General features: G+C 43.0%; 1 protein-coding gene and 1 pseudogene across 2 annotated transcripts; one reads left to right on the top strand and one right to left on the bottom strand.

Annotated features, from left to right (window-relative positions):
- The first annotated feature begins 15,111 nt into the window (after nucleotides 1–15,111).
- LOC131808626 (U4 spliceosomal RNA) lies at nucleotides 15,112–15,183 on the top strand (annotated as a pseudogene).
- A 19,000-nt stretch (nucleotides 15,184–34,183) lies between these two features.
- CREG2 (cellular repressor of E1A stimulated genes 2) lies at nucleotides 34,184–71,762 on the bottom strand. 2 transcript variants are annotated; one of them, XM_059134471.1, is made up of 5 exons: nucleotides 71,091–71,762; nucleotides 68,798–68,967; nucleotides 45,234–45,347; nucleotides 42,628–42,779; nucleotides 34,184–34,642 (listed from the first exon to the last, which is right to left on the bottom strand). In XM_059134471.1, the coding sequence occupies exons 1-4, from the start codon at nucleotides 71,505–71,507 to the stop codon at nucleotides 42,632–42,634; spliced, it is 849 nt and encodes a 282-aa protein (XP_058990454.1). In that variant the 5' UTR covers nucleotides 71,508–71,762; the 3' UTR covers nucleotides 34,184–34,642; nucleotides 42,628–42,631. The 2 variants fall into 2 exon arrangements, with proteins under 2 accessions (XP_058990454.1, XP_058990453.1); XM_059134470.1 differs by lacking the exon at nucleotides 34,184–34,642 and adding an exon at nucleotides 42,007–42,508 and having other exon boundaries at nucleotides 71,091–71,760.
- Between the last annotated feature and the right edge of the window lie 327 nt (nucleotides 71,763–72,089).

The following is a 72,089-nucleotide window of genomic DNA, read 5'->3' as shown; positions in this document are numbered from 1 at the left end:
TATCTGATAAAGGGTTAATATCCAAAATATATAATTATGCAACTCAACAGCAAAAATAAAAAATATGATTTTAAAATGGGCAGAATATCTGAATAGTCATTTTTCCAAAGAAGACAGATGGCCAATAGGTACATAAACGGATGCTCAACATCACTAGTGATCAGGGAAATGCAAATCAAACCACAATGAGATACCAGCTCACCCCTGTTAGAATGTCTGCTATCAAAAAAGCAAAAAATAGCAAGTATTGGGAGGATGCAGAGAAAGGGAACCCTCATGCACTGTTGGTGGGAATGTAAACTGGTACAGCCACTCCGGAAAACAGTATGAAGGTTCCTCAAAAAATTAAAAATAGAACTACCACACGATCCAGCAGTTCCATTTCTGGGTATTTATGTGAAGAAAACAAAACACACATTTGAAAAGATGTGTGTATTCTCCATGTTCACTGCAGCATTATTTACAATAGGCAGGATATGGAAACAACCTAAGTGTCCATTAATGGATGAATGGATAAAGAAATTATAGCGCACGCGCGCGCACACACACACACACACACACACACACGAATATTATTCAACCATAAAAAAAGAAAATTTATCATTCATGACAACATGGATGGACCTCAAAGCCATTATACTAAATGAACTTAGGTTATGTGATGGGAGAAATGGGTGAAGGGATTAAAAGTTCTAAAAAATTTAAAAATTAAGAAAATACATAAGGTTAACTACTCAGCATTTCTACTTCTAGGTAGTTATCCCATAGATAAAATTCCATATGGGTGAGTGGCAAAAAAAAAAAACAAACCCAAAACCAAAAAACACATCTCAAGGTTTGCTTGCAGGTAAGCAACCTAAGGCATACGTTTTCTCTGCACACCCAAGTTATGATATGACTTAACACTTTTAAGTGTTACTTGGGGCACATCATTAATTTGGCTGTCACTGAAAGTATCTGAGTCCTCCATGCTATTTGTTATGCTCCACAAATAAGTGAAATCATATGATAATTGACTCTCTCTGCTTGACTTATTTCACTCAGCATAATCTCTTCCAGTCCTGTCCATGTTGCTACAAAAGTTGAGTATTCATCCTTTCTGATGGAGGCATAATATTCCATAGTGTATATGGACCACATCTTCCTTATCCATTCATCCGTTGAAGGGCATCTTGGTTCTTTCCACAGTTTGGAAACCGTGGCCATTGCTGCTATAAACATTGGGGTACAGATGGCCCTTCTTTTCACTACATCTGTATCTTTGGGGTAAATACCCAGGAGTGCAATTGCAGGGTCATAGGGAAGCTTTATTTTTAATTTCTTGAGGAATCTCCACACTGTTCTCCAAGGAGGCTGCACCAACTTGCATTCCCACCAACAGTGGAAGAGGGTTCCCCTTTCTCCACATCCCCTCCAACACATGTTGTTTCCTGTCTTGCTAATTTTGGCCATTCTAACTGGTGTAAGGTGATATCTCAATGTGGTTTTAATTTGAATCTCCCTGGTGGCTAGTGATGATGAACATTTTTTCATGTGTCTGATAGCCATTTGTATGTCTTTATTGGAGAAGTGTCTGTCCATATCTTCTGCCCATTTTTTGATATGATTGTCAATTATCATATGGTTTCACTTATTTGTGGAGCATAACAAATAGCATGGAGGACATGGGGAGTTAGAGAGGAGAAGGGAGTTGGGGGAAATTGGAAGGGGAGGTGAACCATGAGAGACTATGGACTCTGAAAAACAATCTGAGGGTTTTGAAGGGGCGGGGTGGGAGGTCAGGGCACCAGGTGGTAGGTATTATAGAGGGCACAGATTGCATGGAGCACTGGGTGTGGTGCAAAAATAATGAATACTGTTATGCTGAAAATAAAAAATAAATTAATTAAAAAAAGAAAGTATCTGAGTCTGCCGCCCCTTTTCTAGGCATTCTGTCTTGCTTATAGGAAGCCCTGTGCCAGGTGTGTGGGAGGAGGTTGGTAGAGAGGGAGATTTTGAGCAAGATCCCAGAGGTCGACCCCTACTCCTTCCTCTTCATTGTAGCCACACCCACTCCAAACTCCAATTCTGCATCTCTGTGTTGGATTCTAGGCAGCTATAATGGCTGCAGCGGTCCAAGTCTAGTTTTCCAAAGTGAGTCATAGCAGGGCCTGACCTTAAAAAAATGAAGATTAAAAAAATAATAAAATGAAATAAATAAATAAGATGCGACTTCATTTGGCCCTATATTACGATGAGTATCTCAGTCAGCATAAGGGCTTTCGGAGTGCAGTAGGCTCCGACAGGATCCAGCCCCTGTGGACATGTGAAGCCCTCACTGTCAAGGTCTCTGGTGGTGCCATGAATTCTGTTTCCATACTGTTTCCCCACCTATCATCAGGGGCAGGAGAAGGCTTTGCAGGGCTAGACCCACAGGGAACCTCACCTGAGATCTCAACACCTTCCTGGTAGAGCTTTGAAGGCTTGTGTTTCCTAGGGACTGGCTCTCTGTCTTCCTCCTTACTCTTAAGAGCGTGAGGCACACTATTCTGCCCTGGAATCCTTCCCCTAATCCCTAACCCAGCTTCTCTCAGTTAGTGTGTACACTCATTACCCAAGAACTTGTTGAAAGAGTGTCTGGGCTTTACCCTTAGAAATTCTGTTTCCAGAGGCGGGGTGGGGCCCATGAACTCACTTTCTGATTTCAAAAGGTGAAAGTGCTTGAGAACAACTTCTCCTGTCTGCTTGGCAAAACCTCCCCGGGCAAAGAGACATCCAGCTCTGCGCCTGCTTGGACTGGGGAGAGGTGTTGGGGGATGTGGGCATAGAGAGGAGAATAAACAAATTCGTATTTTGAAATAAATATTACCAACTAGAAACCATGAAATTAGGTTCTGCTACTAAAACATCACTTCTTTGATTTATATGTGACTACATGCATACTGAGACTCTTTTGAGATTGAAAAAAAAAAGTTTCAAAAGAAGCTTAAAATCCCTTTTTCCTAGAAAAAGGACCTTTATGATGGCAGGGACTGTGTATATCCAGATAAGCACAGTGCTGAATGAATGAATGAATAATCACTTGATAAAAATATAAAATATAAAAATATAAAACACACATATTCACCTTTATGCAAGTTTATCCAAAGAAGGACCAGAATGGATATTATGTAATTGTTAATAGGGTTGTTTTTGGTGTTGGTACTACTCTGGGTGAATAAGTATGTTCTTAATTTAGTTTTATTTCTCTATGAATTAAAAAAATATTTTCTCTATTTTATTTTTTATTTGTATTTATTTTATTTTATTTTTTAAGAGAGTGAGAGAGAGTGCATGTGAGAGGAGGGGCCGGGGGCAGAGGACAAGGGCAAGACTCACAAGCAGACTCCATGCTCAGCAGAGAGTCCAACGCAGGCTTGATCTCACAACCCTAAGACCATGACCTGAGCCCAAATCAAGAGTCAGACACTTAACCAACTAAGCCACCAGGTACTCCTCTTTTCTCTATTTTAGATATTTTCTTCAATGCACTTGAATGGTTTTATTTGTAAAACAATAATATTATAAGCTTGAATAAAATCAGGGTTACCAAGTCTACACAATCTTCCTAATTCTGCCTGGGGTTTGTAAGTGCATGTTGGGTGAGTATAGGGCAGAGGGCACCTAGAGGTACAAAGAACAAAACTTTGCTAGTTTCCCTGGTGACTGTGTCAAAGGTAGTGCCCATTTGATCTTCCAGGTGGATCACAGAGTCCCTGGAGTACCTGCCCCAGGGTGAACTTCTACTGGACTCCACTCAAACCAGAAAACTCAGGGAAGCTCCTGAGAAGAAATCTCCCTAGGCTCATCTTAGTCTAAATCTAGGCAATGATGGCTCCAGAATATGGGTCTAAGATGGGTCAGGGATGCTAAAGTCCTCTCTTAACTTTTCAGTCACTAAAAGAACTCGTAAATATAGCACCAAGGCACAGAAGGGGTAATTTAGTAATGTTGGTCATTAGGCCGTAAACTGGAACACTATCAAACATACTTTCCAGGAGTTGAATCAGACTATAATCACACCCAGACTTGGGCGCTCCTTTACACAATAGCCTATTTGTTTGTTTGGTTTTTGTTTTTTAACCATTTACTTACCTCTTTGGTCTTCTGAACATTGCCAGCTTTAAGAAATGATGGAAAAACCTGAATCCGTTTTCCTAAAATTCTCTATAATGAATTTTCAGGAAGAAAATTTCTGCAGGCCTTTCTAGCATTCCTGCTTATTTGTGATGCCAAATCCAGCATCCTCCCTTTGGACAGGTCAAGTTATCCATAATACACCAGATTATCACTGTCCAAGAGAAGTACAATAGGAGCTACATATATGTAAACTTAAATTATTTAGTAACCACATTAAAAAGGTAAAAAGAAAAAAAGTAAAAAGAAACAGGTGAAATTAATTTTAATAATGTTTGACTCAGTTGAATATACTCAAAATATTTCAATATATACTCAGTATAAAATAATTGAGGTTGTTTTTTTTTTTTTTTGTACTGTCTTTGGAGTATAGGGTGTTTTACATTTCCAATACATCTTAATTAGGACTAGCCACATTTCAAGTGCTCAGTAGCCAAATGTGGCTAGCACTATTTTACTGGACAGTGCAGGACCAGGTGAATACAGGTAGATTCCCTGAGACATTGCTGTGCGTCTAGCAAGAACATATTACTTATTAATGGACTCAAAATACAACTGTGTTTTGATGTCACCTACAGGTTCTTAAAATATCTGCCAAACAATTCACTCAATCTGGCTTCTTTCTCAAGTACCAAAGATCTTTTCGTTTCTAGGATTTTTATGCGCCTAGTATCTCCTGTTTTCAAAAATATGATTCTCTAACAAATATTTCTAAATAGATCAATGGAAACTTTGTCTTACTGCCATTTGCAAATTTAACTCCAGTATCTGAAATAACTAATTCAATCGCTTCTTGGCCTTTTGGCTAAGATCAAGTGTGAAATAACTAATTCTCCAGATGATGAAAATTATGAGGTTGGGTACTTACCCAAACACTTGTATAAAACTTTTATTCTTGTGAAATAAGCAGGCTATGATTTCCTACAAACTCCATAAATATATAGAGTTGTAAATGATTGCTAAAAGCCCATAAACAAGAGGTGGGTAAGGCTGCAAGGTGCTGGCTGTGATTTGTAAGTTCCTAAGTGCATCCCTGGGACTGGGTCACCCCAGTGATTATGGCTTGTGTTAGCAGAGCCGGTTAGACAAAGTAATAGTTCACCATGGCGAGAAAGTCTTCCATTTCCCCCAGTTTGTGGATTTCACTGTTCTTTTGGAAATAAGTGAAACACTTACTCCTTTATACCCATAAAATGAGCTAGTCTTCTGAGTACATTTATGAGAAAAGTCAAGGTTCTTCATTAATCTTATTTAGATAATCAGAGAGGAACCTAACAACAAAATAAATGAAAGAAGGCATGTGACCGTCTCATCTGCCTACAGGCAAATGCACTATTTCCTTCCTGAATTTTTGGTTAGTCTTCAGAAATATTTGTTTATAGTAAGAAAACATAACTCCATTTTGTAGATAACTGTTATATTTGTTTTTAAGGGAATTTTTCTGTTTCTTCTAGGTCCTTTTTATTGCCGTAAGGTCAGTTGAAATGTCCCAACTTTCATTCCCAATTTACTAATTTGAGCTCTTTTTTCTTTGTCAGTTTAACTAAAGGACTATCCGTTTTGTATTTTGTTTGTATTTTCAAGGAGCCAGCTTTTGGTTGCATTGACTTTTCTCTATTTTTTTCCCCCCTGTTCTCTATTTTATTTATTTCTAACATAAGCTTTACTAAATTATTTCTTTTACTTGCTTTGGGTGACATTTGCTTGTCTTTTCCTAGATTCTTTTTTTAAAAAAGATTTTATTTATTGACAGAGAGAGAGGTCGATCACAAGCAGGCAGAGAGGCAAGCAGAGAGAGAGGGGGAAGCAGGCTCTCTGCTGAACAGAGAGCTCCATGGGGGGCTGGATCCCAGGACCTGGGATCATGACCTGAGCTAAAGGCAGAGGCTTAACCCACGGAGCCATCTACGGGCCCCCTTTTCTTAGTTTCTTAAGGGGAAAGTTTAGGTTATTGATTTTAGACCTTTCTTCTTTTTCACTAAAAGCATTTACAGCTGTAAATTTCCCTTTCAGCATTGCATTAGCTCCATCCCATAAATTGGCATATGTTTCTCATTTTCATTCATTTCAAAATATTTTTGAATTTTTCCTTGTTTTATTCTTTGACTCATAGGTTACTTATGAGTGAGTTGTCTAATTTCTACGTATTTGTGTATTTCCCACATTTCTGTTGCAATTTTTAATTTAATTCCACGGTGGCTAGAGAATATACTTTACACTAATTTAATCATTTAACATTTCCTGGGAATTGTTTTGTGGGCCAAGGTATGGTCTGTTTTGGGGAATGTTGTATGTGTACCTGACAGGAATATATATTCTGTTGTTGTCGAATATAGTCTTCTATAGCTGTCTCTTAGTTGACTTACAGTGTTACTCAGATCTTCATTTCCTTGTTCATCTTTTGTCTAGTTTTTCCATTCATTATTTGAAGTAGGGTAATGAAGTCCATAATTATTACGGTTGAACTCTTTGTTTCTCCCATTAGCTCGGTCAGATTTTGCTAAGTGTATTTTAGGGCTCTCTTGTGAGGTGCATGTATGTTTATAATTGTTATGCCTTTTTGATCGATTGATCTTTTTATTATTATAAAATGTCCTTTGTTTCTGGTAACAATTTTTGCCTTAGAGTCTATAATGTCTGATATTACCACAGCCACTCCAGCTTTCTTTGGTTACTGTTTGCATGGTATAGATTCTTCCATTCTTTTAATTTCAACTTATTTGTGTCTTTGGCTCAAAAGTATGTATCTTGTAGAAGTACATAGTTGGATCTGATTGCTTGTTTAAGAAATGCCTTCTGCCATTCTCTGCCTTCTAAATGGGATGCTAATTTAATTTATATTTAATGTAATTATTGATAAAGTAATAACATTACTTTAATGAAGTACAATTTACATCTGCCAATTTACTATTTGTTTTTTATATATCTTAAATCTTTTCTGTTTTCCATTTCATTAATCCTATTTAGATAATCAGCCTATGTGTTATGACCAGCTTTTGTGTTAAATAGACATTTTTCTAGTTTACCATTTTAATTCACCTGTCATTTATTTTAGAATATTTTATAAGTGATTTTCTTACTGGCTGCCCTATGGATGAAAATAAACATCTTGTAACAATCTAATTATGATTAATACTAACTAAATTTCAAAAGAATATAAAAACCTTGCTCCAGTATAGCTTTGTTCTCTCCTCCCTCCTTTTTTGCAGTTATTCTCCTACAAATTATATCTCTGTAATTATAAGCCATCAACAGAGTTTTATAATTATTGCTTTATGCACTTGTGCTTTGGATCATGGAGAAGAAAAAATGTAATAAACAAAGAGCATAATTAAACTGTCTTTTTATATCTATCTCTGTAGTTACCTTTACCAGGGTTTTTTATTTCTCTTTTTTTTTAAATTTATTTTTTATTTATTTTCAGCATAACAGTATTCATTATTTTTGCACCACACCCAGTGCTCCATGCAATCTGTGCCCTCTATAATACCCACCACCTCATACCCCAACCTCCCACCCCCACCCCTTCAAAACCCTTAGATTGTTTTTCAGAGTCCATAGTCTCTCATGGTTCACCTCTCCTTCCAATCTCCCCCAACTCCCTTCTCCTCTCTAACTCCCCATGTCCTCCATGCTATTTGTTATGCTCCACAAATAAGTGAAATCATATGATAATTGACTCTCTCTGCTTGACTTATTTCACTCAGCATAATCTCTTCCAGTCCCGTCCATGTTGCTACAAAAGTTGGGTATTTGTCCTTTCTGATGGAGGCATAATACTCCACAGTGTATATGGACCACATCTTCCTTATCCATTCGTCCGTTGGGCATCTTGGTTCTTTCCACAGTTTGGTGACTGTGGCCATTGCTGCTATAAACATTGGGGTACAGATGGCCCTTCTTTTCACTACATCTGTATCTTTGGGGTAAATACCCAGGAGTGCAATTGCAGGGTCATAGGGAAGCTTTATTTTTAATTTCTTGAGGAATCTCCACACTGTTCTCCAAGGAGGCTGCACCAACTTGCATTCCCACCAACAGTGGAAGAGGGTTCCCCTTTCTCCATATCCCCTCCAACACATGTTGTTTCCTGTCTTGCTAATTTTGGCCATTCTAACTGGTGTAAGGTGATATCTCAATGTGGTTTTAATTTGAATCTCCCTGGTGGCTAGTGATGATGAACATTTTTTCATGTGTCTGATAGCCATTTGTATGTCTTCATTGGAGAAGTGTCTGTTCATATCTTCTGCCCATTTTTTTATATGATTGTCTGTTTTGTGTGTGTGTTGAGTTTGAGGAGTTCTTTATAGATCCTGGATATCAACCTTTTGTCTGTACTGTCATTTGCAAATATCTTCTCCCATTCCGTGGGTTGCCTCTTTGTTTTCTTGACTGTTTCCTTTGCTGTGCAGAAGTTTTTGATTTTGATGAGGTCCCAAAAGCTTATTTTCACTTTTGTTTCCTTTGTCTTTGGAGACATATCTTGAAAGAAGTTGCTGTGGCTGATATCGAAGAGATTACTGCCTATGTTCTCCTCTAGGATTCTGATGGATTCCTGTCTCACGTTGAAGTCTTTTATCCATTTTGAGTTGATCTTTGTGTAGAGTGTAAGAGAATGGTCGAGTTTCATTCTTCTACATATAGCTGCCCAGTTATCCAACAGCACATTAAAAAGATTATCCACCATGACTAGGTGGGCTTCATCCCTGGGCTACAAGGATGGTTCAACATTCGCAAATCAATCAATGTGATAGAACAAATTAATACAAGAAGAGAGAAGAACCACATGGTCCTCTCAATCGATGCAGAAAAAGCATTTGACAAAATCCAGTGTCTGTTCCTGATTAAAATGCTTCAAAGTATAGGGATAGTGGGAACACTCCTGAACTTCATAAAATATATCTATGAAAGACCCACAGCAAATATCATCCTCAATGGGAAAAAGCTTGCAGCCTTCCCGTTGAGATCAGGAACACGACAAGGATGCCCACTCTCACCACTCTTGTTCAACATAGTATTAGAAGTCCTAGCAACAGCAATCTGACAACAAAGAGAAATAAAAGGTATCCAAATTGGCAATGAAGAAGTCAAACCCTCTCTCTTCGCAGATGACATAATTCTTTATATGGAAAACCCAAAAGACTCCACCCCCAAACTACTAGAACTCATACAGCAATTCAGCAATGTGGCAGGATACAAAGTCAATGTACAGAAATCAGTGGCTTTCTTATACACTAACAATGAAAATACAGAAAGGGAAATTAGAGAATCAATTCCATTTACTATAGCACCAAGAACCATAAGATACCTGGGGATAAACCTAACCAAAGAGGTAAAGGATCTGTATTTGAGGAACTACAGAACACTCATGAAAGAAATTGAAGAAGACACAAAAAGAATGCTCTTGGATCAGAAGAATAAACATTGTTAAAATGTCTATACTGCCTAGAGCAATCTATACTTTTTAATGCCATTCCAATCAAAATTCCACCAGTATTCTTCAAAGAGCTGGAGCAAATAATCCAAAAATTTGTATGGGACCAGAAGAGACCCCGAATTGCTAAGGAAATGTTGAAAAACAAAAATAAAACTGGGGACATCACATTACCTGATTTCAAGTTTTACTACAAAGCTGTGATCACCAAGACAGCATGGTACTGGCATAAAAACAGACACATAGACCAGTGGAACAGAGTAGAGAGCCAGATATGGACCCTCAACTCTATGGGCAAATAATCTTTGACAAAGTAGGAAAAAATAGACAGTGGAAAAAAGACAGTCTCTTCAATAAATGGTGCTGGGAAAATTGGGCAGCTATATGTAAAAGAATGAAACTCAACCATTCTCTTATACCGCACACAAAGATAAACTCAAAATGGATAAAAGACCTCAACGTGAGACAGGAATCCATCAGAATCCTAGAGGAGAACATAGGCAGTAATCTCTTCGATATCAGCCACAGCAACTTCCTCCAAGGGTTTTTTTTATTTCTTTGTGTGGATTTAAGTTACTGTCTAGAGCTCTTTCATTTCAGTCTGAAGAACCTCCTTGAATATTTCTTGTAGTGCAGGTTTGCTAGCAGTGTGGGTTATCCTAATTTTTTGTTTATCTGGGAATGTCTTGATTTCTTCCACATTTTTGGAAGTGTAGTTTTTGCAGGTATAGAATCCATGGTTGATAGTATTTTAATTTTAGCATTTTAAATATGTCATCACACTGCCTTCAGGCCTTTGTGGTTGCTGATTAGAAATAAGCTGTTGGGGCGCCTGGGTGGTTCAGTGGATTAAGGTCTCTGCCTCTGGCTCAGGTCATGATCTTAGGGTCCTGAGATGGAGCACAGCATCGGGCGCTCTGCTCGGCGGGAAGCCTGCTTCCCTTCCTCCCTCTCTCTGCCTGCCTCTCTGCCTACTTGTGATCTCTGTCGGATGAATGGAATCTTTAAAAAAAAGAGAGAAAAAAAAGAAAGAAGCTGTTAATATTATTGAGGATCACTTTGATAGAATGAGTCACTTCTCTCTTATTGCTTTTAAGATTCATTCTGTCTTTCGACAGTTCGATTATGAAATGTCTAAATGTAAATCTCTTTGAGTTTGTCTTACTTGGAATTTGTCGAGCTTCTTGCAGACATGCAGAAAAATATTTTTAACCAAAGTGAGCAGTTTTTAGCCATTATTATTATTATTATTATTATTATTTTCAAGCATTCTTCTTTCTTATCTTCTCTGGGATTCCCATTATGTGCACACTGGAATGCTGGTGGTGTCCCAGTTGTTTTGTTTCTTGTTTTTTTATTAGTTTCAGAGGTAGAATTTAGTGACTCATCGGCTGCACATAACACCCAGTGCTCATTACATCAAGTGCCCTCCTTAATGCCCATCACACAATTATACCACCCACCTACCCACCTCCTCTCCAGCAACCCTCAGTTTGTTTCCTAGAGTTTGGTCTATCTCATGGTTTGCCTCCCTCTCAGTTTTCATCTTATTTTATTTTTCCTTTCTTTTCCTTTTGTTCATTTGTTTTGTTTCTTAAATTCTGCATATGAGTGAAATCATATGGTATTTGTCCTTCTCTAACTTATTTCACTTAGCATACTACCCTCTAATTCCATCCACATCATTGCAAATGGAAAGATTTTATTCTTTTTTTTTTTAAGATTTTATTTATTTATTTGAGGGAGAGAGGATGAGTGATGGGGAGGGGAAGAAGGAGAAGGAGCAGACTCCCCGCTGAGCAGGGAGCCCAACATGGGGCTTGATCCCAGGACCCTGAGATTATGACCTGAGCCAAAAGCAGATGCTTAACCGACTGAGACATCCAGGTGCCCCAAGATTTCATTCTTTCTGGTGGCTAAGTAATATTTCATTTTATACACATGCACACACACACACACACACACACACACATATATAATATACAAATATAATATATATATGTATGTATGGGTATATATACCTATACATACATACATACCACATCTTCTTTATCCATTCATCTGCTGATGGACATGTAGGTTCCTTCCATATTTCGGCCATTGGAGACATTGCTGCTATAAACAAAGGGGAGCATGTGCCCTTTCAAATCACTATGTTTGTATCCTTTGGATAAATACTGAGTAGTGTAATTTCTGGGTTGTAGGGTAACTCTATTTTTAACTTTTTGAGGAACCTCCACACTGTTTCCCAGAGTGGTTGCAACAGCTTGCATTCCCACCAACAGTATAATAGGGCTTGCCTTTCTCTGCATCCTTGCCAATATCTGTTCCCTGAGTTGTTAATTTTAGCCATTCTGACCAGTGTGAGGTGGTATCTCACTGTGATTTTGATTTGTATGCCCCTGTGCCGAGTGATGTTGAGCATTTTTTCACGTGTCTGTTGGCCATCTGTATGTCTTTGCAGAAATGTCTGTTTATGTCTTCTGCCCATTTCTTGACTGGAGTATTTGTTTTTTGGATGTTGAGTTTGATAAGTTCTCTATAGATTTTGGATACTAGCCCTTTATCTGATAAGATATTTGCAAATATCTTCTCCCATTCTGTAGGTTGCCTTTTGGTTTTTGTTGACTTTCCTTTGCTGTGCAAAAGCTTTTTATTTTGATGAGGTTGCCCCACAGTTTCTGAGGCTTTTTCATTTTGCCCTATTCTTTTTATCTTCTGTTTCTCAAACTAGACAGTCTAAAAACAAATTATCTTCAAGTTTTCTGATGGTTTTTTCAGCCATCTCAAATCTGGTGAGCACTTCTAGGGGATTTTCCATTTCAGTGGTTATACTTTCAACACCCAAATTTCTGGGGTGCAACACCCAAATTTCAGCTGGTTAAGTATCTGACTCTTGGTTTCAGCTCGGGTCATGATCTCAGGTGATGGGATTGAGCCCTGTGTCAGGCACTGTGTTCAGTGTGGAGTCGGCTTGGGATTCTCTCTCTTCCTCTCCCTCTGTCCTTTCCGCTCATGTTTTCTTTCTCTCTCTCAAATAAAGAAATCTTAAAAAAAAAAAAAAAAAGAAAGAAAACCACCCAAATTTCTGTTTTTTCTTTTTAAAATAATTTCTATTTATTGATATTATCTATTTGGTGAGGCATCATTCACAAACTTTCCTTTTTCTCTGTAGATATAGTTCCCTTTAGTTCTTTGAACATATTTATAATAGCTAATTGAAAGCCCTTGTCTATGAAGTCCAAAGTCTGGGTTTCTTCAGAGGCAGTTTCTATTGACTTCTTTCTCCATGTCTGTATACGGGCCATACTTTTTTGCTTGTCTCATGTATTTTGGTTGAAAACTGGAAATTAGATTCTCCCCCATTCAGCATTTATTGCCATTTCTGTTTGTTTAGCAACTTTACTAAACAGATTCTATAAAGTGAGTATTCTTTGTCATCCGTGGCCACTGAATATTCTGTCCAGTTAGCTTCCTGGTCTGTTGATGATGGGTCTGAGATTTTCTGAAATGCCTCAAACCGGCAAGTCTCCTAGCTTTTGCTAAAGGGCTCTGAGCTAACGTGGGGGCATGTTCCCAGTGTTTTAGAATGCAGTTTACAATTCTGCCCTAGGTTTCTCTTCTGGACTGTGCAGAGCATCAAGGTTATCTAGGAGTGAGGGACCCGGGCCTTCTCAGTCTTTCCTCAGTACGCACACACTCCACATAGGCACGCCTTCTAGATTCCCAAGAATATGCAGGAGGTTTTCAAAGTCTCTGTGGGCATTTTACTCTCTGGCTTTTCAAGGGTTTTCTCATTTGCCCCAGGCAACTGAGAAGTTGAAAAAATAGCTGATTATCTTTAATAAAGGCCCCTGGGAAAAGGCTGCTCCCACTGAATAAGCTCTGAATGAGGTAATGACTTTTAATGGAGGAGGGTAAGACTGTCCAACAGCCAATATTTTTAACTTATTCACCTAAAATATGTACTGGAAAGATACTGTGTCCTAGGGCAGTACCCGAAGTGTGGACTATGTCTGGTGCCAGTCAGTGAACTGTTAATGGTCCGACATGAGATAAAGAGCTTGTACCAGAGTGTAAATCAATCTACTGTTTCCTTTACAGTGAAAGTCTTGATACAAAAAAAAAAAAAAATTCAGCTGAACCGGGTAATGTGCTTAACGATGTGGACCATACTTTGACACTGTGAGGCACTGGACAAGGGAATGCAAAAAGAAAGATGGCATTAACTTGTTTATGATAGAGTAGTAGAGATAAGATGTTCCTATTTCTATGCATTCCTAGGTAAGTTGTAGTAATTACCATAAAAATCTCCAATCAGTAGTGAAAGAGCTTCCAAGGAGAAAAATCTCGCAATGCTTTACTGAAGCTGTGAATCTGAACTAAACTTTGAATGATGGTTAAGATTTTCTTAGAGATGAAAATAATTTTTTCCAGTTTTATTGATGTATAACTGGCAAATAAAAATTGTGTATGTTTAAGGAATACAATAGGACAATTCTATACACTTATACACTGTGAAATAATTACACAGTCAGGTTAACACATCAATCCCTCACATAATTTTGTGTGTGTGTGTGGTGAGAACTCCCAAGATTTATGCTCTTAGCAAGTTTCAAGTATACCATACAGCATTACTGCATGTTAGATCCCCAGAACTTGTTCCTGTTATAACTGAAAGCTTGTGCTCTTTGACTAACATCTTCCCATTTTCCCCAGCCCCTAGCAACTATCATTCTACTCTGCTTGTATGAGTTCAACTGTTTTAGATTTCAAAGATAAGTGATATCATATAGTACTTATCTTTTGGTGTCTGGCTTGTTTCACTTAGCATAATGTCTTCCAGATTCAGCCATGTTGTCACAAATGGCTGGCTTTACTTTTTTTAATGGCTGAATTTTATCTCTCTCTCTCTCTCTCCATATCTCTCTATATAACTCACATATATGATTGATATACACGATATATGTACATAATATGTGTAATATTTTCTTTATCCATTCATTCATTAACACTTAGGTTGTTTCCATATCCTATATTTCCATATATAACTAGAAATGGGATTGCTGGGTGATATGGTAGTTCTAGTTTTAATTTTTGAGGAAGTTCCATATCATTTCCTACAGTGGTTAGTTTATACTCCCACCAACAGGGTTTCCTTTTCTCCACATCCCTACCAATGCTTGTTATCTCTTGTCCTTGGGGTATTAGCTATTCCAACAGATGTGTGGTGATCTCATTGTGGTTTTGATTTGCGTTTCCCTGATGATTAGCAACACCAACATCTTCTCAAGTACCCTTTGACCATTTTATACGTCTTCCTGGAAAAATGTCTATCTAGGTCCTTGGTCCATTGCTTTACTGGGCTGTGAAAGATGGTTATGAATGGAGTACCGGGTAGGGGGAAAAGATAAGGCATTTGAGGTAGGACACAGTAAAAGAAAAAGTTTAGAAATGGGAAAAAAGAGGGTTGTGTTTGAAGACTAGTGAGTAGTGAATTTTGAATAGAAAATAAGGTATAAAGCTTTGCGCAGTGGCAGTATCGTAGCCAATGAGGTTTATCCGAGGCGCGATTATTGCTAATTGAAAATAAGGTATAGAAGTTTGAGTGAGGTAGGGCCAGAAAGTATTTGAGGCCACATTAGAAAGGACTTGGATTCCACACCATGGGGTTTGTTCTCTGCTCAGTGGACAATAGAGACCCGTTGACATTTTGTGAACCAGGAAGTACCATGGTTCTACTTGATTTAAATAATAGCCTCATAGGGGCACCTGGGTGGCTCAGTTGGTTAAGTGACTGCCTTTGGCTCAGGTCATGACCCCGGAGTCCTGGGATCAAGTCCCACATCAGGCTCCCAGCTCTGTGGGGAGTCTGCTTTTCCCTCTGACCTTCTTCCCTCTCATGCTCTTTCTCACTTTCTTTCTTGAAAAGTATCGAAAGAGTAAAAGACTAGAGTGACAGAAACTAATTAAGATGCTGTTTAAATAATAAGAGACCAATAATGAGGGCCTGAAGCAGAGTGGTGGTAGTGGGATCTGTCAGGGCTATTATTGAGGCAGCATTTACAGGTCTTAAAACTGCTCAAATATGAACAACATGGGAAAGAAAGGGTGCTTGAATGGATGATGGTGCCAAACCAAGGTAGAGAGAGAGCAGGTAGAACTGGTTCGGTGGGAAGATAATGAATTGGCTTGGATTGAGTTTGAGGTTCCTGGCAAGCTATCCAAGTAGAAATACACAGGGACAATGTAGGTCAGCAGCTTGAGAGAAAGGTGAGGCCTAGCAATCCTAACTTGAGAGGCAACAGCACTGAGATGATTAGGGAGCTATGAGGATTGAGATGCTCACAAAGAAAACTACTTGCAGACAGAGGGGAGAGAACCTTGGAGGTAGCTTCTCTCCCTTTAGCCAAGCAAGAACCTTAGGGGAAGAAGGAATGGTGGTTGGCAAGGGTAAGGGAATGAGGAAGAGACATTGAAAACGGCAGATAAATGTTTGGGGAGGAAGACCCCAAGGATTACCTAGGCTGTAAGTGTAACCACCAAATGCATTAAGTTGTTTGAGGACAAGCAAGATTGGTAATTCCAAGCAGTAGTAGGATTGAGGGGAGCATTTTCTCTCTTGGAGTGGGAGAGATGGAAATATTTGTAGGCTGATGAGAAGGAACAGGGATAAGGTGAGATTGTGGGTAGAGGTTAGGCGAAGTGCTTGATGGATGAAGTCTACAAAGTTACTAAAAGGGTGGGATTGAGCTAGAGGGAACAACCTTAAAAGGAAGCAAGGATGTATTTTTCTTGGACATGGGGGAGAAGGATGAAAATGTGAGTGTGGACACATAGACATTTTGATGTGTGAAGGCAGGAAGCTGAAGGCTTTCTTATTGGCTGCCTCACTCTTCTCAAGAGAATAGAAAGTGAGGTCACCAGAGACTGGCATGGGCCAGGTGTTGGGTTTTGAGACTAAGGGAAAGGATTGAAGCAGCTGTTGGGGAATGAGATTGAGTCTACTAGAAATGGGCAAGCAGATTTCTGAAGATCACTGGGAGCCTGAGTCTAAATCGAAGAATTAGCAGAAGTAAGTGGCATGATCACCCATGTAGGGTCCCTGGAGGGCAAAGTGAAGAAAACAGTGAGATCTTCCAGATATATGTTCTGGTCAGTTATCTACATATTTAACATTATCAATGCAAGTGCAGAGCAGGTTCACACTTTACTTGGCATTGTAGTCCCAATACCCAGTACCATAACCACGTTCAATTTTAATGGTTTATTGTTCATGTTCATGTTCATATAAGGGTTTACTGAATGAATAAACAGATTATGCAGCAAGATTAAGATTTTCATTAACTGACTACCATCGAGCAGAAGAAGAGGATGGAAGTTGATAAACAGTGTTATTAAGGCTGAGTCAGTGCCCCATCAGCAGCTGCCCATCTCCACATGCCAGGGAGAAGATGCCAGAACCTTGGAACCCTCTTTCATGTAGAAGCTCAACATGCCTACCAGTGGTGTGAAAGAGATTCATAAAGCCTCCCCCACCCCCTCCTTTCCTTGGTCACCAGGCTTACCTTGCAGCCTCGATCTCTAATTCTGCTTCCTAAGATCTATGAGGTCTAATATCAAAGCCACAGTTGTGGCTTACTACAAAGATTTTATCCTCTTTTAACATTAATAAATTAGCATGATGGCTTATAAACCATTTGATTCATGAGAGGCATATTAATTTATGGGTGAGTTAATAGGACAAGTTCAAAAGTTGCAAAGCTGGGCATTAGTATCAGGATCAGAGGCAATTTTCTTGTAATTATACTCTTATATTGCCAAGATTGAAGTCAAGAAATTCAGAATTTAGTGCTCTCTTCAATTAGGAGTATCTAATATTTTAGCCAAGGACATGGGCTTTTCTTAAAAAAAAAAAAAAATCAGAGACCTCATGAGGAAGGTATAAGACAAAATGAATAATCATTTAGATATTACATGAACATTTGCAGCCTACAGACCTATACTCTCAGAATTTCATATATTGGGGCAGAACATTCCTTTAGGCCCAGATGACTGTGAACCTGCTGTGGCCCTACAGTGAATCTCATTGACCTCAAACAGCAGGGGTGTAAGTGACCGCTGCTGCTGGCATGCTTCTGGCCAATGATGGGGTGCTTCAGCCAGAGAAGTGGAGGCATCTGCATTCTTGAAAGACATGGATTTCTTCTGATGGCCAACTTTGGCTGGAATCTCTCCTTTGGCAGAACCTTCCTCACGTCACACAGAGGTCTAGGACACCTCCAGCCAGTCTTTCTTCTCTGTCTTTTTCACTCAGGGTCAAGTTTGCATGGGTGTTAATGCTGCTTCCAAACTTTCCCAGTTCCCTCCCCATTATCTCTCACATAATAAAATGTTTGCACCATTCATCACATCTTGTAGTTGGCTTCTTGGAGGACCTGGACTGATGCAGAACTTTGCATCAGGAGCCAGAGGCCAAGAGGGACTAATGGCTAGCATTACTCTAGCCACCAAAGGGGCTGATGGTATTGGATTTTGGTTTTTGTCCTTGGAAGCTGAGGGTCCCAATCTGAGTTCAAAAGCCAGAGGATCAGGGGGATGACAGTATTAAGTCCCAGTCTGAGTCAAAGGCCTGAGAACCAGGAGCACCAATGCTCAAGGACAGGAGAAAATGGAATGTCCTAGATCAACCAAAAGAAAAAATTCACTCTTCCTCTTCTTTTGTTCTATTCAGATTTTGAATGGACTGGGGGAATGTCACTTGTGTTGGTAAGGCAATGCAAGTGGACATTTACTTAGTCTAGTGATTCAAATGCTAATTTCTTGGGAAACATTCTCACAGACACACTCAGAAATGATGTATGAGCAGCTATCTGGGCATCCCCTAACCCAGTCAAATCAACATGAAATTAACCACTGCATGTAGGTTTCCTCTACACCATTTAACAGGTAAGGAGACAAAGGGACAGTGTTGGTGGATTAAGATTTGACGGGGGAACATATTTCTGTGACCAACCACTGAGCTAAGTGTGGTGGACATCTGTTGGGAGTGCTTGCCCAGGGCCCACTTCCTGTTCCTCTACTAGCAGCACCATTGCTTTGTTTTGTGTAAATAGCTTTCTACGCTGGATACAGTCTTGCTAGGAGTATCACTCAAGATGCTCTCCCTCTCTCACTCAAGTATTGGCAAGTAACTCAAAGAGGGGCTCTCTCCCAGGACCTGAATTAGAGCAGCACAAAACCAGAGAAAGCTGGAGAACATTCGTTCAGAGGCCAGGACTCTGGAGCGCATTCCCTGGGCTCCTGAACCAGACCTCTAGGAGCCAGGAACTGTGGCTCTCTTTCAAGTCTGTGGCCATCCCTAAAGCATCCCGAGACTTTCCTTTGGTTAAATTTAGGCAGAGATGGTTCTCACTGGATGTATTATATTCCATTTTTCAAGAAAATCCTTTCAAGACAAAATCAGAAAAGACTAGGAAGGAAACACTGAAGTTTCTCCTCTCACAATTAGGATCACCTTTCTCTGTAAAGACACCATCATATTCAGGGTCTCAGAGAAATCTCTCACGATCCTCCTCCTTTTCCTCATGGATAAGAGGAGCCTGCCTAGAGTTCTATAATTATGGACTGATGGGGCCTGGCACATATATTTAGTTGTCTGACTCAATGATGGGATCTCTCAAATCACACCTGGGAGTATCCACCTTGGTCTCATGTTGTGATGGGGGCCCCACCAGTGGTAGCCTGAGGGGCCTCTTCTGGGTCTCCATTTCTGTATCTCTAATGTGAAGATTGGATTGTCTGCCCTATAAGGCTCCTTTCTCACTCTTAAGTTTTCTCTCTTTCTATGTGACATTATGGGTAGAAAAAGGAATGTAAAAAAAAAACATTTCCTCTGTCAGGCCCTATTCTATGTACTATGTATGTATTAACTCACCTAATTGTTGCATAGCCTGCCTCTGTGATAGAGGCTCTGTGAGGGCGTGGGCTTTGTTTTGTTCACTGTTGTAGCCTCTCTGTGCTTGGCATGAAGTAGATGATCAATGAATGTTACAACAGATGAATAAACAAGTTGAAAAATAAGAAAAAAAAAATCAATGGATGAATGAGTAGAAAGGGAAAGAGACCAGTCGTTTTTTTGTTTTGTTTTCCCCAAATCTAGTTCTGTGGTCTTTTGGCTTTCTTGAAGCTCAGTTTGGGTTTTCATTATTTCTCCAGTAGACAATTTTTCCTGAAATAGTTCTTTATTTAGCTGCTGTGAAGATATGATTTCTGCATCTGCTTCATTTCTCTTTTTCCTCTCTCAAGCAGAACCAATAACTGAGCCCAGTGATGCAAGCATTTAGCTGAAGAATGGGCATCGTTTATTTTACCAGGATCTAGGTAAGAATTGGTCTTCTGGTTCTGAGATGGCAGGTTACAGCCCACATAACCTAGTTCCAAAGGGGAGTTTTCTATGACCAGATCACTGTGGAAAAACTTAAGCTTAGCATTTTTTAATCACTTATTTATTTTGAGAGAGAGAGAGAGAGTGTGTGTGTGTGTGTGTGCTCCGAGTGGGATGGAGGTATGGGGGAAGGGACAGAGGGATAGGGAAAGGGAATCTTAAGCAGACTCCCCACTCAGATTGAGTTGAATGCAGGGCTTGATCCCATGACCTTGAGATCACGACCCGAGCTGAAATCAAGAGTCCAATGTTGAACTGATTGAGCCACCCATGCGCCCCTTAAGCTCAGTTTATGATTCAGTCACCCAGAAGTGGACAGCTGCAACGTTGTGTCTTCACCCAGGAGGCCATCTAAAGGTGACATGGAAGACAAATCCTGGGCAGGACTGCCCAGATGAAGAGACAACCAAAGAGATGGTCTATATCGCTAATGGTTTGGCTAGATAGCCAGGGACCTGGCAAACAAAAGACTGTGGAAGAGGAGGCCTGAGAAGGGGGAATGTGCATTGACAGCTTGGAATGCGCCAAAGCTGGGAAAACATTTAACACCCCATGTGAATGTGCACCAGGGAGCAGAGGAGGACCCTCACAATCAGAAGAACAACACACCCTGTTCTGTGGATGTCACTTAGCCTCTTTTTCCTGCCAGCCCTGCCTTCACCCCATGCAGGTGAGGATGTGGACAATGTGTGGACTCGACAACCTATGCTTGCTTTCACAAGAATGGTCTTGCTACTGTGGCCACTACACGTTGGCTCTGCCACCAACAGATGTCAGTGCTTGGCCTCCAATATGGCACCATTTCCAAAGGGATCCACCTGGTGGCAGGTTCACTGCAGGGACTGGCATTTGACCATGGGGGTTCTTCATGCCCTTGAACCAACAGGCAGGTTGTCTGGGTGACTGATCCTATTTACCAAGAGGAAAGTCTCCTGATACACAAAGGGAATATGATGTGTGGGAAACCTCTTAGTAAAATGTAAAAGAAGGCTACAGCAACCAGTAAAGAGAGGACTGCTAAAGAACCAGTCCTTTCAGCAAAGAAGGTTGGGGTCAATCCTCTGGGGGAAGAAACTTACCTGAGCTGCTACCAGAGATGAAAACGAACATGGAATGGATAGTGGGAGAAGAAAGTGGGGCTTATCAACCATGGCCTTGTGACCAGTTATATAATAAGGACTTTAATGGCTGGTATATTTTCTTTCTTGTTGTTTATATTTTCATCTGTAAAAATTTCCCTCCTCCTTTTCTCTGTCCTTTTATATGAGGAGTGAGGGTGATGATTAACTTTCTAATTTGGTTCTTGGATTATAGAACATGTGAACAGGAATTAATATCACCCAGGGTGAGATACAATGGAGGAAGGGCCTTTAAATCTCCCCTTTTCAGGGAGAGAGAGAGAATCTTTATTTGTATAATGTGTACTTGGGTCTTTTGAGGTGGAAGCATGAGGTTTCTTGGTGATGGTGAATGGACATTTAAACAATAATTGAAGAGGTAGACTGTGCTAACTATTGGCCAATTGTCTCTTATAACTGAAATGCCCCCTTTCTAGTTGGTTCTGTAATGTGAAAGCTGGGAGTCTGCAAACCCTCTTGGAGTGTGGAATCTTGGAAGACCCCAGCAGTCTTGCTGGCTAACTTCCTGTCACCTTCTGCCAAAAGGAAGTGGCAATGGCAGATTCAAAGGTGTAAGAAGGGGAGAAACTGTTCCTTCAGTAGGTGAAATCCCATGAGTATTCAAGAGTGTCTATGTTCAAATTAACTGGAGAATAAAAAATCATTTTATCAGCTTTTCCAAATATTTGGGCCTTGTATATGAAGTTGCTAAGTGGCTAAAAAATTATAAGACCAAATTACATTGTACTAAAAATTACAAACATCAGCATGGGGTCATTATGGCTAATTGTCACAAATACCTATCAAATTCACCCTGGCCATTGTGACTGTTCTCTCTTGAAAAGCCTGTGAAACATTATCCACCCAGTAGGTCACTGGGCATGACTGATTTATTAAAATGTGTAAAGACAGCATACATTTTTTCTCAGCAGTAACATTAGGAGCCTCTTTGATCTCTGTTCACTTTTTAGCTGATGGGATTTGGACATCTTTGCTGGCATCAGAAAGGACAGAGTTGTCACTGTTTGACAGCTATTTGATACTTGACCTCTTTTAAGCTGAGATGATTAGAGTCTTTGTAGAAATTATATATTAACACTTGGTGAATAATTCTGTGTCTTAAAGGTCTGTGCAAATACATATAAAACATATTTTTTTGGTTGCACAATATTGTGAATGTACTAAATGTCACCAAACTGTACATTTGTAAAAAAATATTTTATTTCTTTATTTGACAGAGAGAGATCACAAGTAGACAGAGAGGCAGGTAGAGAGAGGGGAAAGTAGGTTCCCCACCAAGCAGAGAGCCCGACGTGGGGCTCGATCTCAGGACCCTGAGATCATGACCTGAATTGAAGGCAGAGGCTTAACCCACTGAGCCATCCAGGCACCTCACCAAATTGTACATTTTAAAATGGCTAATTCTAGGGCCCCTGAATGGCTCAGTCAGTTAAGCGTCCGACTCTTGATTTTGGCTCAGGCTATAATCTCAGGGTTGTGGGATTGAGCTCTATGTTGGGCTGGGTGTGGAGCCTGCTTAAGATTTTCTCTCTCCCCCATCCCTCATGCCCCAACCTCCTAAAAAAAAAAAAAAAAAAAAAAAAAAAAAAAAAAAAAAAAAAAGCTGATTCTATATTATGTGAATTTTGCTTAAATAAAACACTTTTCTTAATGTATCTTTTTCATGCTGAAAAACTTATTTGCCTATCATTTCACCTAGATTCAAGGACATTTTAAAAGTTTCTCATTGAAAAAAAAAATGCTTCTCATTGTCTACTTCAGCTTATCCTTAATCTGAGAGCTATTTCACAGGTCTCAGATCTTGGATCATTTTTGTTTTTGGGGGAACTCATGATTTTCCATCACTTAATAGATGGAAAAAGATATGGAGGACTTGTTGCACTGGCTATTGAACCCTGTGATTTCAAAAGGCTCAAAATAATCAATTGTGAAAAATACACAGAAATCCCAGGATACTTTCTTAGGCATGCTCAGAAAAATCACCAATTTTAAATTTCTATGAGTTTGCAGGAAATCATTAAAAAGGAATTTTGGGGGGAGGAATTAAATTGTGGGAATGTAAGATGATTATAGTGAAATATTATGACATGAATGCAAATACTTCTGAAGCTTGGTATTTACTAATTTTATTTTTCACAGTTTCTGTCTCTATACATAGTAGCTTGGCTTTTTTTTTCCCCCAAAATAAAGCTATCTAGAGGCTCTGCAGGAAAATCAAGTCAAGTGGAACTGTCATGGGTCTGCTTTATATATTGCTGAGGATTTTTCTAATATCAAATTATGAGGACCATCATTTGTCTGGGAATTTTAACCTTACATGTGCGGGCAGATAGATCCTTTCTTTGTTTATTATATTTTATCTTTATTCTAGATTCCAAATTTCAAAATCTACTGGACTCCAATTTTTTACAAAAATCCTATATTCTTAATAGTTATGCCCATTTATATTAAGAAAACCTTTTATTGTATATGCGTAGGGGCTACATCAGACTCTTTCATTTCTCCCAATTTTTATGACTTGGGTCTCTGGCATAATGAATAAAAAGTGATTAGCATTATTATTACTTTTTTAAGTAAGGAGAAGCCCTAATTTAACCTCATTAAACAGAGCAAGATCCAATTCATTCATGTAAACTGAGTTTTGTATTCAATTGGGTCTTATCCTTCACGTGTTATTCCTTTTTTATAGGAGCTAATTTTCTTTTTTAAGATTTCATTTATTTATTTGACAGAGAGAGAGACAGCAAGAGAGGGAACATAAGCAGGGGGAGTGGGAGAGGGAGAAGCAGGCTTCCCTCTGAGCAGGGAGCCCGATGTGGGGCTCGATGATAGAACCCTGGGATCATGACCTGAGCCGAAGGCAGCTGCCTAATGACTGATCCACCCAGGTGCCCCTATAGGAGCTAATTTGTCAAAAATATATACTGTGTAAGTTTCCTATGGCTGCTGTAACAAATTATCCCAAACTTAGTGGCTTAAAACAATACTAATTGGGGTGCCTTCAGCTCAGGTCATGATCCCAGGGTCCTGGGATGGAGCACCATATCGGGCTCCTTGCTCAGCAGGGAGTCTGCTTCTATCTCTCTTTCTCCCAACTGTTCCCCCTGCTTGTGCTCTCTCACTCTCTCTGTCAAATAAATAAAATCTTAAAAACAAAACCATACATTTATTGTCCTAAAGTTTTGGAGGTTAGAAGTCTAAAATGGGGGCGCCTGGGTGGCTCAGTGGGTTAAGCCGCTGCCTTCGGCTCAGGTCATGATCTCAGGGTCCTGGGATCGAGTCCCGCATTGGGCTCTCTGCTCAGCAGGGAGCCTGCTTCCTCCTCTCTCTCTGCCTGCCTCTCTGCCTACTTGTGATCTCTCTCTGTCAAATAAATAAATAAAATCTTTAAAAAAAAAAAAAAAAAAGAAGTCTAAAATGGTTCTCAATGAACTTAAATCAAGGTGTCAGCATAGCTACATTCCTTCGGGGAGGCTCTAGGGGAGAATTAATTTTCCTTGCCTTTTCCAGCTTCTAGAAGCTGCCTGTATTTCTTGGCTCATGGACCCGTCTCCAAAGCCCGCAGTAGCCAACCGAGTCTTTCTCACATTACATCAATTCGACTCAGACTCTCTTGCCTCCCTCATTTACTTAAAAGACTTGTGATTACATTAGCTGTACCCAGATATTCCAGAATAATCTCCTCATCTCAAGATCTTTAACTTAATCACAAAGACAAAGTCCCTTTTGCCAACCCATTCACAGATTCTGGGGATTAGATACAGAAACCATTGGCAGGCCATTAGTCTGCCTACCACATGTACCATAAAATAAAGCATAAACACACAATGCTACAGAAAGATACTGGCAAAAGATTCCAATTATATCAATTTTTAAAGAACATAAAACAGTACGATATACTGTGTGGGGGAACACATGGTTCATGAAAATAAATGTGGGATGATATGCCGGCCATCTGTTGCATAGCAGTGACCCTGGGGAAAGGAAGAAAGGAGAGGAAAGGGTTAAGGGCATCAATTTATTTCTTTAGGAAATCTGAAGCAAAATGTTAACATCTTGTAAACCTAGGGGGCTGTTAACATGAATGGAAGTCTGTTACATTCTCTTACAAGTAGTATTACTTCATACTTGTTAACTAAGAAACATTAAGTTAGTATCCAGCAGCATCTCAGTGTTGAATAACCTGAACTCACTTCAATGTGAGTTTGCTGTCATAAAGAAACCAGTTTTCCATAAGTTGTTTTTTTTTTTTTTAAGTTTTCCAAAGCATATTGCAAAGTGAGTAAAAGTTTGTTTTGCTTCTATGACATTCGTTGTATGGTCTGCTTCTCCACACAATATTCTACCAGGTTGCTGGTTAGAACTCACGTGGGTTAGCATTTAGCAGTCAAATTGCTATTTTAATTCAAAGTGTTGATCTTTTCTGATTCAAGCACATAACTATCTAGTTACTTGTGGGATTTGAGTATTAATTTGATGACTGACCAGAATGGCAAGAAGAAATGAGAAAAGACCTATTCACTGAATGTGCTCACTGGGTACTGGAGAAATTACCCCAGAGATGTCCGTTCTGAGATACTGCCTAATAAAACTATTAGATTTCAAAAAGTAGATAAAGTCTTAAAGGCCTCCAGGCAAAAATATCAAATAAGTTGCAAAAGAAAGAAGAATTAGTCTGGCAGCAAACTTTTCAGTCTATATACCAAGAAAGCAACAATGGACAGCATTTAAAAAAACAAAACAAAACACCAAAAAAACCTCTAAGAAAACCCAAGGGTTTTATCCAACCAAGTTGTTCTTCAAATATCAAGGCTAAAGAAAAATAGTTTTAGACATAACAACATAGGGAAATCTGCATCCAACAATCCTCCTTGAGATTTACTACAGGATGAGTATTATTTAACCAAATGATGACTGCAAAAACTTCAGGAAACATGATGGTGAGTATTTTGAAGCATATAAAGGTGCCTCTAAGATTAAATCAAAAATTGGGGGCGCCTGGGTGGCTCAGTGGGTTAAGCCGCTGCCTTCGGCTCAGGTCATGATCTCAGGATCCTGGGATCGAGTCCCGCATCGGGCTCTCTGCTCAGCAGGGAGCCTGCTTCCCTGTCTCTCTCTCTCTGCCTGCCTCTCCGTCTACTTGTGATTTCTCTCTGTCAAATAAATAAATAAAATCTAAAAAAAAAAAAAAAAATTGGGACAAAGGTAGAAGACCAGTGTACAGAAGTTATATATTGTAACAAAACTGAAATAGAGAAACTAAATATCAGAGAAGGGAACAAGGAAGTAGAAAATAGAATGAGTTTACTAGTTATTGTAGATAATAGGTGGGCTTTAAAGGATACTGATTAAAAAAATGAACTAGATGATAAAAATTAAATAAGAAAATAAAGGAGAGACCTAAACATGAGACTGAAGCCAGAAAGTTCCTAAAAGAAAATATAGGCAGTAATCTCTTGGACATCAACCATAGCAAATTTTTCTGGATAGTTCTCTTCAGGCAATGGTAACAAAAGCAAGAATAAACTACTGGGACTACACCAAAATAAAAGGATTTTGCACAGCAATGGAAACTGTGGACAAAACAAAAAGACAGCTATTGAATGGGACAAAATATCTGTAAATGATGCAACCAGTAAGAGGTTAATATCCAAAATATATCAAGAATATTTACGACTCAAAAAACACCAAATAATCCAATTAAGAAATGGGAAGAGGACTGGAATTGACATTTTTCCAAAGAAGACATCCTGAGGGCCGACAGACACATGAAAGGATGCTCAGCATCACTCATCATCAGGGAAATGCAAATCAACACCATAATGAGGTACCACCTCCCACCTGTCAGGACGGCTAGTATCGAAGGACAAGAAATAGCAAGTGTTGACGACACTGTGGAGGAAAAGGAACCCCATGCACTATGGGTGGGAATGCAAACTGGTACATGAGCCACTGTGGAAAACAGTATGGAAGTACATTAAAACATTAGGAATAGGAATAGGAAACAACAGGAATACCACACAATCCAGGAATTCCACTGTTGGGTATTTACTTGAAGAAAATGAAAACATGAATCCAAAAAGGTACATGCAGGCCTATGCCCATTGCAGGATTACTTATACAACAGCCAAGTTATAGAAGCAACACAAGTGTCCATCGAGAGATAAATGAATAAAAAAAGATGTGATATGTGGTACACACATAGGAATATTACTTAGCCATAAAAAAGAGTGAGATTTTGCCATTTGTAACAACATGGATGGACCTGGAGGGCATCATGCTAAGTCAGTCAGTTGGAGAAAGACAAATACCATGTGATTTCACTTATATGTGGAATCTAAAAAAACAAAAAAACCACCCCAAATAATAAAAGACTCTTAAATACAGAGAACAAACTGGTGGTTACCAGAGAGAAGCTGGGTGGGGGGTGCGGAGAGTGAGATAGATGAAAGGGATTGAGGTGTACAAAATTCCGGTTATAAAATAAAAACCAAAAAGGGGGAAAAAGAAGAAAAGAAAACAGGAGAGCAAGGGCATTAAAAACTTACAAAGGACTCTGCCTCTAGCAAGATAGAGTAACAGGGACTGGATTCACTCTCCCCTCCTAACATGACTAAAAAAAAAAGACAAAAGCTGTGACACAATGGTTTTCAGTTCTCTCGTACGGAAGAACAAGGATTCCTGAGAGAGGAAACATACAAGGAGAGGAGAGCGAGTGCCGACCTTGCTGTTTGGAGACTATCTCCAGGTTGTGGGGGAGCGAAGTAGAGCCCAGCAGTTTCCCTGAGTTGAGGAAATGGGATCAGAAGTTCTGGAAGGCCCAAATGGCTATCGTGTGCAGGGTAAGGTGTCAGGAGACAGCTGTGTGTGTACACACACACACACACACACACACGCACACACACATGCACACAGCGCCAGAGATTGGCAGAGGGTCTTTTTCTAGTCTCCTCAGTGCATGTTTACTAGGAAAGTACTCAAGGCTGTAGAAAGAACGAGCCTTTCAGATTAAAGGGAACAATCCTGAGAGGTCACAAGGGGCTAGGAATTGTTCTAGGGCTCACCAGCCCGAGGGGGAAGCCTCACAACTCATGGTGAGCCAGTAGAGTACTCAGAAAGTCACCGCCTCAGTAATGGAGTCGTAATAGTCACAGATGGAATGGCTGTTCTGATCCCACCTAACCAACCCAAAAAGCAAAATGGAAAGGATCAAACTGTTTTTAAATAGCTTAACTTCATCCCAGAACAAAGCTTAATGATATTTCTAGGAATACAAAAACATCTAGTACTCAAAACAAGATACAATATTCAGTCAAAAAAAAATTCTGGTGTTCTGGTATTCAGTCAAAAATTTCTGAGCACACAGGGGCATGTGGCTGGCTTAGGCGGTAGAGCACACGACTTTTGATCTTGGGTTGTGAGTTCAAGTCCAACATTGAACCTAAAGATTACTTAAAAATAAATCTTAAAAAAAAATTCTAAGCACGTGAAGGAGCAGAAAAATACAACCCACAGTGAGGAGAAAAGCAAATCTACAGAAACAGACCTAGAAGTGATAAGATGATTAGGTCAGTAGGCAAAGCAAACAGTTAATATAACTGTTAATTATGCTCAACAAGGAAGAGCTTGAATGTGTTTAAATAGAGACAAGAAATATGTAAAAAAGACACAAATGAAAGCTCTAGAGATGAGAAAGCTCTAGGAATTAGTAGCCAATTAGACACTGCAGAAGAAACAAGGCCTAAGTACAGAGGTAACCACCAGAAGAAAATATGAACTTTCCTAAATACCAAGAATCTTTTAATAAATAGTAGTAAAGAATGCACACTTTTTTTTTTCTTAAGAGAGTGTACGTGTGTGGGGGTGGAGAGAGGGAGGGGCAGAAAGAGAGAGAGAATCTGAAGCAGGCTCTGGGCTTGATCTCATGACTCTGAAATCATGACCTGAGCGAAACCAAGAGTTGGACACTTACCTGAGCCACCCAGGCACCCCAAGAATGCACATCTTTTAGAAAGGGAAGTACAGTAAATAAAATAGATATCACTATAAAATTGGCCAGAGACCAAACATACCAGTTACATCAATAAATGTGAACAGGTATAACTCATCTACTAAAAGAGTAAGATTTTCACTTTGAGGCATAAAACTAGACCCAACAATATGCTGCAAGCAAGACACATACCCCAAACAAAATGATGCAGAAGGACTATGCATAAAGGTATGGGTGGAGGTATATTAGACTAACAGAAAAATAAAAGGAGACAAAACATAGAAATTATCACAAAAGAGCTTTATGCTTACCCGTATACATTCTGTAGTATTTATTAACAGAATTTTAACTTTTCAAATTGACCAATGGACACTGAAAATGGCTCTATATTTGTACCTGGTTTCACTGCCTTTTTTATGTGGGACCGACTATAATTACAGCTGCCACTCAAAGAAAGACTGACATGCCAGGCACAGCACCCAGAGGTACTTACACTTCTCATTTAATCTTCAGAACAATTCTTATGGTATTTATGTATTATTACTCCCAGTTTACTATGGAGAAAATAGAAGGTCAGAGAGGTCAAGTATTTTGTCCAAGGTCATGCAGTAGTAAGTGGTGTAGCCAGTACTCAGCCTCAGGTCTGTCTGAGTCCCTTGCCCTGGACCCAGCTGGTACTCTATCTGCCTCATCTTTTGTGAAGTCCTGATGAGATGTTTCAAATATGGACAGATTGCCAGACTGCATGTTAAATACGATGTCACCTATAAAAATATGCCACGTAGAATAAATACGTATTATAATCTGCATCAGGGTGGGTTGGAGCTCCACATTGGGCATTTTGGTGGAGCTCTAACCCATAACCCAGTGATCAGAAGCTACACGCTCCACCAACTGAGCCATTCAGGCACTCCATACCTTTTCTATTTTTAATACAAATAGGAGGACAGGAAAAAAAATAAATAAAGGAGGACAGTGCTGATTTACTTTAAATGGCCATTGCAACATGGGTTATTGTATAAAGCAAAAGTTTACTTCAGGATCCTAATTAATTATACTAATATATAGATATACATATATATATGATCTCCCATGTAGTTTTTCTTTGGGCACAATCATATGAACAGAATCATTAATTAATTGTCATTTTGCTTTCCTAAAATATTTTGATATTATCATAAACATGCTCTTATTTTTCAGATTTTATTTTCATGTAATCTCCACACCCAACATGCGTTGCAGCTCAAACTCACAACCCCAAGATCACAAGTCCTGTGCTCCACCGACTGAGCCAGCCAGGTGCCCCTGACTTGCTCAACTTTTGAACTGTGCCATTTCCATGGGTTATGGATCCTAACACAAACCATATTTGTATTCCCGACCTGAGAAATGTGAAAATGCAGGCTGTATACACAAATACAATGACAAAGGCTTTCATAAAGTTGCATTTATATGAATGTAATTTACATATATAGTATCTCCATTCAATTAGGAGCAGTAGCAACTTTATTTTTTTTTTAAAGATTTTATTTATTTATTTGACAGAGAGAGATCACAAGTAGGCAGAGAGGCAGGCAGAGAGAGAGAGAGAGAGAGAGGGAAGCAGGCTCCCTGCCGTGCAGAGAGCCCGATGCGGGACTCGATCCCAGGACCCTGAGATCATGACCTGAGCTGAAGGCAGCGGCTTAACCCACTGAGCCACCCAGGCGCCCTATCTGGATTTAAATTCTGTAAGAATTCTAGCAATGTGCATAATGAGAATTCCCGGCCTCAGAAACTGTGTGACATGATAAATGTTCATCATGTTCAGCTGCTGAGTGTGGGGGTAATTTGTTACACAGCAATAGATAACCAAAACATGATATAGTTGAACTCCACTAAATCAGTGATATGGAAGTTACTGGTTATCATGGTGAAAGACCCCTCCCCCAGAAAGCCCCCTCCCCTAGAAGATAGATAGGATAACTAACCGCTTGTTTGCTTTTCTGTGAACCGCTGGCTTTTAGGTGTAGATTAGGTTATTAATTGCGTGATTAATCGCTCTCTTGCCCTTCTGTAACTGCTTGGCTTATAGAAATAATGGAGACGCCATGATGGCGTTCCTCCCTTCCCCCTTCTTGTTCCCCTCTCCCGCCTCTCCCTTCGCGCGCGCAGGCCCTCATAACCAATCAGCTTGTTCCCCCTTCCCGCCGCTCTCTTCCCGCGTGCGGGTCCCCAGAGCCAATCAGCAAACTCCACTAAGGCCTTTTTCAAAAGTTCTGTCAACCAATCAGTTGCGCCCCACCCAAAACTTGTTTGTACCTGTCTATAAAAACCCGGCACCACCCCAGCTGGGTGTGCTCAGCTAGCAGGAGCTGCTGACCACCCGCAGGTGCCTGCGTAACAATAAAGAACCTCTTGCTGATTGCATCCAGTGGCAGTGTTGGATTCTTGGGTAAGGGGATCCGTGGGTCTTTCAATGGCAGGACATCTCAAAAGTAGTTCTAATTAAGCCAATACTTAATAAATTGTTGGAGACAGAATGTCTCATGGATTACAGAAAGGGGCCTTCCAATACAGCTTTGATAGTGATATTAAGCGTTTACTAATCACCATCTTCTAGGGAGCGAATCACTAAATGTGGATTATAAGAATAATTTGGCCGCATCCTCTGTTGGGGAATAAAGATGATCTTGTTTGCTTGTCTCTGAATTTAGATGAATAACCCCTTCAAACCCATTCTATTCTTTTGATCTATTTTAAGCCTGTCAAAGAACTCTGAATAAGAATTCAGCTTTCCTGATGGCTGGGAAGGGAGGGGGCGGTCATCAATATGAGGCAGAACATGTGGATCTGTGGATGCTGTCCTAGCCTGCTCGGCTCAGCCAAAGGCCATCTGGACAAACCCCAAGTCCGACAAAGTCAGGTTTATTGGTTCAAGGAAATAGAGCCTGCATACCAGCAGAGCCCTGGGGCATTTGACCAAAGAAAGAAAGAGATAAGGTTATTATGTAATTTGGGGGAAGGGAGTTTAGGTAAAATTTAAATGAAGTAATGTTTGGATAGCCTCAAGCAAAAGGGCTGTGTGTTAGAGGTCAGTTCTGGGTGTTAACTGCAAATCAGACTCACGGCTTTGCTTCTTGGAAATTAGCAAATGAAGATAGCTATAGAAATGTCTTGGCTAGAAAACCCTTATCTGGACACTGCATTTGGGTTGAAACTGTGCCTGTTTTTCTATGTTAAAGACATAGATCTTCCGGCAAAAGTGGGATCTTTCATTCTCACCGACTGGATTTTAAAGAGCCAAGTTTCCGACAGCCAGTGATTTTAGAGCACAGTTTCTCACCAAAAAACAGAAGTCACTCAAAATGGCGGTTTCTGACCTTGGGAGTAACACTGTTTTTAGTTAACTTTGCAGCTGGCTTTGTGTGTGCTCTGCCAGCCAGATTTCAGGGTAGGGCAGTTTTTCCTTTCTCAGTAGAGTGTCTGAAGAGGGAATTGTTTGAATCTTTATTTAAAAAAAAAAAAAATCGGGGCGCCTGTGTGGCTTAGTGGGTTAAAGCCTCTGCTTTCGGCTCAGGTCATGATCCCAGAGTCTTGGGATTGAGCCCCACATCGGGCTCTGCTCAGCAGGAATCCTGCTTCCCCCTCTTTCTCTCTCTGCCTGCCTCTCTGCTTACTTATGGTCTCTGTCAAATAAATAAATAAAATCTTTAAAAAAAAAATCACCAGCTACTTTGCTGAATGTACACCACAGATGAATACAATAAAAAATAATTGCTATGTTTCAGAACCAACCAACTCCCAACAGTCATACTGTTTCACTGTTCCCAAATACTTTTAGGTCAACTACATCATTCTTCCACAATTACCTATAAAAAAAGTGGTGTTCACGTCAGAAAGGTCCAGAGCATGATCTTAAAAGTAATTAAAACATTGTATGACTCAGGAAATGTAAGTTAATGCAGGAACAAATGTTTTTTTATTCCATGAGAGCCTAAGAGATCGATGCCAAGAATGTTTCTTCCTTGTTAGAAGGTGTTAATCGGTGTCCAATCAGAAAAACACTCAAGATTAAAAATTCCAGTAAACAGGGATTTAATGTAGGGGCTTGGCTACAAAGACATTGGAAGGGCTGGAAGAGCCCAGTAGTGGGGGCTGGGAAAGAGATGGGGACCTACTGCCTGGCTGGGGGACTGGGTCTGCATTAACATTCTTATATTACCAAATCAAGATAAAAATCTGAATCACAATTTAATACTGAAAAATCCCCAGAGTACCCTGAGTGGTGGTTCAGAGCATGGACGTAAGGTACCAGCGATTCCTAGCCCCGAGACTCCAGGCAGGTTTTCTCACTTGGCAATTAGAGGAGCACCTCCCTCCCAGGGTTGGGGCAGGGGCTAACGAGGGCACACCTGGTGAACAGCTCATAGCAGGCCTGGACCACACATCAGCAGTCCTTCAATTTGCTGGAAGCGGCACCTGCTTTTAAACCTGAGGCCATGCCAAGTACGGCCACTCATGCTGGTGGAGAATGGAAGGAAAATTACATGGAAAGAACCAGGATCTTCCTGAAACCCCTACAAGTGTTGAGAGCGGGGAGGGGCGGTTGGAGTAGGACAGTCTTGAGTCAGTCCTGTTTTTTTTAAAGATTTTCTTTATTTATTTGTCAGAGAGAAGGAGAGCACAAGCAGAAAGAGCAGTAGAGGCAGAGGGAGAAGCAGGCTCCCTGCTGAGCAAGGAACCCAATGTGGGGCTCCATCCCAGAACTCCCAGATCATGACCTGAGCTGAAGGCAGGTGCTTAACCAAACTGAGCCACCCAGGCATCCCTTCCTAGGTTTAGTACCTGTTGGGCTGCCTACCTAGACCTGCGTCCTGGGAGTGCAGGTCTGAAGAGCTTGCTGAGCTGCAGGTTTCCCACGTGGAAAACAGAAGCATTTTCTTCCTTGCAAGGCAGATGTAAAAACTAAATGAGGTTTGTTTTTTTTTTTAAGTATGTGAAAAACCTAGCTTATAGCAGTTCAACGACAGGAACTGTCACAATTAAATAATTTTTTAATAAACAATTAACATATAAATAATTACAAATAATTGAAATAATTAGACATTTAATTAAAAATCACTATCAAAATGCCATATTGTATCTGTCCTGTCATCATGTGCCGGAAAACACTTATCTGCGTATGTTCTCAAAGGGAGAGCGTGGTGTGCATTCATGTCCACCACGGATACTTCATTAAAGGTGGCTCGGGGCCGCACTTCCTCTCTGGCCTGGATCCTGCCTTTTGGATTCCGGATTCTTTGTCCCTGGCTTCCTGGTTCTGAAAAGGGTGAAGTTCCCGGGTATCGCCAGCAGGTGGCGCAGCGATCCTTTGCCAGGCTCTCCTGAAAAATCCGCCAGGTTGGGAAGCCTGGGAAGTCAGAAGCTCTGTCAGGGTCAGCAGTTTATCTGGAAGTGTCCAGGAGGACGCACGATCTCAGTGAGGGGCATGAAGGCTAGGGATGAGAGTCACAGCAGGAGAAGGAGTTAAAAAAAAAAAAAATGTCCGTGAAAGGTACCCATGGGACTTGGGGAGGCGCTCTGGCCCAAAGCCCACATTCTTGCCAAAACGTTAGCCAAGTGCTTACCTTGAGAGCCATGAACAGCGCGCATTGGGAAATCAGCCCCCTCAAGCAGCTCACAGTCTTACCGAGGAGTCTGACACACGGACAAACGGCTAATATGAAATGTGAAAATAACGGGACATCATGCCATCATCTATCTTTAACCCCTGTGCTCCGCCAGGCGCTTGGTGATACTCTTCCTTCTCTGCACACGAAGAAGCCGGGATTCAAGGGATTCACTCATTTCTCAAATTCACAAAGCTGAGAAACAACAGATTCAAGCCGTGCCGCTCTATTTGAAATCACTGCTCCTTCAGGAGAGCAAGACAAACAGCCCCGCTCCTTCAAAGAGCACCACTTGAGATTAGTCTCAGCAAGCGTGGTCAGGAACACGGCGGCGGGGGGTGGGGTGGAGGGGCCGCCTGGGTGGCTCAGTGGGTTAAGCCGCTGCCTTCAGCTCAGGTCATGATCTCAGGGTCCTGGGATGGAGCCCCGAACTGGGCTCTCTGCTCAGCAGGGAGCTTGCTTCCTGCGCCCACCCCGCCCTCCCCCGCCTGCCTCTCTGCCTACTCGTGATTTCTCTCTCTGTCAAATAAATAAAATCTTTAAAAAAAAAAAAAAAAAAACCAAAAACACAGGGACGCCTGGGTGGCTCAGTTGGTTGGGCAGCTGCCTTCGGCTCAGGTCATGATCCCAGGGTCCTGGGATCGAGTCCCACATCGGGCTCCTTGCTCAGCAGGGAGCCTGCTTCTCCCTCTGCCTCTGCCTGCCTCTTTGTCTGCCTGTGCTCGCTTGCTCTCTCTCCCTCTGTCTCTTACAAATAAATAAATAAAATCTTAAAAAAAAAACCACACACAAACAAACATGGCGAGCACGCGCTACTAGGCTCAGGTGCCCCTCTTTTTTCCCTCCTCCCTGCTGGCACCTCCCACCTCCTGCTCACTGTCCACTCACTGACCAAGGCATCTGGCTCACCTTCACCACCATCTTTTGGTCACTCCAGCGGCCTCCCACAGCCACAGCTTGGCCGTGGTGATAACTGGCAGTTCGGCTCTAGGGAGCATTAGTTCCCACGTCTCCCTGTTACAGCGACCTGGCCTTGCAGCTGGTCGGCTCAAGAGCCCCCTTGCAGCTGTGGAAAACTGGTAAAAGGAAACCTCACCGAACATGACGTGAGGAGGCCAGCAGGGGGAGCTCTCACGCACTGCCGTCGGTTGTCAATTGCAGACCCAACGGGAAGAATTAATTAACCGGTAGGGGAGAGGCCCTTCAGTTAGCTACCACTCCACTCTCCAGGCAGGAGGGAGAAAGGGTTCTCTCCTCCCCGCTCCCACAGCCCAGCCAATGGGAGACTGTCACAACTCAGCCAATGAAAAGCCGCTGCACGTTGAACTCCCCGTTTACACCAATGAACATTGTGTTTGTAACAGCTCACCCACCTCCCCTGTTTCCTCTATGAAAGACCCTCCTCTCCTTTGTTTTGTAGAATTGCGTGGGCCTCCTTGGCCCAAGTTGCCATTCTCTACCATTCCTGAATAAACCCATTTTTGACGGGAAGATAGCTGACAGTTCTATTTTTAAGGTTAGCACAGCTGTTCTTTGCAGTCCTGGGTCCCCTGACAGCTGGTCCAGCTTCTCCCTGAGGTCATCTCTCCTTGACTTCACTTCCTTCTTTCCCCAGCTTAGTTCCCATTATGTGGCGTATCTGGCGCTGTGGCTTTCCTGTGTTCTACTTGGTTGCAGATATGAACAACCAGTGTATCCAGGGCAGGGGTGGGGGGGCGGGGGGCGGGGGAGGTGTGCCAGGTGGTTCCAACAGAAAGCAGTAGGGATGTTGGGGATACTGGCCAAAGTGCTGGAGAATCTACAGACATTTCCAGAAGACCTGGCTTAAAAACCTGGTTGTTTACAGTTTTCCAAACGGAAGCGTCCTGAGGGCAGAGCCTGTTCTCCATGGAATCTTACCCTGTGGTGGGTCACTCCTTGAGCAGGCTAATTCAGATGATGAATCAAGAACGTTGGGGCTCTGGCAGCAGGATAGAAGGAGAGAAGGTGCGGCTGCAGAAGGTGTCCGAAGGCACTGTGTCAGAGATGAGTCACTTCTGGAGATGATCTGCTCAGGACCCGAGGCCCTGAGGTCCAGTCAGGGGGGTGGGTGACTGATCCATCTCCGTTTGCCCAGACCTTCCTGACTCTACCACTGAAAGCCCCATGTTCTGGAGAACCTTCAGTCCTGGGTAAATGGGCCGAGTGTTCTCTAAGTGGTGGACGGGAATATCTCTGAGAAGCCAGGATATCAGTTGGTCTATGAAAGTTGCAGGATTAATCACTCTTGCGGACCTGTGTCTTTTTTTGTTTTTTTTTTTTTTGTGCCACCCTTGATGTGGAACTCCTTGGGTATGTTTTCTCAGCAGTGAAAGGGAGCTTCTTCATAACCCTGAGCTCTAGGCATAACAGGTACACTAAAAATGGCAAATACTTCCAAGAGCGGGAACGCCAAAGTGTGGCTACATCAGTGTTTTCAAATCTGCAAGTTAAGTGCATCGTACTCAGAACCTTAAAGAATCCTATTGACAAAGCTCCCCTGCTAATTATTTTCTATTTAGCGGAAATTTAAATGCTGATGTATTATAATAATGTCTACTTTCTTAGGAATAGAATAATGTCAATTTGCAATATTACATGAAGGGACTATGTATAAATATCATAATTTTATTTAATTGAGCATGAGAATCATATCAAGAATGAAACAGTCTTTGGTTAAATAGACATGTCTAGTGTTGAAAATAGATTTCACACTCCACATGCATTACATAGCATAGACAAACCATAGCTTCATTATAATTCAAATTGTCTAATAACAGACTTGCCGTTACAGCAATCAAATGTGCATCAATAAATTATTCTAGACATGTTTTATTTTCAGAGCAGTATTTGATGGTTAACTCATTAAAAGTGAAATACAGACTTTCTGAAAAAGTTGCAGAAATACAGTTCAACCAAAAAATAACTCTTTCCTAATGTGTCAATATATACAAGGTATATTGAAACAACATCAGAATTGTATGTTCTCTGTCAACATGACGGATATGTACAATTACTGTAAATAAAAACAAGGGGGTTAGGATATAGTTATTGATAGAAACAAAAGAATTCTTTCCCAGAATATTTAGGAATATCCCAGGAAGATTGCTGAGAGTACAGTTCTTTGCTATAAACCTCAGGGGAGAATCAGTATGTACAGACTCGGGTATCTATAGCTTACTCAACATGCTTATGTCAGAAACTTGAAGATATCCTTCCTTTTCAAGTGTCCCACATAAAATCTATATAGAGATAAGTTGAATTCTTATTAATTCATATTCAATCTGAAGTTGAATACATTTAAGGAAACTTAAATCTTCTCCCTCTTTCACAGATACGTATGATTAAAGGTTAACCAAAGACAACCAATGTCTGTTCTGCTAGATTTTGGCATAGTTCAGTTCTTTGTTTTCATTAGGGACTAACAAGAGATAGCATAAATGCCTTAACCTAAGCTAAGCCTTTTATTTTGTTTGTATTAAACTTTTTACTCCAAGATAATTATGGATTCTGAGATAATTGCATAAATTGTAGATTCCCATGCAGTTTTAAGAAACAATACAAAGACATCCTGTCTGCCTTTTACCCAGCTTCCCCCAAGGGTAATATCTTGCAAAACCATACCATATCCCAGCCAGGATTTTGACATTGACACAGTCAAGACACAGAATGTTTCCGTCATAAGGATCCCTTGTGTCACTCCCTCCTCTCTAGCAACCTCTAATCTGTTCTCCATTTCTAGTCTTTTGCATTTCAAGATGTTGTATAAATGGAACTGTACGGCACGTAATACTGTGGGATTGACTTTTCACTCAGCATCGTTCTCTGGAGAGTCATCCAAGTTGTTGCTCATATGGAAAATTATTTTTATTGCTGAGTAGTATTCCACGGCATGGATGTATCACATGTTTAACCAGCCACCCATTAAAGGACATCTGGTTGTTTACAGTTTTTTGAATTTTATGAATAAAGCTGCTATGAACATTCATGCAAGTGTTTGTGTGAACATAAGTTTCCATCTCTCTGGGATAAATGCCCAACAGTGCAATTGCTGAGTGGTATGGCAGCTGCATGTTTAGTTTTACAGGAAACTGCCAAGTGCTTCTGCAGAGTGGCTGTTCCATTTTACATTCCCACCAGCTCTGTATGGCTGAAGCCGTTTCTCTGCACCCTTGCTGATCTCTGGTGTTGTTACTTGATCTTAGCAATTGTGTTGAGTGCACAGTGGTCTCTCTCTCACTGTGGTTCCAGTTTTCAGTTCCCTAAGGATCAAGGATGTTGAGTGTCTTTTCATGGACTTATTTGTCATTTGCATATCCTCTTCAATGGAGTGTTTGTATACGTTCTCCATTTTTTATTTGGATTAAAAAAATTGATGAATTTTGTGAGTTCTCCACATATTCTAGGTATTAGTCATTTGTCAGATATGTGCTTGCAAATAATATTTTCTCTCAGGCTGTAGCCTGTTTTTTCATTCCCTTACTATGGTCTTTTTCAGAGCAAAAGTTTATAATTTTGATGAATTTATCAAACTTTTCTTTATGGATTGCGCTTTTTGGCATCAAATCAAAGTATTCTTGAGGCTTAGCCCTAGGTCCCTACAATTTTCCATTTTTTTTAAAGATTTTATTTATTTATTTGACAGAGATCACAAGTAGGCAGAGAAGCAGGCAGAGAGGGAGAGGAGGAAGCAGGCTCCCTGCTGAGCAAAGAGCCTGATGTGGGGCTCGATCCCAGGACCTTGAGATCATGACCTGAGCCGAAGGCAGAGGCTTTAACCCACTGGCCACCCAGGCGCCCCCAATTTTCTATTTTTTTTTAAAAAGTTTTTTAGTTTTACATTTTTTATATTCAGAATTGTGACCCATTTTGAGTTCATTTTCATATAAAGTACGAGGTTTAGGCTGAGGTTTTATTTGCCTCTGGATATCCCATTGCTCTAACATTTATTGAAAAGACTATGCTCCCTCCAGTGAATTACTTTTGTACCTTTATAGAAAACCCAACTGAGTATATTTGTGGTTCTTTCTCTAGATTTTCTATTCTATTGATCTATGTCTGTGCCTCCACCAATAAAAACCATACTGTCGTGATTACTGTAGCTATATAATAAATTTTTACATTGAATAGAGTGATTTCTCCTACTGATCTTTCTTTCATAAGAGTGTTTGAGCTATTTCAAGGTCTGTACCTTGGAATTTTTAGAAAAACTTGAATATATCTACGAACTTTGCTATAATTTTGACAGAAATTTCATTAAATCTGTAGATAAATCTGGGGAGAACTGACATCCTTGCTACTTTGTGTCTTTCAATCCATGAACATGGTGTATCTTTTCATTTATTTAGGTCTTTGATTTCTTTCATTAGCATCTTTTAATTTTCAGCATATAGATCTTGTACATGTTTTGATAAATTTATACCAAAATATTTCTTTTCTTTGGAGTGACTGTGAATGGTATTGTGCTTTTGATTTTGCTTTCCACATTGTTCATTTTTAATATTTAGAAATGTGATTACATTTTGTGGACTGATCTTGTATCCCGAAACCTTGCAAAGGCCACTAGTTCTATGAATTTTCTTTCTTTTTTTTTAAATAGATTCTTTGGAATTTGCTATGCAATCATGTCATCTGTAAACAGAGATATTTTTCTTTCTTTCTAATCATATGCATTTAATTTTTCTTGTTTATTGCCATGTGTAGAATTTCCTACACCTTTCAACATTTTCATCAATGTAAATTTCCAGAGATTTGCTGAAACATACCAGCCTGAATGGGGCCCATCATTCTTAAACAGATGCACTTTCAACACTCTTCTTATCATCCAACCTGTTTAGACCTCATTTCCTAAGGTTTGGATAAATAACCGATAACATTCATTAGTTGTTATAAATGGCATGCACGCTGCAAAGCCCCTTGAAGCAACAGAGAGGGCTTAATGAGCTGAGTGGAACCTGATTATAAAAGCAAACTTAGTATACAAACATTATTCGTAAGACAGAATCTGGAGGTAGTGATGCCCAAAGAATTAAGGTATGAGGTTGACTTATGAAATAGGTGGTTTATCCTTCCAGTTTCCCCCTCTTATCTCTAAACTGGGGGTAGCGAAAATTTTTAACTCAGAGATAGAAAGTACCATCAGTGTGACCTTATTCTTATGTATTAGAAATTGTTATTGTTAGGAACTCTTTTGAGAATTGGATTTTGACAAAAAAAGAATTCTGTGCATCTTACTATGCTTTTAGTAACAGGCACTTAAAAAATATTTTGACATCTCAAACTGTGTTCATGTCTTAATATTTAAAATAAAAGTATAACCATTAATAACATGTTACTTATTTAGGAAATGTAAATTTCCTACAGATAGTGTCATGTTTTGATGGTATACAACACACCTAACCCACCACAGAGGGTTCAGAGCCATTATAAAAAGTTGGAAAACTGGGTACTGCTAGATCTTTACAGACTTCAATGTAAGAGGTCTTGGATGTACACATATAGGTCCTCTATAGGCCTTAGATGTGTACTTGGGTACAATGTTGTTTCTTGCAAAACCAGGAGCTCCTGCATATAATTTGTAAAAATTTACATCTGTAGTAACAATCAAATTTCAGAGACTTTTTTTTTTTTTTTTTGGTAGTTAACAGTAGCAAATTAATGACAGGCACGTTAATCCTTACTTTACTGATTTTGCTGATTCAATGACCCCTGTGCATTTCAGTGACTCTCTTGTCTTGTTCTCAAGATTGGAAATCATCTAAGTATTGCTCCATCCATGAGGTGTGGTGAGTCAGAGCCTGGGATGCTGATTTAGCCTGTCTGACCCCAGTTTCCTCGTCTATAAGTGGCAACGATGATATGGTTCTCATTGGTTGTACGGCTGACAGGAGATGACCCTGCCAAGGGCCTGGTCCCAGGCTAGGCAGGGAGCGTGCCTTCAATTACTGCCTTCTTTGCTTCCTTGTACATGGTCCTTGCTTCCTTACCTCCCCCCTCTCCTCCCTACATGCCACAGAATGAGATGCTTCTTATTTTGGATGCCACTCCTCGTGCCTAAGGGACGGGAACCCTCCGTCAGAAGCATTAGCTGTGGGGATCTGGGGAGCTTGGTGCTGAAGCCAACCCATTCCACGAATGAATCACCACGGCCGGCTCACACAGAATGCGGCTACACCCAGGGCTCTGTGTTCTCACGAAGTTTGTCAGGCTACAGTGGGACCAAGGCTTCCTCAGTGACCAGGACATTCTAGCAAATGGGATTTGATAATCCATCTGCAGTCTGGTAAGTAGCACGATGAGGACTCCAGAGACAACCCGTCCTGCGTGCTCACTCCAAACGCAAGACCGAGGCCGTGTGATGCAGGTTTAGCTCCTTCGTGCTCCCTGTGAGCTTCAAATCAAGACTGCTTTGGGCGGAGCAAGCAACAAAAATACTCTCACAATACAATGCAATCACATGGCACACACTTTTTTTTTTTTTTTGGTCCTAAGGGACAGAACGGCAACTGTCTCCACGTGTCACTTTGACAACCAACGATGATTCCCTAGTCGGTGAGACTGGTTGGAATAAGATACAGAGGTTATATATACGTGTACCTGCGTGAGCTGGGGGTTTGCAAATGACCACTCCAATCTCCAGCCTGGCACGGGGTTCCCCGGTCACCCTCTCTCGTTCTGCGGGGAGGGTGACAGGGCGGCCGGGAAGCCGGCAATAGACAGACAGCTGTCAGGTGCCGGCGGGCAGTGCCACGGAGAAGGTTTTCGTTTCCCACAAACCCCGAGGACCTTCTTACCGCATCAGGCCTTTCTTGGCGCTGCTTTGAAGTATTCCTCCTTGGAAATGTCGGCTACTCCTCCATACCATTTCTGCAGCCAGATATGTTCTACCTTCATCTTCATAAAGAACCATTCATACTGACGAGGCCACTTCCTCATCACGGGGTGTCTGCAGAAGTAAAGGAGAGGTCACAAGACAGTGGCTCCCGTCAGCAGCCGGGCCCTCCTGGGGCCCTGGTCCTTAGGAGGCCTCGGACCCCAGGCCTCTTCTGGACTGAGGCTAGAGGCAGAAGCCAGGGAACCAGGGATGGGGTGGGGGACAGCCTCAGGAAGGCAGGAAACAGCCACCTGCACAGAGGGGCAAACCAGCCTTCTACTTACTGACATTCCACTTTCTACTTACCGGCTTTCTCCCTCACGTGAAGAACACATGCATTCTTCTTCTTCTTCTTTTCTTTTCTTTTTTTTTTTTTTTAAAGATTTTGTTTATTTATTCGATAGAGAGAGATCACAAGCAGGCAGAGAGGCAGGCAGAGAGGAGGAAGCAGGCTCCCCGCTGAGCAGAGAGCCCTACACGGGACTCGATCCCAGGACTCTGAGATCATGACCGAACCGAAGGCAGCGGCCTAACTCACTGAGCCACCCAGGCGCCCACATGCATTCTTCTTAAGGGCAGGCACCGGACCCACTTCTTTTAAACTCATAAAAATAAAAAATTAGATTCCTATCTCAACATGTCAGAAACAAAACTCGAAGGCCAAGCGCCGACTGGGAAGGCTATTTGCAACAACGGAGACGTGATAATAGGCTGATGGCCTTTTGCAAGGGACAATTTGTTTTGAAGTAACTGTAAACACCCGGAGAGGTTGAAAGTACAGTACAACGAACTCTTTCTTTTCCCCCAAACCATTTGAAATGCAGTTGCTGATCTGATGCCCCAACCCTCCAAATACTTGTGCTGTCAAGAGAATTAAAGGATTTGTTGTTATTTTAAGCAAATGCATTTTGTACTTGGAACTGGAACGCATTTTGGCACCTGCTGGCATGGGGCAGGTTTACGAATTCCTAATCCAGGGGCCACTGGCTTTGTGGTTTTGCGTGAAGGCGGTGAGTGGCAGGTGGAGGGAGCTCGGGAAGACTCACGGTGAGGCCTTAGAAGAAGGGAAAGACGAGGTTGGTGGAAGCGGGAGATAAAGGGGCCCAAGAACATAGTGTTAAAAAATGTGTCAACACAGTGCCTGCCGTGATGCAGAATGCAGGAAATGAATTTAATAAACCCAGTGGTCTACCCAAGATTTTGGCCTCTTCTCACTGCCTAACATAACACGAAAAGAGGAGTGTTTAGAAATAGAGGGGACTTGGGACACCTAGGTGGCTCAGTGGGTTAAGCATCTGCCTTCCACTCAGGTCATGATCCCAGGGTTCTGGGATCGAGCCCCCCATCAGGCTCCCTGCTCAGCAGGGAGCCTGCTTCTGCCTCTCTCTGCCTGCCTCTGCCTACTTGTGAGTTCTCTTTCTCTCTGTCAAATACATAAAATCTTAAAAAAAGAAAGAAAGAGGACTTTATAAAGATAAATAGAGTTCAGGGGCACCTGGGTAGCTGAGTCGTTAAGCATCTGCCTTCTGCTCAGGTCATGATCCCTTGATCTCTGGGATCAAGCCCGTCTGAGCTCCCTGCTCAGTGGGGAGTCTGCTTCTCCCTCTCTCACTCCCTCTGCTTGTGTTCCCTCTCTCACTGTCTCTGTGTGTCATATAAATAAATAAAATCTTTAAATATATATATGTGTGTGTGTGTGTATCTCACACGCACACACACGCACACAAAATGAGTGTTCTTTTCTCACCTATGTTCTGAAAATCCTGCATTCATGTTGATGTATCCAATTGCGATCCAATTCCAGAGTTCATTCCCATTTTCTCTATTTGTGTGTGTGAACCCCTTTTCCATGACAGTGGGCAACCACACTTCCACTCCCCTTTCTACGTTTACTTATTTGATGGTTCCTCTGTATGGAAAATCTTCCCTTCTCCAGGGGCTGTGGGCAGCGGTTCCAATTTACCACCTGCTGTCATGTCACTCTTCCTCGAACTTAGACAAAGTGTTAATCTGCTTGTTTTGATGAAAACAATCCCTTGTTTTGATGAAAACAATCCCTGCACCCCAGGGAGGATACCTGCTGCTCCTTGGCCCAGCTCTGACCTTCCACTGCAGGTGGCCCCTACATGGACATGCCCCTCACTCCAGCCCCCCCCAGACCACCCCTCCCTGCCCACACCCTCCTCCCCCCTTCCCAAGCTCTGCTCTCTTGCTCGTTTGACCCCTAGAGCCCTGATTTTTCAACTTCAAGATTTTTTTTTTTTAAGATTTTATTTATTTATTTGGGAGGGAGGGAGACAGAGAGAACTAGCAGGGGGAGGAGCAGGCAGAGGGAGAAGCAGGCTCCCAAGCACTGAGGAGGGAGCTCAAAATGAGAGTCAATTCCAGGACCTCAGGATCATGACTTGAGCTGAAGGCAGATGCTTAACCAACTGAATCACCCAGGTGTCCCTCAATTTCAAGATTCTTAAACTTCAACTTAAACAGTGAATTTCCAGGCAAACCGACTTTCAAGCATATACAAACCTTGAAAACATGGCTTGCTTGGCAAATTCCACTTCTTCTGGAGATACGGCGATCATCTGGCCAGTGAGCGTCAGGCGGGCGCATCGGGGGTCTTCTGGGTCAACGATGTTTTTTCTGCACTCAAAGAACGTTTTTTACATGTTAAAAGATGATAGAACATCAGCCTGAAATACCAAAGATTTTATTAAAAATGAAAAATAGTCATGTGGTGGGTCATATCATTCAGGTTTTTAGATTGTGTGTGATTCCTTTCACATATTTTGACGCAGGCCACATGGAAGGTGTGTTTGGGTGTTACACTCCGGTCTGCACCCTCGGGGCAGCAAACACCCAGAGTGCCATCGTGCAGGGGCCACGTACCAGCCCGGTACTCTAAGACCGCGGTTGGGAGCTGCTGTCCAGAATCATGATGCTGCTTTGCACACCTCTAGGGAGTGCCACTCGCTTAAATACACTTTGAGTGGTACTCCTAAATAAGGCAGTGGTGACCAAGGTGAAGGTTTTCAGACATCACTATCAGAAGGAGGAGGTTCCTCGCTCCACATAAGGGACGCTGGAAATAATGAGAACGTTAGTGCGACTGCACGTGTGACTGCTTGAGGAAGTGTTCCGGCAGTGGCAGAATTCTTCTAAGACTTGCTTTCATTGAAGGAGTCACCTGGCAGTGAGGGTGTATTTTGTTTTCTGGATATGACTCTTTCTCTGGTGAAATAGAATGCTAAAAGAATATGACATGATATGGTATGACATTTAATATAATTCTCCTAATTAAAAATTCTCATTAGGGTCACCAGATAAAATAGCATATGACACATAGTTATGTGAGAAAATTATTTGTTGTTTATCTAAAATTTAAATTTTCACATCTTTACTTATCTGTATATATATGTATATATTTACATAAACTTCACCCTTTCAACTGTGGAGGGTTGTTAGGATACTCAGGGCTGTGCAACCATCACCGTAACTGAATTTTAGAACATTTTCATCACCCCCCAAAACCCTAGCACCCACTAGCAGTTATTGTCACTCCTGGCCCTGCACCGCATCCCAAGAAACCACTGGTCTTCTCTCCATCTCTAGAGATGTGCCTGTTTTCCCAGGACAAATAGAATCTGTCTTTGGGACTATCTTCTCTCACTTAGCATCGTGACTTCAAGAGTCATCCGTGCTGTAGCTTGAATTAGTATTTCATTTTTTTTAATTGCAAAATATTATCGCCTTGTATGGCTAGACCCCGTTGTGTTTATCCATTCATCAGCTGACGGCCATCTGGGTTGTGGCCTGCTTTCGGGTCATTACAAATAATGCGGCCATGCGCATGTGCACACGTGTTTTTGTGTGGACATGTAGTTCAGCGGTGGAACTGTGAGAAAGGGAATCGCCAAGGTTACGTTTAACTCTGTGCGGAATGGCAGAACTGTTTTCCAAGCAGCTTTTGCGCTATCTTGCCTTCCCACCAGCAGTGTGCCGGGCTGGTTCCTCCGCATCTCCGCCAACACCCCTCTTGGTCTGTCTTTTTCCTTCCAGCCAGCTGAGTGAATACGAAGCCGTACCTCACTGTGGTTTTTGTTTGCATTTCCCTGTTGGCTAATGATACTGGCCATCTTTTCCTGTGCTTATTGGCCATGTGTATATCTTGGCAGAAAGGTCTGTTCAAATCCTATGCCTGTTTTAATTTGGACTTGATGTGAAAGTTTTTTTTAAACTTTCATCAAGTCCTAATTATATATTTTGCTTTTGTTTCCATTTATAATTTTTTTAAAAAACTCCCAGCAACCTAGGGCAAAGGATATTTATCAAAATCCTACACATAAGTTATGTGCTATGAAAAAAGACAAGCATGTCCATATTACTAGATATTGTGGTTTTTGTCGTAAGACAAGAAATAGAAATAGGTATAAAGGTTGGAAAATAATAAGGTTATAGTTATTCACAAAGGATATGACTGTATACAAAGGAAAATGCAAGAAAATTCACACTCAGAACATTAGTATTGAAGAGAAAGATCAGCAAGATTTTTGAAGTCAAGGACAATAATTATAAAACAACTGCATTGCTACTTATAAGCAAAAAACTATTTTTAAATATTAGAAAGTATATAAGAAAGGGGCTCCTGGGTGGCTCAGTTGGTTGAGTGCCTGCCTTTGGCCCAGGTCATGACCCCAGGGTGCTGGGGTCGACCCCTGTATCGGGCTCTCTGCTCGTGGGGAGGCTGCTTCTCCCTCTCCCTCTGCTGCTCCCCTGCTTGTGCTCTCTCTGACAAATAAATAAAATATTTTTTTTAAAAAAGTATATGAGATGGCAACAAAACCTCTAAAATACCTAGAGATAAATTTAACAAAAATTTTGTAATACCTTGGTGGAAAAAATTATGAATTTATTGAAATGCATAAATGGTCTAAATAAAGAAAGAGCTATCCCATATGCATGAATGGGAAAGCCCAATTAAATAGGGATGTCAATTTTCCCAGAATTAATCTTTATAGATGAGGTAATTTCAATTCAAATTATTTTTTTCCTTAAAATATTTTATTTATTTATTTGTCAAAGAGAGAGACAGAGAGAGAGAGAGAGCAAGCACACAAGCAGGCAGAGGGAGAAGCAGGCTCCCCGCTGAGCAGGACCCTGGGATCATGACCGGAGCCGAAGGCAGACGCTTAACAGACTGAGGCACGTAGGTGTCCTTCTACTGAAATTCTGATTTTTAAAAAAGACTTTATTTTTAAATAATCTCTACACCGAATGTGCAGCTTGAACTCACAACCCTGCGATCCAGAGTAATGTGCTCCTCCTGACTGAGCTGGTCAGGTGCTACCAGTCCTACTATTTGTTAAATAGAACTAAACAAGCTGAATCTAATCTTTACCTGGGATAACAAAGGTCTGAGAATAGTCAAAACCATGATAAAGACAAGCAATATGGTGAGGGGTTTCCTCTACCAGGTAGCAAGCCCCACCGTAGAGCCATATTAATTAAGGCAGTGGGTACCAGTGCAAGGACAGATCCAGGGAACAGACCAGAAGACCCAGAAATAGATCCATACTTTTATGTTACTTGACATATGACAAAGACTGAATTAGAAATTAGCAGGTGAGGTTCTATTTATTCAATAAATAGTGCTGGAAAAAAATGGTTATCTGTATGAAAATATCTAAAAATAGATCCCTATGTCACACCTTGTATGAGTAAATTCTACATCTGAATTAATGATTTAAATGTATAAGGCAAAGCCCTAATACTTTTTAAAGAGATATTTCATTTATTTATTTGAGATAGAACGAGAGCAAGTGAGCGAGACAGCATAGGCAGGGGGAGCCGCAGAGGAAGAGGGAGAAGCAGGCTCTCCACTGAGTAGGGAGCCTGACTTCGGGGTTCGATCCCAGGACCCTGAGATCATGACCTGAACTAAAGGCAAATGCTTAACCGACTGAAGCCACCCAGGTGCCCCAGCCCTAAGACTTTAAGGACAAAATCTTTATGACTTCAGGGTTGGAAAGAATTTCTTAAGCAAGACACAAAGTGCACAAACCACAAATGTAGATGAATATGACTTATTAAAATGTAAATTCTTCCTTAATAAAAGACTTCATAAGTCAGCGAGGGGTTAAGTCTGTTCACTTCCATGAGCATTTCTTATTCTATCAGTGAGTGTGGTAGGCACAATTCTGGGACGGCCATGGTCATCTCTACCCCTAGGGCGCCACCCTGTACATTCCCTTCTCCTAGAGTGTGGGCAGGAGATGGCCCTCGCTTCTAGCCAAAAGAATATGGCAAAGGTGAAGGGATGGTAAGCCTATGCTTATAAGGTGTCACGCCAGTGAGAGAGAGACTTAGAGACGGTGGGAGAGATAGAGACTGTCTTACCCATGGGAGAGACTCTCCTGCTGGCCTTGAAGAGGTCAGCTGCTTGGAGTCACAGTCAGCTTCCCTGGCTATGGAGGGGACTGTGGTGGCTTCTGGGAGCTGTGGCCTCAGTCCTACAAACACAAGAAGCTGAACTATTCCACAAGGAACAACTCACAGGGAACCAGAGTTCCGTAATGGGATGCAGCCCCGCTGGCATCTTGCTTGTACCCTGAGCAAAGGACCCAGTTAAGCCATGTCCAGAATGGTGACTCCCCCAGAAACTGAGCTAACAGCTCCCTGCTATTCCAAGTCCCTGCGCTAGGGTTAATTTGTTGCATAGCACAGGGAATTAGTACAGTGCATTTGTTCAAACTGTAATATATATTTTAAAAAGATTTTTATTTATTTGATAGCAAGAGAGAGAACACAAGCAGGGGGAGTGGGAGAGGGAGAAGCAGGCTTCCCGCTGAGCAAGGCGCCCAATGCGGGGTTCGATCCCAGGACCCTGGGATCATGACCTGAGCCAAAGACAGATGCTTAACAACCGAGCCACCCAGGCATCACCAAACTGTGATTTTTAACCAATAATTTCCCCCCCCCAGTTACATTATTACTGATTTCTGACTCTACATTTTGGTCAGAAAGTTATCCATGTGCTATCTATTGTTTGATACTTGTTAAAATCAGCCTTAAAGCCTCATGGTCAGTTGCTGTGTGCCTGAACAGAATGGACATTCTCCAACAGTTTGGTGCAAGGTTCTACAAATTACCATTACAGCAAGCATCTTGAGTGTCTTCAAATCTCTTATATCTTTGCAGGTTTTGTTGTTTTTTGCTTGCTCTGTCGGTTACTAAAAGATGCACTAAATATTTTAGAGGCCAAATTACTGCATCTCTGTCCTTTCCTCTCTCTCTCTCTCTCTCTCTCACACACACACACACACACACACACTCTCTCTCTCTCCCTCCCAAAGTAGTTATGCCATAATTTTTATTTTTACTCATATACTGTGTTTACATTGAACACAGTGTTTACATAAGCCTCTATGAATAAACTTTTTATACAACCTTTTGTTTTCACTTGGAATTAGTAATAACTTCCCCTTTTTCTTTTTTGTTTAATTTTCTACAAGCCTCCCATTTACTAATTCCCCAACTTTTCTTTTTAGCACAACCAACACCAGATATATTTAATCGTATTCAAAAGAACTGAAACGTAAGTTCATACAAAACCTTGTACATTGATGTCACTAGAGCTTTATTTATAACAGCCCCAAAGTAGAAATAAACCAAATGGCATCAAAATAGACAGAATATGGGCTAGCCATTCAACAGGCTATTTTACCATCTTTAAAAGTTTTTTGGTCCTGTTTTTATTTTAAAGCCCATTCTTCTGCAATATATTGTCTTCTGTCCTGAATAATTGTTTCCTTCTCTTCGTATTGTTTTAATTTCCCCTAGTTCTTTCTATCTGTGCATTTTGCATGGTAGAGATTTTCCTCAAATAGAGATTTTCCTCAAATGTTTTCCTTGGCTGTTTGTTCATTTTTAGAATGTGCCATCCCCAAGCCACTTAGAAATTCTGACTGCATGGGTATGGCTTTCTGACTAGTGGACTTCACTCTAAGGTGGTCAGCTTTGATGGTTCTGTTGAGGGACCCTTAACTATTCGGTATCTGTTTTTGTTTTATTTTTTTCTCTTGGGCTGTTCAGTATCCCTGGGGAAATCCTCAAAGGATTCTCAGACGAAGCCTTGTTGAAGATGAGTTCCATCCATAATTCACAGGAAAAAGCAAAAGCCAGTAGAAACAGAAACATTAGAAATAGATACCCAAGATACACTTCATTGATTATAAGGATATCTAAATTGAATAAGATCTCCCAATCTTTAATCGAAAGATTAAAGCGTAGCTCTTTGGAGGTCTGGTTTTATATATGGACCTTATTTCCAACTCTTCATCTGACCCAGTCCAAGCTATTGTTTCTTCTTTCCTTTTGTATTAAAACCTTAGCCTGAAAAAATAAACAACAACAACAACAACAACAAAAACCCAAAACAAACCAACCAATCAAAAAATGCCTTCCCCTCCAGGTGCCTGGGTGGCTCCATAGGTTAAGTGTCTGCCTTTAGCTCTGTCCTGGGAGTGAGTCCTGCACTGGGCCCTTTGCTCAATGGGGAATCTGCTTCTCCCTGTCCCACTGCTCATGCTCTTTTTCCTCTCTCACTCTGTCTCTCAAATAAAAACGAACGAATAAACAAACAAACAAAAAACCAAACCACCTAAGCCTCTATTTTTCTCAGACTGGTAAACCCCACTACAGTTCTGGTTCTGGTTTTTGGTTTCATCTTCATTTTTGACCCCTAGGGATTTCTTTTTGTTTCTTATGAGAATGCATTTAAAAGAACGTTTTTCTTCCTACAATTTTTAGATTGATAAAGTCCATAGTTGTATTTTAAAACTTTAAACCAAAAATTTTTCTTTTTTAAGATAAAAACATAATTAGTTTCCATGTAGAAGATTTAGAGACTATAAAAATATGTTAGAAACTAAACATAAGTGTGTTTTAAAATAAACTTGGAATTCTATCCTACATAGAGTTTTTATCTTATTTTTTCCTCCTAAAAATTAAATTGTGAACATTTTATTTGGAGAAGCACATGCTGTGAGATCTATTTACTCACAGAATTCTCAACCATTTTTCTACCGTTCCTGTCCACTGAGCATACAGAAGGGGCTGGAAGACTACAGCTCTGATGCTGAGTGATGTCACACTGTACTGTGAGGCTGTCTGGAGGAGCCAGGTCACAGGAAGTGCCCAGTGTCCGCTCCCAGTGACCTTGTGAGCTGAAGCCCCACGGACGGAGCCTCAGTTTCTTCTCTGGAAAGTGGGGACATTAATTTCTTGCCTGTCTTCTTCACAGAGTTCAAAGATCTGTAAAAGCACGATGAGCATCATAAGGAAGTAAAGAATGTTGTTCTCACACAAACCTGAGACTATGGTAAGTTAATGTGAGCTGGTTAAAGATAGAGTAGCTCTTCTTTGAGGCAGACTAAATGATTTCCCTTCCCCTGCCTCTAAAGATTTTTCTGGCACTGCATCTCATTATCGAGTGAGAAAACTTTATGATGGATTGTTCTCCAACACATCAAAGGAGAGAAGGAAGCAGGTGACATGTTGCATTTCCCTTTTGCTTGCGGCCAGGTATAACCAGGAGAAAGGAGGATAAAGTGCTCTTCCCTTGTCTGTCCTGCACAGTCTGTGTGGCTGAGTATCCTAATAAATGGTAAATGCAGAACGACGTGAAAGGCATATAGTGAGGTGGCTAAGAGCATGGGCTCCTGCCACGCCTGACTAGCTCAGCTGGAGAAGTGTGCGACTCCTGATCTTAGGGTTGTGGGTTCAAGCCCCACGTGGGGCATAGAGATTATTTAAATAAAATCTTAAGAAAAAAAAAAAAAAGGGTGGGCTCCTAATCAGCCTCCGAAACTGGAATCCTGTCTGTGACTCAAACTCTTTATGCCTCAGTTTCCTCACCTGTAAGAAACAGACATGAAGAGTTCCTGCCTCATAGTGGCGTTGTGAGATGTCAGTGTGGGGAGACAGGGAGACTTCTCGTTCAGTGACGAGGAGGGTTAACAGTGGGGATAACTACTACTCAGCCTTCAATCAATTGGTGAACCTGAAGGAAGATACTTGACATCTCCCTACAGGAAGTACCCATTCTATTCTACTTGTCTCTGCCATAAGCTGTAAAGAGCTGCCACAGCTCAGGGAGGTCTAAGGTGAAGCGGCAGACTGCGTAAATCTGTCAGATTAGGGAGTTTTCTTGCCCACGTTCTCCATGTTGGCTGGTCAATGTTAAAGGTGAGACTTCGCTATTCCCTCCACTTTAATCTTCTTTTTTTTTTTCTTCTGGAGAGAAAGAGAGAGCACAAGCAGGGAGAGAGGCAGAGGGAGAGGGAAAAGAAGGCACCCTGCTGAGCAGGGAGCCTGACTCGGGCCTCGATCCCAGGACCTGAAGATCATGACCTGAGCCAAAGGCAGATGCTTAACCATCTAAGCCACCCAGGCGCCCCTAAGCTTTAATCTTTTATTTCTCACTTGGTTTAGACCAAGCAAACGATGGCCTGTGCCCTATTTCTGTTTGGTGTGACAGAGAAGAATGGATTTTACATTGTTCAAGATGGAGAAAATCCAAAAGAAGAGTAATTTTATGACCCATGAAATTGATAATGAAATTTGGATTTCAGTCTACTTGAAAAAAAAATTGTATTGGCACACAGTCACATTCGTTTGCCTGGGGCTGCTTTCACACTACAATGGCAGAGTTGAGGAGTCATGACAGAAGCTGTACGGCCCACCACACCTCCAAAATATGCCATCCTCCTCCTACAGAAACCATTTTCTGGCCCCTGGGTTGGACTGTGGGGCTGTTTGGGGCACCTGGGTGGCTCAGTGGGTTAAGCCTCTGCCTTTGGCTCTCCTCATGATCTCAGGGTCCTGGGATCGAGCCCCGTATCAGGCTCTCTGCTCAGCAGGGAGCCTGTTTCTCCCTCTCTCTGCCTGCCTCTCTGCCTACTTGTGATCTCTTTCTCTGTCAGATAAATAAATAAAATCTTTAAATCATTGGTTCTCCTGGAACCCCTGGAATCCCTCTGTGAGGATTAAAGGCATGAATTCACATAAGGTAATGAGAGGAGTGTCTGGCCTGTCATAAGCCCCCAGAGAGTGATGTTGCTGCTGCTGCTGCTGCTGCTCAACTCGCTTGGGGGCTGAAAGGGTGGAGTGGCTGGAGAGTTCCAGAATTGTACAGCCTAGGCTGGTGGTCGTATCGATCATGAAGTAGCAAGAAGACTGCCATGGACCGAACTGTGTGGCCCTCAAAGTCCGGTGGTGAAGCACAAACTCCCATCTGAAAACAGGGTCTTCAGAGAGGTAATTCAGGTTCATGGATGACTTAAGGTTCATGAGGTCATGAGGGTGGTGTCCTCATTCGAAGATAAGCAGATCTTATATGAAAAGAGCAGGGAGGGGCATGTAGAGGGAAGCCCACATGAGGACCAAGCAAGCAGGAGGCCATCTTCAAACCCAGGGGAGATGTCTCAGGGGAAACCAACCCTGCTGACACCCTTATCTTGGACTTCCAGCCTCCCAACCTGTGAAAAAATAAATTTCTATTGTTTCGGCCTCCCAGTCCGTGGTATTTTGTGACAGCAGCCTGAACGAATCCAAAGATAGCAGGGACTGAACGGTGACTCTGAAATGGTGACTAACACAATGAAGTCCCTCGGCATCATGGTCAAACTTGTCCCCACTAGAAGAACCTTGACGGTTTCTAGCTGGGCTGCGCATTTCAGTTCAAATCTACCCACCTAGTTACCAATCTGTCTGTTTCGCTTTATAATTTGATGACACCTTGAGAAAATCCTAGCATTTCTTTTTTCCTCTTTGAAATCCGGTATCATTATTTGACATTCATATATCTTCATGGGGATGTTTTGTCTGCTTGAGGCCCTGGACCACAGAGGGTCAATTGACCTGGTGGGGTCCAGAGACTGGGTCACTGAAATCAGTCTTACAGACACTGTATCATAAAACAAAAGCCCTGAAGCATGATTCACTAAAACTCATGCTCACCCATTAAATTGCATTCAAATCTTGAGAAAGGTACATCTGTTAAGCAAAGCGTATATTTTGCTGACATTTAAGGAACTTGTTTTCACCTGCCTGGAATCTTTTCTTTATTACACAGCCTGCTGAGTTATAACAAGAGAGAGAGTGGACATGCCCAGTTTTAGGTCAGTTGCTTCATGTGAGAACACTGTGTACTACTGTTCAGGACACTGCAAAAATGTAGTTGCTGAATTGTGAATTTTTTTTGTGGGTTAAGATGAAAGAATAATGGGAAGACATCCACAGAATAACTACAAAAAATGAGTCTACATAGAACTTTGTAAAAACACCTGAGACAGGAGAAAATAAGCAAGAACAGTAAACAGGAACTAAATTTACATCTACTGGAGGAGACTGTCAGCAGTTGTACCTAATTCTTTGTTCACTATTACGGCTAATTTCTTCACAAAGTTGCTCTTTGATAAAAGCAATGAATTAGCATTCATAAGTAAGTCATCACCAAATTTAAATAGGGGCCATCACATTAAAATAGGGAGCGCTTTGCTTCTCCACTGGTGGTGATTACCCAGAATAGAAAGGAGATTATGTAATGATGTATGATATGTTGGCCAACTGAATGTAATTAAAAAGAAAAAAAAGGAGATTATATATTTAAATAGGTACACAGAAAACTTTCCCTTTACCCAGCTAGACTCAGTATAAGTTCCTTCCCACCTGTGGTAGGCAGGATAATGCCCCCCACCAAAGATGTCTGCAACCTAACATGTGACTGTGTCAATTTACATGGCAAAGGGAAATTGAGGCAGCTAATCAGCTGGCATAGGATAGAGAGACTGTCCTGGATTATGCAGAGGGGCCCAATGCAGTCACAGGGGGAGTCAAAACACAGCGTCAGAGAGATGTAGCCATGAGAAGGACAACCGGCCATGGTTGGCTTTGAAGGTGGAAGGGGTCACAAGTCAAGAAATGCAGTCAGTTTCCAGAAGCTGGAAAAGGTAAGAAAATGGCTTTTCCTCTAGAGACTCCAAGAAGGCACACAATTTTGCCTACATCCTGAGTTTAGCCTACTTTAAGACCTGTTCGGGACTTCTGCGCTGCATAAGTGTAATGTAATAGATTAGTGTTGTTTGAAGCTCTGAGGTTGTGGTGCTATTTCCGCAGCAAGAGGAAACTCATTTAGCATCTGAAAAAGGAGGGGTGGCAGCCCCAGCCTTGGTCACATGAGCACAACACACTGAGGTTACTGGGGGGACCTTTTCGTTTCTGAGAGCCTCCTTTGGTGAACAGGGGCTAGAGACCGCACTCTCCTTCCTCTGGACACTGTACTTTGCATACTGTTTAGGCATTCACCTCTCCCTGACACAGTGTCAGGGAACCCTATCCCATCTACCCCCCCCCCCCCCAGATCCTGAGGCTGGGATCGCCTACACCAGCCCGCTCTATCCCCGGGCCTGAGCGATGGATTCAGGGATTGGCACAAGAAGTCTGGTCAGCAAAGCTCAAGGAGCTACTTGCTGGGGATTCCGGGATGGCAACCCCCTTAATCTTCTTGGAGTCTACCTGGAAGAGGGGTGCACCTTCACTGGACAGAAAGAGGGAGTGGCTTCGAAGTTGCCGGCACCACATCTGGATCACAAATGGGGCCGCCCTTAAGGTGTAGCAGAGAAGGCAGAGAGGAGAAATGAGAAGATCTCATTTTGGCTGGCATGGCAGAGGCCCTAAGAAAAACCTACCTCTGGACTTTTCAAATATGTCAACTAATGAATTTATTTCCCTAAGCTCCTCTGAGCTTTTTTTTTCCCCCTATTTCTTGGCATCTGAGAGGTTCCTCACTGACAGAAGGGTTTGCAGTTTCTGGAACTCTCCCTGTTCTGAGAACGGATCTTGGGGTTGAAGCATGACCACCTGAAGCTGTGGGGTATTAATAGTGATCCACAAACTGTTCTTGATACAGGCAGTAAAATCTTGATGGAACTGTGTAAAGGAAGGATCATTCCCGCACGCATCCATTTCTACTAATACTGTATTGCACAAAGCAAAGATGGCCCGTGTTTAAAAAATATTCACAAATTTGTGCATTTCTCAGAGATAAGACTCCCTCCACACACTATCCATTTGAAGGCAATTCTCCATGGGTCTCTCATGTTTCTGACCTCTTGTGAGCAGAGGACTCGCTTCCTTTGTTCAGGACCATCTTTTCCAGAAGATGTTTATAGAGCAGACTGCCTTGGAACATAAAGTGTTTCCCTCTGGGACTAAGGGCAGGCTTATTTACCCACCCATGGTCTTCCTCGGGGATGGTGGTTGGGGCAGGAAGGCTTGCTCTCTGTTACATAAGACTCTGTTTCTCTAGGCTGAGGGTTCCTCTCTTGTTGTGTAACCCATTGTGTGTACAGATGCCCTTTGGCCCTCATCACCTCCCATGGAACTGGGGTCCACGGGAACCCCAGCCATAACACACCGCTGCTCTGGTCACTGTAATTGTGGCGAGCAACACAGTCCCTTGTCTCTGACCCATGAGTTTTGTGTCTTCCGCCAGGATCTGCAAACCACGACAGGCTCACTTGGTGATTAGAAGGAGCACGGCCAACTTGCTTGCAAACAGGGTCAGGTCTTAAGACCTGTCACAGTCCTCAGCACCACATAAAACTGTTAAGTTTCTTTGCTTTTGCTTGGAATTCATTCAAATCAGAGAGGTAAAAATAATATATCATGCTGATCCCAGGCTCTGATTTGAATATGCATATATACCTTTGAGTAACAAAAATTGGGGAAGGAGTTATTTTAAAGCGTGATCTTCCCATTAAACAAAAATATTTTGTTATAGGGATTATAGAGTGAAATAAGGAAAAATGACTTTCTTGGTTCGATATCTGGAATCCAGCGGTGGCCTCTTCTTTCTGGATTAGTCCAGGACCCTCCTGGTCCATCCCCAGACTGGGGATGTGTGTAGCTCTGGCAGGAAAGGAACTGCCTCTTCTCCTGAAGCTCCTCCACGTCTGTCCGTTTACTTCTTGTTACTGGTTATCACTTTGCACAGCGCTCCAGTCTGATACCCCATCTGCTATTTCCTGACCTTTGACTCTCGCTTACCTGCATTCCTTGGCTCCTGATAGAGCAAGAAAATAAACTCACTGCTAAAGAAACAATAACCGACTGAGGCTGGCCAGGAATTCATGCGTCTCTATGTGACCGGGATAGAGGATGCTACGGGTGGATGGGGGGGTGAAGGGGAGCCAGCACATCTCAGGAAGGGCTGCTCTTCTGTTTACAAGAGCACATGAATGAGTCTAAGTGATCAGGACAAGACAAGGCCCCCTCCCCAGTGCACCCAGGCTGGTGCACGAGAGGAAAGGCAGGTAAGTGCATACAACCCTGTAAAAGGTGTCCTCCCTGGTGTCATTGCATTTTGGATCCCGGTACCAGCAGGAGACACAGAAGAGTTTGTTTTTGTTTGCAGAGGTTGCTGAAACTCAGAGAAGAAAAAGAAAGGCCCAGGCAAGAGACATGGTGTTTGGAAGGGAGCGTGCCGGGAGGCTGGAGGCTGGAGGTAAGGAGCAGAGGCGTTCCCCGTGCCCGCAATGAGGGGCAGCCAGTGACCGGAGCGGGGACACTGTGGGGTCTTCTGAGAGGGGGGCAGGGGTACCCTGGCAGCTCCTCATCTGCAGTGCTGGGCTCTAACTGGATGCTGCCCTGAAACCACCCAAACCACCAGGATTCCACCCAAGCCTCCTATGCCATTCTGCCCACACCGCCGGAAGCCCATTCTGGGCAAGCGGGGCTTGCTGCTCAGCTCCTGTGATTGTGCTTCTTGGACCCACCATGGCTCCTGAGTCAGAGGGAGCGCAGCCACTCCCTGAGGAGGTGCCACAAATCCCACAGGAGCCCTCAGAGCATGCTTTGCTTTGGTCCTCAGAGCGTGCTTTGCTTTGGTCCTTATTCTGTGTTAAAATGGTCTAGCTGTTGGGGCTCGCGCCTAAGAGGTAACCTGTCTGGCATCGCTTGTTCAGGTGTCCCTCCCCAAATCCTATTACCCATCTTGCCCGGAGTCGTGCAGCAAACAATGGATCCAGCAAGAGAAGCTGCGTGGCCCTCTCCCACTTAACTCACTTGAGAGGGGAGAAGGAAAGAAGGCAGCCCCAGAGGAGTCGAACCCAGAGGCTATGCGTGCTCAGTGGGGAGCAGAGCTGTCCCTCTGCAGAGACCGTGTGTGGGGAGGGGCAACCCTGCATCCTCCACGTCGGCACTCCAGCTCTCAGCCCTCAGCTCCTAATCTGTCAGACGGAAGGTGGTAGCCTAGGGCCAGGCCCTCAGGGGCTGTAGGTACCGCTAAGCACCCTGGAGCCTGGTCCCACCTTATAAGGAAAGCTGTGCTGCTTCGAGAATCACATCTGCCTGCAGCTGCAGCTGCGTCAACCTCAGCACTGCCGGCTCACAGGCACCTCCAGGGGAACGGGCTGGGAAGGCAGTGGAGAGCCTGCAGACGCCCCAGAGCAGGGGGTCCTGGGACTGGGCGATGTGGGGGGCTGAGACTTGGGCTCTCCTCGAGAGGCAGACAGAAACGAAGCACATCCTGGGGAATGAACTAACTCGTAGTTACTGGGACTAGAAAATGTGAACACATCTTTAACCCGGGAAGGAAGAGGCAAAAAAAAGGAAGGGACTTTCAAGAGGTTTCTGTTTTTGTTGTTTTGTTTTGTAGATTTATTCATTTACTTTAGAGAAAGAGAGGGAGGCACAGTGCGTGAGTGGGGCAGGGAGGGGGCAGGGAGAGAGGGGGGCGGATCTCAAGCAGACTCCGCCCAGAGCCCAACCTGGGCTCCATCTCAGGACTCTGAGACCATGACCTTAGAACTGAGCAGAAATCAAGAGTCCAGCGCTTAAAGGACTGAGCCACTTAGGCTCCTCAGTTTCTTAGTTTTGAAGGACAGGTCAGGTTGGGTTGGATGAGATGGAAATGGTGGACAGACAGATGCGAAGGAGAGGCTGACCTAGTGGAAATCACAGCTCCCGTGTGGATTTCTACTCTTCTCCCCTACTGTGGAGCGATGTGGTTTTAACAGTTAGGGGCCCTTTACACACGTGGTCATTGCCTGGGGAGTGCTTGGTAAGTATTGTTTGAAAGAAAATTTGCCTAGTTTCATCACAATATTTACCATGTTCCTTTGCATACAATACACTTAATTCAATTAATGTTTAACTGAATTGTATCTTCCCACCACATCTCTACATTATTAGAATAACAGCTTTCCCTCACAAATTCCTTTGTAATCCAATTAGTTAAAGTCTTTTTTCTTAGACATTTCTTACCGTTCTACATAGATAATTTAGGTACACTTCTGTATTGTCTCAGGAGAGTTACTTCAAGTATGTCCTCTGATGGGGGAGACCCACCTCACAAAAGTGAAAGGACGCTAAGCAAGACTACATAGAATGAATGAATGAATGATTTTTAAAAAGATTTTATTTATTTATAAATATTTATTTATTTATTTGACAGAGAGAGAGAGAGATAGGGAGAGAGAGAGAGAGAGCACAAGCAGGGGGAGTGACAGGCAGAGGGAGAATCAGGCTCCCTGATGAGCAAGGAGCCCAATGTGGGGCTCTATCCCAGGACCCAGCGATCACAATTGGAGCCAAAGGCAGACGTTGAAACAACTGAGCCAATTAGGTACCCTAGAATTTAAATGTCTATATTGAATCCTGAGTTTTTCTCCTTCTTCCAATGACAAAAGAAGAGAAAATTAGACAAAAATGCATTAAGAAAATATTTGCAAATTATACATCCAACAAGGATCATATCCAGAATATAGAAAGAACTCTGGCAACTGAATAATAAGAAGACAAATGGCCCAATTAAAAGCAGGTAAAGGAACTGCCTTCTGCTCAGGTCATGATCCTCGGGTCCTGGGATCGGGTCTCACATCAGGCTCCCTGCTCCACGGGGAGTCTGCTTCTCCCTCTGATTTTCTCCCCTCTCATGCTCTCTCTCACTGTCTCTCTCTCAAATAAATAAATAAAATTTAAAAAAAAAGAACATGAGAAGACACTTAACATTAGTAGTCATTAGGGAAGTGCCTATCAAAACCACAATGAAATACCACTTCATATCCACTAGGATGGCCATCATAAACAAGCAGACAATAACCAGTGTTGGTGAGGATGTGGAGAAACTGGAAACCTCATACATTGCTGATGGGAAGATAAAATGGCACAACCAGTGAAGAAAACATTCTGTTCCTTAAAAAGTTAAACATATACTTACCCTATGACCCAGCAGTTCAGGTCCACTCTTAGGAGGATACCAAAGAGAATTGGAAAAAAAAAATGTACAAAAACATAATATATAACAGCCAAAACATGGAAGCAAATGTCCATCAACTGATGAATAGATCAGTAAAAACAGATAATTAGAATGCAGCATATTCAGACAATAAAATGGTATTTGGCCATAAGAAGGAATGAAATACTGAGACATGCTAAAACATAATGAACCCTGAAAGCTGATAAGGGCAAAACTCTCTAAAGATCTACAAGGGAGGGGTGTCTGGGTGGCTCAGTGGGTTAAAGCCTCTGCCTTCGGCTCAGGTCATGATCCCAGGGGCCTGGGATTGAGCCCCACACTGGGTTCTCTGCTTGGCCAGGAGCCTGCTTCCCTTCCTCTCTCTCTGCCTGCCTCTCTGCCTCTCTGTCAAATAAATAAATAAAATCTTAAAAAAAAAATAAAGATCTACAAGAGAAACCATTCTAGATTTCTTTTTAAGTCAGCATGACTGTTCATAAACTTTTTGTTCCAACCCAAAGCCTGATTTACGGCCCTCCACGCATTGTACACCTGAAGGAGTAGCCCAAAGGAAACCATCTTGTCCTTGAGATAGTGATCAATGTTCCTGCTCCCTGAATTCCTTGATGATAAAACTCTTGATTCCTGCCTATATGCTAATCCATAATCTTTTGAGCTTCTAACAGGATGTAAAAAATATATAACCTTGTAAAAACGATTCATTCTCCGGAGTACTTTCTTCCCTGTGAAGAGCATGTTTCCCTGGCAGCTATCCTAACTTGGGCTCGATTAAATGCTCTTTCGTGCTGTTAGAGATTCTAAAAGATTTGTTCATTTTGCATTGACAAAGCATCGTGCTGAGTGAGAGAAATCAGTCATAAAAAGCATACATTATGTAATTCCACTTACAGGAAATGTCCAGAATAGACACATTCAATAGATACACAAAATAGATTAGCACTTTCCAGAGGCTAAGGGCCTCGTAAGAAAACACATCTATCTTAACAACCCTAAAAGCTTTCTGGAAAGTGTATGTTTACGGGAGTTACATCCTTATCATGAATCCAAATCGTTTCAGCTTAAAGTAGAATCACGTCTAACAGGTGACTGATGGGGAAAGGTAGGCAGAGATGTGGGGAAGAGGCGGTGTAAAGACCCAGGAACCAGAATCATCGGTGGACCTGTGAAACGAGTGCCCTGGGAACCACGAGGACAGAACTTCATGGAGCTGAAAGGAAATTTCGGAGAAAGAGGTGGCCGCGGGTTCCTGGGAGCGCTGACCCGGGAAATGAGTAGAAGACAGGAGAGAATCCCCGAACATCCGCTCGGGAAGCCTTCTCCCCACACAGCTGCCTTCTCTCCCAGACAGCTCTTCTGAAATCAACTCAGGTTAATGCGAGCTGCAGGACTGCAGGGATGTGCAGGCAAGAGAGAAGAGGCAAAGTGAACCTGGACAGAGAGCCATCTGTTTAGAAGATTTATATGTTGCCTTCGAGGGGAATGAACAAAATTCAGTGAAGAGAAATTGAACTCAGCTTCTTCATCTGATGAGGGCTGGGCCCAGCGCTTTGAAATGCATGTCACGTCTCAGGTAGACAAAGTGCGGACAGAGATGCAGCTTGGCCGCTAGCAGGTGAGCTGTTGCAAGCACATGCTTACACTGTGTGCTCACTTGCCTGAACTCTTCTAGAAAAGGATGAAAAAGAGAGCCTTCCACACACAGCTCTTGGGGCACAAATCCCAGAGCCTGCATTTGGCATTAGACTGGGCTAAGGTTTTTTAACTACTGTTCAACATCATCTTTTCTTCCTTACAAGAATGGTTAAAATGATGTAGGCTAAGTGACATTCCTATTTCCAGAATTTCTTGCTCTTTTATGCAAAGAAATGATTAAACTTGGTGCACTATTTCGGTTGCACGTGCCCAACAAGCATTTAGCCTGTGCTCATGGCATAAAGGCAGACCAGCCCTCCCACCAACACCCTCCCACGTTTCACCAAAGGAGCTTCTCGTGCTGTCAAAGTTTCTGTCACATGCCAGGGCTGCTCAGAGGAGAGGGCGGGAACCTGTGTCCCAGCACATTGTCCCAAACTCTCTAGTGTGAGCAGTACTTTTTTGATGTATGATTCTTTAATGTTGAATTGCCTCTGCAACATGCACCCCTCCAAGCAAATAATTCTGAGGGACCATCATTTCTCAAGGGATCCCACTGTGTTTTACACACCCACCCAGCTGCAATCCATTCACAATCTGGCACCTGCCTCTCAGAAACTAGATTCCTTTACAATCCAAAATCTTAGCATCTCCTCTTAACGCCCAACCACACTGAGCCCTGGTCAATTAAAGAGCTTTGACAAGCTTCTTGTTTGGGGAGGGACGCCCTCAGATGGGGGAAATGAATGAGCCATGGCAATATTTCATGAAAAGCCTTTTGGGGGAAAAGTAAACAGGTGTTCTCAGATCTTTTTTTTTTTTTTTTAAGATTTTATTTATTTATTTGAGAGAGAGAGAGACAGAGAGAGCACAAGCAGATAGAGGGGCAGAGGAAGAGGGAGAAGCAGGCTCCCCAGTGAGTAGGGAGCCCAACGTGGGGTTTTATCTCAAGACCCTGGTATCATAACCTGAGCTGAAGGCAGACGCTTAACTGACTGAGCCACCCAGATGCCCCTCAGATCTTTCTTTCTTGATAACTAAGTAGAAACCTAGCCTGTGTCTCAATTATCAGATTTTTTTCATTGCAGGGATAATGCTGCTGATAAGCCCCTTTAGGTTCTATTTATTTCCAGATCTTCAAAATGAAAGTTCATTTAATGCCAACGAGCACAATTTTCACTCAACAGAAGAGCCCTCCCTGGCCCAGACGACTTGCTTCGCCTTGGTTCTCTGAGAAGATGCAAAGCCTAGGCTCCATGGTGTTCAGGCCTGCATACTCCGTAAGGAAAGATGTTTCCACAGAAGAGAAATGTCTCTAGTGGGCTTTCTTTGTCAATCAATATTTATTGGATGTTCATACCATTGGGTCTCTGGTGAGCATAAATTCACTTAGGCATAGGAGCCTCTCTACATGCTGGTGTCTTCGAGGGGAGAGTAAAATGAGAGAGCGGGGGTTGCTCATTGCTGGTGAAATCTTGTAAAGTGGAATCTTATTCCCAATCTGTCATGTTAACCTGAGCTGAGAAACCTGAGCCTCGTCCCTTAGGAACCTCCAATCCTATCCTTTTTCGGCACTGAAAGGTGCTTTCTGCTAATTATCCAGTCAGATTCTTCTTCCAAATGATCTCCTCCAGGAAGAAGGGCAGGGTAATAGCACCCAATTCGATATGCCTTGGGTGGGAATCAAGACAACTGTGTGCAGTTAACTAAGTCTAGTATCTTTACTGTGACATTTTAGGGTATGTTCAGGGACCAGAGGATCAGGGTGGTAAAAAGTTTGGGGGGAGCCTCATAGCTAGATGGAATGGATTATCCCAGGCTGAATTTTACAGATTCTGAAAAGCTCTTTAAAGTCCCCATAAGCCTGTAAGATATGGAGAAATACTTGTTCCTTTGCTTATCCTCAAGATGTTGGCCTCGCACAGCTTCAGTTAAGGAAGGACATTTGCTGTGTATTCTCTTCATCATTAAACTTCCTGAGAGTTTTGGATACTCAATGTCTTTCAACCATAGCAGTTTAAAAAAAATAAATACGTATATATATGTATATATATATATACACATATACATGTATACACACACATACATATATATATATATATATATATATATATATATGTATTTATTTGACAGAGAGAGAGAGAGAGAGAGAATAAGCAGGGGGAGCAGCAGGCAGAGTGAGAGAGAGAAGCAGGTTCTCCACTGAGCAGGGAGCCTGATGGGCCTTGATTCCAGGACCCCAGGATCATGACATGAGCTGAAGTCAGATGCTTAACCACTGAGCCACCTAGGCATTCCCCCCACCCCCCACCATAGCAGTTTAGATCCAACTTCATTGTTAATCTGCAGGCCAGCTGATAGACCCAAGTACCATTTTTGGGAGGCATGATCTGCGTCAGCATACATGTGGTATTACTGAATGAAAAACACTTCTTATATACAGTGGAATATTCCTCAGCCAAGATAAAAAGGGAACTCTGCCACTGGGGACAACACGGATGGCCCCTGAGGACATTATGTTGAGCAAGAAAAGTCTAACAGAGAAAAACAAATACGGTATGATCTCATGTACATGTGGAATGCAGAATAAGCCAAACTCACCAAAACAGAGAGTAGGATGGCAATTACCAGGAGCTGAGGACTGGGGGAAATTGGGGAGATGTTGGTCAAAGGATACAGACATGCAGTTGGAAGATGGGTAAGTTTTGGACAGCTAACGCACAGCACAGCGATCAAAGGCAATGATAATACATTATATGCTTCAAAGTTGCTAGGAGACCAGATCTTAAATGTTCTCACTCCAAAAAATAAATAGGAATTATGGGATGTGACAAAGGTGTTAGTGAACGCCATGGTGTAATCACACCGTAATATACAAATGTATCAAATCAACCCGTTGTGCACCTTAAACGTACGATATCACATGGCAATTCCATCTCAATAAAAAAACGCATTTCTTAGCTACACGCTAAACACCTCTATCAGCTTTGATGACAACAAGCTTTTAGGTTAAACCTCTCAAATTAATAAAACTAGGATATCAACCAACTATTAGCCAATTAGAAGACACAGGCTCTCTTCTCTATTTTGAGGGGGAGGCAGGCTCCCGGCCGTGCAAGAATTTTGTTATTTTTCCCAACGAAAGCATTTAAGCAGGGAATTCCAGGATCTGATGTGGATTCTGAGGAATTCATCTTGAGGATGAATTCAAGGTGACAGAGTGGACTGGGCGGGGCGGGGGGGAACCAGTGGAGGTGACTGAAATATACACCCTCAGAATGGTAATAGTTGGATATGTGTGTGACAGGGCATGCACGTTTAGACATACACGTGCACGCACACCCTCACACCCACAGCTATCTGTCTGCGTGTGGAGCTCTACAAGCAGAGGGCTGATCAGCCTGCCCTTGCAGTACAATCAGATGCACTGGGGCAGGAATTGTGCTCAGCCCTCATTCTGAGGTTGTGGTCCCTGGAAAGGGGGCTCACCAGCCCATCCCAGTGCAGACTCCATGGGCACCAGGGCCGACCCTGATGCATGCAGAGGCAGGCTATAGCTGAAATGCCCGGTGGGCCATTCAGGAAATGGCTGGGAAGGCACTTCTTTTCCTTCTCTAGAGCATCGGAGGCCACGCTGCTTCCTTCCTGTCCGGCCTTGGTTTGTGGTTCCGTGGCTGCGGGCTCCTCAGCCCATGCATGGCCCTCAGGGCCCACACAGCCCTGCGAGGCATCCCACAGAAGACGGGCCCTGGCTTTGTCTGCCCACTTAAGGTGAAATGGGAAAGCCTCCAGCCCTCCCCAGGGGCAGAGAGCGTCAGAGGACCTTGAGCACACAGCCTGCACCGAAAGTAAAGGTACAAAGGCTGTGGCACCTTTTCAATTTCCATGGACACCAGCTTTAAAGACCGAAGAAAATGCTCATTTTTCTGAGTATGAGCTGCCTTCCGAAGGTGGCTTTGATTTATCAACATCATCTGAGAAATGGGAGTTGTTTTTTTGTTTTTTAACCCTGATGCTCTGTGGGAAATGCTTTGATGTGCTTGACAAAGAGCCCTGGTCACAGCTGCCATCCCTCTGGGCTGTGGGATCAGGTAGGAGGGCGAGCTGGATACAGCCTGGCCGGGCCATAACCTTGAACTTCTTGCGTGTTGGGGTAGTTCTTAGTCATGGCCATTTCCACCTGATGCCATGCTATGCTCCTGTGATCCGAGGAGCTCCCACTTGGTTTAATTATTCAGGGCTCCGGTGTCAGTCTGTCTTTCTTGTGAAGTCTCTGTGTTCAACATCCCCACGATTCTGGAGCCCAAGCCCAAAATGTAACACTGAACTTGGACGATGAAGCTCGCACAGAGGAAACACACCTGGGTGCAGACGGTTCATTGGAAGAAGTGGCCCTGGGGGTGAGAGCACGCCCCATGGCCTGGTCACCTGAGCTGCGGGGCTTCCTATGGCTAAACTTGATTTCTATGTGCATTTCTTTAAGCTCGATTTTAATGCTTCAGAAGCTCAAGCAGGGCAAGCAGGGAGCAGTTCTGAGGAGTTTCGAATGAGTATCTAGACACAGGGGCACCAAGGGTGGCAGCTCATTCCTTCTCTTCCAGTCCAGATGGGCAATGGTGCTGAGACACCGAGGCCCTCAGGCCCGGCAGGGGGCTGCCTTGGGTCCTGAGCTGAGCTGCCTTGGCCAGCTACCCTGGCTGGTCCCTGGGGTTTGCCCTTTCTGCAGCTGGTCAGCACACACACCATGCACAAAGGCATGCCCAGTTCTTAGGGACCTGGATCCCCCCAGCGAGGACCTCTCGAAGCCAGATTTTTCGGGGCTGCCAGCTTTCAGCTCCTGCTGACGTCCACCTGGGACTTTCCAGTCCACAATCCCTCCTACACCCTGAGCGCTGCTGCAGCTGCATGGCTCTGTGTTCTGCTGTCTTCATGAGCAGGTGTGGCATGGACACGCTCCGGCCTCGTGATGACTTTGAGGATGTCTGACTTAGGAACTGCTCAGATGTTTAGAAGGGTATCCTGGGAATATCCTTCTGGGGCCAGCAAGCGTGGCTGCCCAAGAACAGAGAGACTCTTCCATGAAAGAGGAAACATCCCTTTTTCTGGCTTCTTGCCGGGCCCTACAGAGGGAACTGGGTCCGCTGAACTGTCTCTAGCCCGATGCAGTCTCTCCTCCTCGTCTGTGCCCAAGGGTACGCGATGGGGTCTTTTATCTGGGTGACATTTGCTTTACTACCACCCCCCGAAAGAATGAGTCAGTTTGTTTGCTTAATATGTTTTTTATGCTTTGCGTAAAGAATACCGGAATTTTGGAATTGGGATGAATCCTAGCCTAGTTCCTAAAGCGTCACTACCTTTTACAGTGAAGTGACAGAGTCCTGGGGATTGGGGCACTTGCCTGGGGCCACCTGCTACATTCGCTGCTCCTCAGGGGGTGCTGCCAGGCAGCCCCCCACTCGAGCTTGGGACAGAAATCTCCCAGACAGGATGCGATTTCAGGCTCTACACAAGTGCAGGATTAAAGTTCCATCTGCACTTAAGTGTCTTTTCCTTTAGACTTTTTGAAAAAGAGGGTTAAAGAACTTGGGGTCTTTGTGCACACATCTCTGGTTGGGTGGGGAACGGCGGGTTCGAAATTAATTTGAAAAACAATCAACAGAGAATGAACTAGGGAGCCCCCTGGAGGGCGGTAAGTGGATTCCACGCTCCGGGTGCCTCACAGACCAACTACTGGATCCCTCCTTCACCAGCCTCCCCTTCCTACCTCTTGTCCATCATAACAAGAGTTGCCATTTGCCCACCAGGTATTGTACAAGACCCTCACCCCTCCCCGTAACCCTAGGGGCAGGAACTATTATTCCCATTTCACAGAGGAGGAAGCGGATGCCCCCAAATTTGAAGCCACTTGCTCCCAACCACACAGCTTGGTGAGTGGCAGAAATCAATCTGATCCCGAAGAGTGGAAAGCCACTCTTGCCACTTCAGGTTGGTGAGAACACATCACTTGGCATCACACGGCCCTGCTAAAGTCAAGTGACGCAGAGCGGTCCCACCCCACAGCCTCCCGGCTTTATGCAGCGGACGTCGGACCTCGGACCTCGGACCTCGGACCTCGGAAGGCAAGGCCAACCCCTTTGTCTACCTGCAGAACTCTCCTTCCGATTCTGGCAGCAGGAGGGAAGCCATGGGGTTCTTCATCAGATCGGCCACTGCAGGGTCCTTGGGTGTCACATAGAAGAAAGGAGTCCCAGTGCTGTTGTTCAAGGGGCCGTCGCTGATGGGCAGGCAGTTCCCAAACGGCAGTCCTGGGATCTAACAAACAGCGCAAAGGGCTTTTTCAATGCAAGGTTTTGGATTGATCTGAGCTGGGAGCTTCACGTGTGTCTCTGGCCAGGAAATATAACAACGAGGATGGCATCACTGTGGTTTTGACAGTAAATGAAGGCACAGTAGTTTCCAACTGACCCAGTTCACACGGGGAGGGCTCCAGAATTTCTACAGAGGAGCTGAACAGGGGCATTCTGTGTGGAAGAACAGCTAGGAGATTGTCCTTGAAGCTGCTGCATCTACATAGGAAAATGCTCACTTTACACAATTTAAAATTATTTGTGGGAGGGGAGATGAAATTCATGGAAGGGTGCTAGAATCTTTCCCACAAGCTGCCCCTGGGATCCCCACTCTCCCAAGGTTTTGAAAACTTCGGGGATAGAACTTAGGTCTTAACTTCAATATCTTATGTGATCTCTGGTCTCCGGGGGGAACTATTTCTTTTAGAGCCACACCATTTTCTTATGTATTAGTTACACTTTTTATTGTAATCAATATTCCATTATATGATTCAGCAACTCACCCTAGAAGTCACATAAACAGGCTACACTCACTTTTGTTCATGATCATCCAGTAAAGGAGGTCATGTTCTCAGATATTTCTTAGGTTTTTCCAAACCCTGCTGGTTTCTGCCTCCCAATCTTCCTGAGCTTTATTTACTCTTTACAGAGTGCTCCTTATTGTCACTGAGCTCAGAACTCAGGGGTTGTCCTTGTCTTTCCAGTGTTATATGGCAGGGGTGTGTAGACTTGGAATAAGGGATGGCTCTCCTTTTTGAAGAAGATGCAATGTTAAGGAGTCTTCCAAAATGGTAATATAAGTTCATTCACAGATTCTGTTTTTCAGCTTGTCCAACTGCCTAGAGTCATGCTTTGCACACATGATGTGTACATAGGAATTATTATCTAACAGAGCACAAGCAGGTGGAGGGGCAGAGGGAGAGGGAAACGCAGATTCCTTGCTGAGCAGGGAGCCCGATGCGGGGCTCGATCCCAGGACCCTGGGATCATGATCCCAGCTGAAGGAAGATGGCTAACAACTGAACCACTCAGTCACCCCACAATTTGTGTTTTAAATCAAGATCAGCTTCATATTTAAGCTTCATATCTTCACAAGGTGTGTCTTAGGAGCATAATATATAACTGTGAGAAACCATTTAGAGACTGTGACTGTGGTTAAGATCACTGCCATAATCAGAATAAACTTATTTAATTTTTAAGAGTAAAACAGGAACTTCAGAACTACATAGCTAACCACTTAACTTCACATAGGAAGAAAGCAAAGTGGACAACCCAGTGACTTGGCCAGTTTCCAGATGGGTGAGACTGAGACCCACACCTGGCTCAGAGCCTGCCTGCTGCCCAATGACCTACAATTCCCCCCAAATTTGTTTTTGCATAAATTAAGTAGGATTTCAAACTACCTCCCTGTAATAAAACCCTTATATGGATCTTACCAGCCCTGAAAGCCTTCTGGAGGGTGTGTACTTATGGATGTCACATCTCCATATTTATCCGTGCCATTGGGCTTAAGGTGGAAATCTGGCTAACAGGTGACTAAAACATTTGCGAACTGAATAATAAAATTGCAGCAGAAAACATCTCATTCCAGCATGTATACACTTTGCACCCTAAACCTCCTTTCCAGGAAAATTCTTGAGTTCCATTATTTCAAAATGTCAATTTCCACCCAAACCCCGTGGCATCTTTTTTCCAGTAGGTGACCAGGAAGTTCGGGTCTGTTGGGTGCCGTGGGCTGGGAGGCCGCACACGCCTACTCTGGGATGTCAAAGGCAGGTCTGGCTTCTTTTGTTCAGGTCTGGACGGGTCAGGCACTGGTTATGCGTACTTCTCTTTGACCATCTCAAGACTGCACTTCAGTCCCCATCCACCTGGCAGGATGCCTGGCTGTCAGCACCTCCCCCTCTGCCACGTTAAGCAAAGCACAATCTGGTTCCATTATTTATGCGCCGTCCACAGTGCAACCCAGCCCGCTGGGCACGTCTGTGAGACCTGGGTCTGAGCCCCGGGGGCGGCCTCTAGCGTTTCCCCGTCCCCAGGCCACCGCGAGGCACGCACCTGCAGCCAGCTCCCGGCGGGGCGGCTTACCTTCTCGTGGGCGGACACGGTGGCCAGACAGCCCCAGGCGCTGGCGTGGGCCAGGAAGCGGGCGATGCCTGGGCGCAGCCTCGGGCCGCTCTCGCGACGGTAGGAGAACATCCCAGGCGGCGCTGGGGGCGGCCTGGCGCGGGCGGCGCCTGGCGGAGGCGGCAGGTGCGCGTCCTCCTTGTGTGCGGAGGCCGGGAAGCTGCGCTGCCAGATGCTGCCCGAGTCCTCCAGCAGCGCGGGCAGCGCCTCCTCGGTGGAGGCGCTGTCCAGCTCCTCGTCCACCTCGTTAGTGACGGCCCAGGACACGGAGCTCACGATCACGTAGCTCGCGGCCGGGGACAGCAGGGCGCTGCAGCACAGCAGCCAGGAGAGGCGGGTGGCGGGCCGCGCGGGCCGCTGGCCGCGGCGCACGGACATCTTGCAGCGGCGCGCCCTGTCGCGGGGACCGCCTGGAGCGCGCGGGCGGCCGGCGAGGGCTGCAGCGCCCCCCTGCGGCGGCGGACGCGCGGAACTGGACTCCGCTTCGGACCGCCGCAGGATTCCCGGGCGGGGTCCTCACCGCCTCACGCCCGCGCTCAGAAGTCCAGCCTCCCTCCCGGAAAAGCCGATTCCACTTGCACGCCGCACGTCCTGCAGCCGCCGTGCGCAGAGTCCTCACCGCTTGCCAGCTCCGGGAATGGGCTGGTTTCCTGTTGGATGGCACGGGTTCTGCAGCCAGAAGGCGGTGGGCGTTCAAATCCCGAATCAACACATTCCTCTCGTCACCAGCTTTGTGACGTGCCAAGTCACTCAATCTGTCTGTGCCTCAGTTTATTAGAAAAACGAGCAAACCAGAGTAGCTAGCTCATAGGGGTGTTGGATGGGTGGATTAAGGTAACATTTGCAAAGACTCAGAACGGTGTGTGGCATGGAGCGGGCATTATATTTGGTAATAGACCAAGGTAGAGATTGGTATCATTTTATAGAGGAGTAAACGGTGAAGGTAAGATCAGCACGGAG

The sequence above is a fragment of the Mustela lutreola genome, chromosome 9 (genome assembly GCF_030435805.1).
Source record: "Mustela lutreola isolate mMusLut2 chromosome 9, mMusLut2.pri, whole genome shotgun sequence".
Classification (NCBI taxonomy): domain Eukaryota; kingdom Metazoa; phylum Chordata; class Mammalia; order Carnivora; family Mustelidae; genus Mustela; species Mustela lutreola.
The sequence above is the reverse complement of the archived record's forward strand: the minus strand, read 5'-3'. Positions and strand labels throughout refer to the sequence as shown.

Excerpts from the sequence above, each read along its gene's own strand:
- CREG2 (XM_059134471.1), bottom strand. The coding sequence starts at position 71,507 with ATGTCCGTGCGCCGCGGCCAGCGGCCCGCGCGGCCCGCCACCCGCCTC. Across the intron at positions 68,968-71,090 it reads CCGTGTCCGCCCACGAGAAG|ATCCCAGGACTGCCGTTTGG; the intron begins GTAAGCCGCCCC and ends GCTGTTTGTTAG. Across the intron at positions 42,780-45,233 it reads AAGCAAGCCATGTTTTCAAG|ACACCCCGTGATGAGGAAGT; the intron begins GTTTGTATATGC and ends TTACTTCTGCAG.